Below are 72089 nucleotides of genomic sequence, written 5' to 3' on the forward strand. Positions count from 1 at the left end.
AAATAAACAAAAATATCCACAAAGTGTACTTGTTTTGTCTTGATATTGTATGATTTAAATTTAAATACATATAATATAGATGAGTTTACAAAATAAAATATATTGTTTGAAAGAAAGAAGATTTACTGATAATATAAATCCTCATTATATTATAACAAAAAACGGGAGAAAAATGATAATGGCTACCTGTTCATCTTGTGGAAGAATGAAATCAAAATTTGTTAAAAGTACTGTCACAGCAGGTAATTTAGACATCCATAAAGCAATGTTACCTTTATTACCTAAAAAAGGTTTAACACTCCCAGGATATAACTATTGTGGACCAGGAAATCCTTTAGATAATGGACCTCCTGTTAATGAACTAGACACAGTATGTATGGACCATGACTTTTGCTACGACAACGCTGTAAAAAAAGTACATGTGACAAACAAATGCTTTCCAACTTAAATAACACTAAATCAAAAACATTTGGAGAAAAGATTGCAAAACATTTAGTTGTAAAACCTGCAATTAAAACGAAATATAAACTTGGTCTTGGACAAAAACGAAAGTAAAAAAAACGGGAAAAGGGGGTAGAGTATTTACTCAAAAAGACCCTCGAAATAACATGAAGTGATGAATTAGCAGAAGAATTACACAAACCAATTAAACGAAAATTTATTAAACGAAGAGTGATTGTTCATGACATTGATGATACTTGGTCTGCTGATTTAGTTGACATGCAAGTTTTTTCAAAATATAATAAAGGTGTAAAGTACTTGTTAACCGTTATTGATATATTCAGTAAATATGCTTGGTGTTTCTTTTCTTGTACAAAACAATATCACGACAACGATGTTATAAATGACCCCGAGTGGGCAGTATACAATCTTTTCTTAATTGATCATGTTATTAAAATACATGGAAAAACCCCAATTGATGCTTTTATTTATGTTAAAACCGATCCTAAAATATGTTTCCAAAGACTTCAAAAAAGAAACAGAACTGAAGAAAACAGAGTTGGTTTAGATTATTTAGAAAAACTACACAAATTACACGAAGAATGGTTAAACAGAATGTTTCAAGAAGGTATTAAAATTTTAACAGTTGATAACAATTTAGAAAAAATAACTTTAAAATCTTATTCAAAAGATATAGATAATATTACCTTTTTTTTACATGTTCTTTAGGTGTGTTTTTAAAGATTTTTTTTCTATAAGTATATTATATATAGATGGTTAATAGAAAGGTAGATAGAATGATTATGCCAAAATTATCTAGCACTTTAGGAGAAATAATGAATCCAGACAAAAATTCATATAAAAAAGTTCTTAAAAGAAGAAATGTTATTAAATCAAAACTTAATCAAATAGTTAGCGATGAATATAAAAATCATGTCATTGATAAATTACAAAATGTTATAGATCCTTATCTTTTAAAAAATAATTTATTTGAATGGGACTGTGGTTGTCTATTAACTGAAGAAGAGAATGTCGAAAGGTTATGTGATTGTCCCAGACCAAATAATTATCGAAACAATCCTAAAAATGTTATTGCAACCGATTGTGATACTAATGAAGAAAAAACATATAAAATCACTTACAAAAGCATCCAAAGAACTTGGTATTAATGCTGGGTTAATAAAAATGTGTTGTGAAGGGATGAACCGAGTAAAATGTGGAATATTAAAAGTTAATGGAAAAAGATAAAAATTTAAATATTATTAATTTTATTTCATTTTGCTCGAAGATTTTTTTATAAATATAATATATAGATGGCTGTCAGAGAAATTGAAAGATCTTTAAATCAATATATTAAGAAATTTGAAATTAAAATTGAATATAGACAAGATCCAAAGAATCAATTATATTTAACTATAAACGACTCTTATGAAATAATTAAATCTGAACTTAAAACTTTAAAAGGTATAAAAATAAATATTGTACTAAAAATAATTTTTGTAAAAATGAGTAAAACAGATACAATATATAAATCAGCTTATTTTCAATCAAAGGCTTTAGAAATTATTAACACAAACGAAATAAAAAACACTTTACGTCAAGCTTTTGATGAAATAATAAATAGAATTGGTAATTGGATTTCAGAAGGAAGCGGCTGGAGAATAGAGTCAGTTGATGCTCATTATATAAATAGATATAAATATACACCACTGACTGCTTCAAGTTATTTAGAGTTACCAAAATTATTACAAAATCCGAAGAAAGGATTAATAAATATAAAGAATGATGATAATGAATGTTTTAGATGGTGTCATTTAGCTTACAAATTTCCTGTTAAAAAAAAAACCCTCAAGAAGTTTCAAAATATAAAAACATATAAACGATCTTGATTATACTGGAATTAAATTTCCTGTTACATTAAATCAAATACCTAAAATAGAAGTTTTAAATGAAATATCATTTAATATATTTGGTTATGAAGAACCTACGGGAATTTATCCATTGTACATATCAAAATATCAATACGAAGAACACTGTGACATGTTATTAATCAATAAAGATAAGATAAACCATTATGTTTGGATAAAAGACTTTAATAGATTAATGTTCAACAAAACAAAACATAAAGAAAAAAAGCATTTCTGCAAATGCTGCCTGCAGCATTTTTCTCAAGAAAGAATATTAAATGAACACATACCAAATTGTTTAGCTATTAATGGTACCCAAGGCGTAAAAATGCCAAAAGAGGGAAGTAAAATACAATTTAAAAATTATCATAAAGGTTTAGCAGTACCTTTTGTAATTTATGCTGATTTTGAATCAATAACTAAGAAAGTTTTAACTACCCTATCAAAATCATATAGATTGTGGTTACGGTTATAAAGTTGTTTGTTGTTCTGATAACAGTTATACTAAACCAACCCAGATTTACAGAGGCCCCGGCGCCGTCTACAAATTTATTGAGAAAAAGCTTGAGGAAGAGGAATATTGTAAAGAAATATTTAAAGAGCACTTTAACAAAGAAGTAAGAATGTCTAAAAAAGACGAAATTGAATTTAAAAAACAAATGTTTTGTCATATCTGTGAAAAAGAATATATAGAAGATTCAATCAAAGTCCGTGACCACTGTCATATAACAGGAAAATTCAGAGGAAGTGCTCACTCAGAATGCAATATTAATTTCAGACTAACACACAAAATTCCTGTTATTTTTCATAATTTAAGAGGTTATGACGGTCATTTTATTATGCAACAAATAGGGAAATTCAAAAAAGAAATTAATGTTATTCCTAACACTATGGAAAAATATATGGCATTTATGATTTCCGACATGGTCTTTATTGATTCATTCCAATTTATGTCTCAATCATTGGATAACTTAGTAAAAAAATATTCCAGAATTTAAATACACTTCAACTGAATTTAATTGCGAAAGTGTTGAATTATTAAAAACAAAAGGTGTTTATCCATACGATTATATTGAATTCAAAGAAACAAAATTACCTCCTAAAGAAGAGTTTTATTCAATTTTAAACGAAACACACATATCTAATGAAGAATATGAACAGCCAAAAATGTTTGGAATAAATTTAAAATTAAAACAATGGGAGAATATCATGATCTATATTTAAAAACTGGCGTTTTACTTTTAGTTGATACATTCGAAAATTTTAGAAAACTATGTTTAGAGTACTACAAATTAGATCCTTGCCATTATTTTAGTAGTCCTGGTTTAGCTTGGGATGCAATGTTAAAAATGACTGGAATTAAGTTAGATTTAATAACTGATATTGATATGTATCTTTTTATTGAAAAGGGACTGAGAGGAGGAATAAGTTATATTTCAAACAGATATAGTAAAGCAAACAATAAATATATGAAAGATTATGATCCTAAATTAGAATCAAAATACATTATGTACCTCGACGCCAATAATCTTTATGGCTGTGCCATGAGTCGACCTTTGCCCTCTGGAAACTTTAAATTTATATCCGAAAAACAATTCAAGAAATTAATTGCAAAAGGTAAAACTAACTTTATAGTTGAATGTGATCTTGAATATCCAAAAGAATTACATACTGTACATAATGATTATCCTTTGGCTCCTGAAAAAATTAAAATACCAGATCAATGGCTTTCCAATTATTGTAAAAATATTAAAACAGAATTTGAAATAGGAAAAAGTAATGTAAAAAAAGTAGTTCCAACTTTAATGAAAAAACAAAATTATGTTGTTCATTATAAAAATCTTGAACTATATACACAATTAGGGTTAAAAGTAACAAAAATACATAGAATATTAACTTTTGACGAAAGTCCTTGGTTAAAAAAATATATTGATTTTAATACTCAAAAAAGATCTAAAGCAAAAAATTCATTTGAAAAAGACTTTTTTAAGTTAATGAACAACTCTGTATTCGGTAAGACGATGGAGAATTTACGCAAAAGAATCAATATTAAATTAACTCATGATGAAAACCTTTTATTGAAGTATATAGCAAAACCTTCACTTGTTAGTTCAACGATGTTTAACAAGAATTTATTTGGTATTCATAGAATAAAAGAAAGTTTGTTATTAAACAGACCTTGTTATGTTGGAATGTGCATTCTAAATTTATCAAAATATTTAATGTATGATTTTCATTATAATTACATTAAGGAAAAGTACGAGGATTCAGCAAAGCTTTTATTCATTGACACTGATTCATTATGTTATGAAATAAAAACCAAAAATGCATATGGGGATTTTTATAAGGACAAAGATTATTTGATAATAGTGATTATGATCCTGAATCAAAATTTTATTTCGACAATAATAAAAAAGTAATTGGAAAATTTAAAGATGAAGCTGCCGGTATTCCAATCGTTGAATTTGTTGGATTACGTAGTAAAATGTATTCATATTTATTACAAAATTTCCCTGGGAAGGAAAACCAGGAGATTAAAGATACTTAGTTTAATTCAACCCGAAGTAATCACACCTTTAAAGTTATTCGTTCTGATAAACACAATCTTTCCAGTTATGTTATAAATAAAACGTCTTTGTCATGTTATGACGATAAAATATATATTCTTGATAATGGTATTGATACATTAGCCTACGGAGCTTCAGCTACTTATGAGCTTTAGCTCAGCCTGGTCACAGAACCATAAATTGTTAACTGAATATTTTTAACGTTTAAAGAATTAATATAAATAACATCATTCATTTTAAATTCATTAGCATAATTAATAGAAATAGATTCATTTTTTCTGTTATTTTTTACATCGTAACTTTGAAGAATTATATTTTCTTTGTTTTTTAGTTGTAATTTCGCTTCTCCTTTATCTAATTTAATTGCATCAACAAGAATAATTAAGATGCAATTTTGTTTAATTGTTACATTATTACCATTTTGAACTAAACCAGGACTAGCATTTACAACTTTCCATTGAAATAATCCAATATCGGTATCTTCGGTATAACATGTTAAAAACAATGAAGGTTTTCTTATTATTTTGTTTTTATATTTTATTTACTTTTTCATTAATATTATTGAATATTCCCATTATATAAAAAACACAGTAATTAAATTAAAGTTTTAATTAACTAGATAGAATCTAACATAACTACCAGGTTCTATGATAAAGATTCTCAGGAAGAATGCCAAGTTTGCAAGGACACATCATGATAAAAATCCAAGCAAGGTTTCATAAATTTACATCAAATTCTTTTTGAGCTAGACACATAATTAGGTGAAAATGTGCATATTTTTACTATTACAGGGGCCATAACTTTAAGAATAGGGGGTGGAGCCAGCCAAAAAATAAGAGGTGTGCAAGTTTATATCATGATAAAGACTTATGCAAGTTTTCAATCATTTATATTAAATACTTTTTGAACTAGGTGCATCACAAGGTGAAAATGTGCATTTTTGACTATTTCAGGGGCCATAACTCTGAAAAAAGGGTGAGGACCAAAATGAAAAATAGCAGGTGCGCAAGTTCATATCATGTTTAAGACTAATGCAAGGCTTTATGAATCTATATCAAGCACTTCTTGAGCTAGGCGTGTCACAAGGTGAAAATGTGCATTTTTGACTATTTCAGGGGCCATAACTCTGAAATTAGGGGGCGGAGCCAGACGAAAAATAGGAGGTGCGCAAGTTCATATCATGATAAAGGCTCAAGCATGGTTTAGTCAATTTATATCAAATACTTTTCGAGCTAGGCGCGTCACAAGGTGAAAATGTGCATTTTTGACTATTTCAGGGGCCATAAATCAGAAAACTCAGACGAAAAATAGGAGGTGCGCAAGTTCATATCATGATTAAGACTCATGCAAGGTTTCATGAATCTATATCAAACACTTTTTGAGTTAGGCGCGTCACAAGGTAAAAATGTGCATTTTTGACTATTTCAGGGGCCATAACTCTGAAAATAGGGGGAGGAGCCAGACGAAAAATAGGAGGTGCACAAGTTCATGTCATGATAAAGAGTCATGCAAGGTTTCATCAATTTATATCAAATACTTTTCAAGCTAGGCGCGTCACGAACTTCGGACGGACGGACGGACGGACAAGACCAAATCTATATGCCCCCACCACACATGGGGGGTACAAATATGTGGTTTTAACTTTTTGTTGTAATTGTTTATCTTCAAGTTCATATATCAGAATATAACTAGGATTATAATAATGATTTACATGTTGTTGTATGCTATTGTAATATTCAAAAAGAAACACTTCACGTCTTACTGTTTCTAGTTCATCTTCTATTGCTTTATAATTTTCATTTAGTTCAAGAATTACTTCAGCTAAATCATCAAGTCGTTTTGTTGTAGCAACTTCACAAGCAGATAAATTGTCAACAACAGTCTTTGTTCTAGCTAATTGTGTTTCTTGTTTTAAGAAAACATTTTTTACTTTTGTAATTTCTTCTGTATTAGTGGAAATTGCTTGGGTATTAGCAGTGGTTGATTCTCCTTGTTTAGCTGATATTTCAACTACAAAGTCCAGATCATTTATTATTGTTTTGATTTTATCATTAAATTCGTTGATATCTTTTTGTAATAAACCTGTAAGATTACTTAAGTCTGCATACTTTAAATTGTGACGTGTGTCAACAGTACTAATCAAGATCCGAAGTTGTTTCTTAAAGTTTTCTATTTTAGAATTAAGCTCTTTTTTAAGGTTATTTAATGCAGTGTCATGGTCATTACATCTTTGTGAAGCTGCCTTTTCCAGTTCAGATTTATATTCTGCAAATTTATTTGAAAATGTATCGAGTAAATCTTGATTCCCTTTTACCATTTCAGTATTTAGTTTATTTATTTCTGTTCTGATTTCTAACTTATACATATTTTGTAACTTTTTCTCAGCTTCAATAATCTTGTCTTTTAGTTCTTCGTGTTTAATCATACTATCTTTTAATTCTTGAACTTGATTGTATAACTTTTCAAAATTGGTTCTAAATACTTCTTTTATGTTGTCATCTGTCAAATCAGATTTCTCTTCAAGTTCTTTAATAGAATCAACCATAGCTTTCATTTCTTCTTCAATTTTACCTTGTAATTGAATTATTAATAATTCACTCTTTTTTAAATCTTCAATATTCTTTACTTCTGCTTCTAGTGTCTGTTTTATACTTTTAATATCTTTAAGATTATAGTCATCTATTACACTTTGAACTTTTTTAAACATAAACCGTCTTGAAACTGCATCGTTGGGTTTATCTGGATTTCCTAGGTTTTTAAGGTTATTACCTCCCATATCTAATGCTCTGTTCATTGTGTTATCAAGTTCCTTATTTCTGTGAAGATACGATTCCGATTCTTTTTTAAGTTTTTTGAATTGTTTTTTAGTAGCATAATCACTTAAATCAATATCCAATTTAACTTTACTTATACTGTCGGGTTCACTTATTTGTTTTACATCATTAAAACTCCCATTATATAATAATTATATAATTCCTGTAAAGTTCATTTTAAAAATCTTCCTTGGTTTGTCAATATATAAGAAATCATATTTTTGTTTTGTTGCATTAGCAAAAGAGTTAGGGTTAATATTTTGTTCATTACAAATCATATCATTTTCCCTTTTACCTGGACTTTCAAATAAAATATAATGTGAACAGTTATTACGGATATCTTTTGGTGTTTTATAGTAAGACTGACTTAAATAAATAACACAACAGTTTTTGCGACGCCCTTGAATAAAGTATTTTGTTATTTCATTTTGAACCTTTTTATCTTCGCATACAAAATCATCAAATATTACTACTTTTTGTTTTTCTGATTCAAGATCATCACAGGGTTCAATTTGGTTGGGATCAGCCGAATATTCAAGTATTTCATTTGGATCTACTTTAATTTTTCTTTTTGCAATTTGACTTAAGTCATTTATTAAATCCTGATATTTAGATTGTTCTAGGTTTTTAGCATATAGGTATAATTTATCATAATATATAAGAGGTTTTCGTATCATATGCATTAATGTATTTGTTTTTCCAGATCCAGAAGATCCACATATTAACATTCTAAAACGTGAATCTGGCATAAAAGGATAATGTTGTTTAAAGTTATTAGATTTATCACTTTTTGTATCATAATTTGGAATTTCCATTATATAATAATATTACTTTATATTACATTATATTACATTATCTTACATTATTTTACAATATCTTACATTATCTTACATTATCTTACATTATTATATAAATGCAATCGAAACTTAATGAAATAAGAATAAGAAATAACTTAGTCGGACAAAAGATGAGAAATTTAAAAAATGAAATAATGAGAGAAAAAATTTAAAAAGCTACAAATCGGGATATGTATAATGAAATTTATTAACCAATTACTGAAGGAATAGAAAGTCAAAAAGAACAATTATCAAGTCAGTTAAAAGCATTACCTGGAATTAAGGAGCAATTAGCGTTACTTCCAAAAAGGTTTGTTGATAAAATACAAGAACAAAAATTGGCAGAGTTATTGGAAGAACAACCGCCCTCGGAACTACAACAACCATTATTACAATATCTAGAAGACGAAGAGATTGATAAATTACTGGAAGATTATGAAAGAGATAAAGAATTTCCTGAAGAATTGGGGGCAAGACCAAAAGAATTTAAAGTTGATCTGAATAAAGAAATTGATTGAGGTCTTTTAAATAGAGAAAAATATAACACACTACAAGAAGTGTTTGAATTTTTTCATAGTAAATCTAAAAGTTCTGATGAAAGAATGACTAAGGAAGAATTAGATAATATCATAAAAAGAGCATCAAAGGATATAAGAAAATTGGGTAATAACTCTGGTGCAATAACTAGAAAGAAAAACCCCACAGATCTTGATCTAAAGCAACAGGAAGCAATTATAGCTAAGTCCAATAATTTAAAAGAATATAGAAAAGTAATCGGTGATATTCTAACACAAGGAAGATATATGGGAAAAGGAATAAGATATCAAAAACCATATAAAGTTTCACCAAATGGACATTATGGTAATTTAATTATTAACTTAAATAAACTTTATGGTCCAAACAAATTAGTTGCTAAGGATCAAAGAAATGGAAAAGAAGTAATTAACACTAAAGCAGATGATGATTTAATTGATTTGATTAATAAATGATATAACAATAATAAAAAACATTCAATTCATTCTAGAAAAATATTTAAAGAATTAACAGAAAAATCAGGATTACCTATCAATAAAAGATCTATGAAATTTAAAAAAGTAATTAGGGGACAGAGTTGTGACGTTTGTCCATGTAATCCAGAAGAATTGGTTAATGACTTTGAGTTAATTTGTGGTTCAATTGATGCTGGAAATAATAATGAAGAACTAAAAAATGAAGGTATTAGGGTAGTAGACCAATTATTAAAATGAATAAATTGTTACCAGAACAACATGAAATGTTATATAAAAAATATTTTTCTTGAATATATAAATGGAACAAAAAATAGTATTAAGTTCTGAAACAGTTAAAGATGATAATAAAAATACTCCAAGTGATTTTACAGTCAGATCAGTCGTCCTTTAATTTTAGATAAAAATAAAACTTATTTTGTTGGTTTGGATAGTATTAACACTATGACCTACTCTTGGCATAATATTAGTGATGAATATGATAAAAGAATTCGTTATAATAATGGTAAGGATTGGAAAGATATTATATTTACAAATGGTTCTTACAGTTATACAGACATTAATAATTATATCAGAGAAACATTAATAACCAATGATGATTTTGAATTTGATAAATCAGACATTGCTCCAATAAGTTTGGAATTTGATTTAAGTAGTTTTAAGATTTTGATTTCAATTCATGATAATTTTATGTTGGATTTTAGAATGTCAAATTTTCATACGTTGCTTGGATTTGAGAAAAAAGCATTGAGAAATACTGAATGGGGAACTACAACACCAAATATAACTAACTCTGTGGATACAATTTAAATTCATTGTGATCTTATTGATAATTCACTTGTTGATATTTATTTTAGTGATATTATCTATGCTTTAAGTACTGCAGATTTAACAAGAGCTTATCCATTTACAAAAGAAACAAACAGAGTTGGATATTCTGAAATTAATAAATATATTATAAATTCAATAAGAATATATATTACAGATGTATTGGGTAGAAAAATTAATTTTAATGGGGTTGAAACAAGTTTTACATTAATATTAAAAGAAATTAATTAAATTTATTTTTATATAATGTACAAGAAAGTTTATGACAAAAATCAAAGAATAACAGCAAAAATAATGAGGAGGAGGATATTAATATGAGAATAAATAGAATATTGTCAGGATAGGGGACGCGTAAACGTATTAACAGATTAATTTATAAAAAAATAAAATAATATATAATATATACATGTTTAGAACAAAACAATATTGTGAAAGATACGAACTAACTCCCTTATCAATTAGATACAGCTTTAATATCTGTCTTAGGAAATAATGTTAAGCAACAAAAAAACGGATATCACTTTACAATTAATGATAGAAGCTCATATTTTGATTGGTTTAATGGTTATTTTGAAGTAAGTTTTAAAGTAAATAAGCTTGCTGATGGTGCTAATTATGCTGATGGAGATCAAATTGCTTTAATTAATAATGCAGCTTCAATAATTGATCAGTTAGTGGTTAAACAAAATGGAAAAATTGTATATGATTGTAATAATTTATACAAGGTAATAAATGTAAAAAGTTAAGTTGAACTATCTAAGGATTATGCAGAAACAACTGGAACAAATGAATTTATTTATTTAGATATAAATGATATTGCTGAAAGTAGAAAAGATAATGCCGATTATAATCCGGGGTTTGCTTCTAGAAAGTTATTAATCCAGGGTGGTAATGAGGTAAATGTTAAAATTCCATTAAATAACTATTCATTTTTTCAGGGTTTAGAAACTAATATTATACCTCCAAGTCAAATTCAAATAACACTGCAGCTGACGGATGATGATGAACTAAGTTTTAGAACTAATGCTGCTGATGCTGATAGGGTAATTGTAACAAAATTAATTCTATGGGTTCCACGTTTAATTTTCAATGAATTTGGACTTAATCTAATTTTTGAAAGATTTACAAAAGCAAGATGGTGATACCTTCGGGAAATGATAACACAGTCAACAGATACACGACAGACGAACATAACTTTTAGAATAACAGCTGGTGTAATAAAACCCGAACATGTGTTTGTTTATTTACAACGACCTGATAAAAGTAATGCACAAAGACAGAATCCGCATTTATTAGATACATTTAAAGCTAATGCAGCAGATAATGATTGTACATTGGAATCTTGTCGTCTTGAAGTTGGTAACCGTGTTTTTTTTATCAAGAAATAGAATACACAAGTATATCAAGAATATATGATGATGTAATTAATTATTATCATAAACAAAATAATAAGACTACTGGAAGTCTGCTAAATAGATCAAACTTTTCTAATTTATTTGGATTTGTTCATTTTAACTTGGAATTTAAAAAGGAAGTAATTACAGAAGATCCTAAGCACATTACATTAACAGCTAAATTAAATGTTCGACCGGCAGCACATGTCCGTGTTTATGCAATTGTATTGTATGAAGAAACAGTTGAAATAAATACTATTGGAAATGAACTTGTTATTGTTTAAATTAAATCAAAATAAAGTAAAAATTAAAATAAATTTTAAATATATAATGACATCAAATTATATTGAATATAAAGTTAACCTAACAGATGGACAAAAGAAAAATTTAGCACAAGCTTATAATAATAAAATTCCATATACTTTTAGATTAAAACATGAACAATTACGTGGAAACTTCCCTTTACTTTTAACAAAAACACAAATTAATCAAATTGAAAAGTCTATTAGAAATAATAAGGGATTAGAAATTACAATTTCAAAAAAACAAATGTCCAGTCAAGGTCAAAATGGTGAATTTTTAGGAGCTTTGGCTGGTTTAATAGGAAAAACAATTCTTCCAATGGCAGCAAAAATAGCTTCAAAATATTAGCTCCTCTAGGCATCGGACCCCTTTATGGGCTTGCTAGTACCGGTGTCAGTAAGTTACTTGGAAATGGTATGATTTCAGTAGCTAATGATAAGAGAAATATGATATCACCATATCTTACACCTAATCAAAGAAAGCAACTAGTAGGATCTGGAGTGATTAAATTAACACAAAAACAGAGAAAAAATGGTGGCTTTCTAGGTATGCTTGCTGCTAGTCTTGGAATACCTTTGATTACATATTTGTTAAGTGGTAAGGGACATGGTCAGGGTATACAGATTGATTCTCAACGGAGGCCTTACAGACGAATTCCTATAGTAAAAAAAAAATATTAACAAGCCTATTTCTAACTTTGAAATTGAACAATGGGTTAAACAATTGAAAATTAAAATCTTTAGGGGTGTATTTAGTAGAAATAATTTACCAAAAACAAAATTAAATAAAGAATGTGGAATTATAAATTTGGACGACTCTGTTGGATCTGGAACACATTGGGTATGTTATGTAAATAAAATATATTTTGACCCGTTCGGACTTCCTCCACCAAAAGAAGTAATTAAATATATACCAAATGTAAAGTATAACAGTGTTCAATATCAAGACAAAACAAGTACACTTTGTGGATAGTATTGTTTATTTTTCATAAAAATGTTACAAGTACCGTTGTATGATTTACTGTATAAAATGCTAAAAATTAACAATCAAAGAGTAAATGAACAAACAATTATAAATTATTTTAATTAATAAGGACATTTTCTTCCGTTTTTTTTTCTGTTTAATTGTTGTTTTCAATTTGAGTGGGCCTTGGTTTTCATTTTATCCCTTCAACCTTACGTCCATCAAAGATTTTCAGGGTACAAATGCGCCGAGTTAGTATTTTAAGACAGAAACTTAGGGTAAGATCAAAGTGTGCTTAGTGAATCGAGCAAGGGGACAAGTGAGGTCAAATCGGGCCAGAATCCCCATTTCTTATACTACTGGGGACCCTCTCAATACCTGAAAATTTAGACAAAAAATATGCATCAGAGGCTGCCATTTCATACATATATTACAAAATTTTCCAGGAACAGACCATACTGACATACAAATTTCACATAAGGTGTATGGCATCATTTTTGATGTTAGTTTCATGTGACTGTGTTGTTGTGTTTATCATGTTCTTTAATTATGACATTTTCAGTTTTACTCAAGCTAAAGAGCAAATTTATACCATTGATAATTGTTTAAGTGTAGATTTTTTATGTAATAAAAAAACTTTTAGACTTGAATCAAGAAGCATGCACATGTTCTTTTGCAGAATAGTAGTGTGCTCCTCTTGCATGCATTATTTATGCTGCAGAACCGGTGCATAATTTCTTGATGAAAATCTAATAACTAAACACAGACATATTCAAATACTTTAGACCTTAAAGGCTCATAGTGCCTATATTCTATAAACTATGCAAATATCTTATACTTTAAAGACACTCAGTGTCTAAATACTGTAAAATATTTAAGCACCTTGGACCAATCAACCACTTATTGTCCATTTACTGTAAAATACTGAAATAATTTTGACCATAAAAGCTCTCAGTGCCTATATTCAGTAAAATATGTAAATATTTTGGACCAGTCAAGCTTCTGTTGTCCATTTACTGTGAAATGATGAAATAAGTTTAACCATACAGGTTCCCAGTGCCTATATTCAGTAAAATATTCAAGTACCTTTGACCAGTCAAGCTCTTATTGTCCATTTACTGTAAAATACTGAAATAACATTGAATACTAAAACTCTCGGCGCCTACATTCAGTAAAATATGCAAATATATTGCACCAAGTCAAGCTCTTATTGTCTTTTTACTGTGAAATACTTTTAAATAATTGAAAATGTGTTTTGGTAGTAGTATATTTTTATTTCTACATATTATTTTTTGACATTTTTGCGAGTAAAACAAGTCAATGGAAGTACAGACATTTTCCCCATAGTATTGTAGTTATTATTGTTATTTGATAAAAATAATATAGATTGTGTCGCAGGGTCAGATACCCACTTTATTGTTGTATCTGTCTATTGTATGATTTATGTATTGTCCTTTTGTGTTGTCTATGTTAAATGTCTTATCATCCCATATTTCCAATATTCCTATACATTTCCAATACATTCATTCATCTGTCCTTTTCATTTTCATATTTATTAACCATGGTGACGGGCCTCAAACGTATTTGACTTTCCCGCACTCCTATGTCACGCTTGCGCACTTCAGTAAATAGAAATACATGGTAGTTGGAGCCATTTTTCTTTTCTTGTCTTACGACAAATTCTTAGTGCCGCTTTGCGTGCCTTTACAGGTAATTGTTGATTTCATTCATTGTATTATTCATTTGTCTTTCATTTCATGTCATATTTGTATTGCTTTCGCTTGGAAATATGGAATTATGCACTTCAGTAAATAGAAATACATGGTAGTTGAAGCCATTTTTCTTTTATTGTCTTACGACAAATTCTTAGTGCCGCTTTGCGTGCCTTTACAGGCAGATGACCCACATGTACTCTCCAACCCAGGGCGTAAGAACCCAGACTACGACATTATTGGCCAGTGTACCGTTTTGGTAAGGAGTGTAGTACGAACATCATGGGTCGAGTATTCAGGATGCGAATGTTGTCAGCCGAGTTTCCCAGAGAGTGACGTCATTTGTAAACATGGGATTTTCCTACTTTTTTTTTCTTAGAGCTCTGAACATGGACAGTTTAATAATTTAGTGCACAAACATAATATTTAGTTAAAAGTTGCATCCAAATAAATAAAATGAACCAGTTTCAACAGGAGTTGAGTGAGTTTTGACCAGGAATTGTGGAAATGAAAAGGAAAATAGACTTTGAAATTTGACAGCCAGTTTTGACAGTTCCGAAATTTAGAAGTGACAGCTATTTTCAGTGTATTTAAGGACTTTAAAAGTATCTAGATTTGAGAATTCATCAGTTTTATTGATAGAAATGTATTTTTACAACAGTTACCAGTTGTGTTTTTGTGTTTTGTACATTTTTGACAGTGTATTTTAAACATTTACTGTCTTTTTTCAGGTTGAATTTTGTCACAGTGATAATTCCACTGTGTACCCTTTTTTGAACTGTTAGAAATTGAGAATCATACTACAAAGATGACCGGTTCACCGTACTTCACAGAATTCACAGCAGAGTAACAACTGGAACAAGGGTTACATTTCACTTAGCACGGTGTTGGTGAGCAAATCTAACCTTTACTAACATTTCATCTATTCATCAGTTATTAAATCTACTGGCCTTTATTTTAGAAAAATCTTTTAAAGAGATATTTGTATAAATAGTCTGTTGAAAGCCGGCTTATTGGTAGCCAGACGGGTATTCCTATAAAGCCCTGATCTAGGTTGTACCAACTTGGTCGAGCATGAGATTAAACTCTCTGATCCCACTCCTTTTAAAGAACCATATCGTAGGATACCGCCAGGCGTGTTCGAGGAAATTAGAGAACACTTGAAGGACATGTTGGAAGCAGATGCCATCAGACCATCACAGAGTCCCTTTTCTTCCAATATAGTCTTAGTCCGGAAGAAGGACGGCTCTCTACGGTTCTGTATCGACTACAGAAAATTGAACAATCGACCCGTTAAAGATGCTTACGCCTTACCCCGGATTGAGGAAACTATTGATTCTTTGGTTGGTTCTCACTTCTTTTCCAAACTCGACCTACGCTCTGGTTATTGGCAGGTTGCCATGAAGGAAGAGGACAATAAAAAAAACTGCTTTCCAAGTTGGGCCTTTAGGTTTTTTTTAATGTAACCGCATGGGATTTGGACTTACAAATGCCCCAGCCACTTTTCAACGTCTAATGGAGCGCTGCATGGGCGAGCTGCACCTCAAAGACTGTCTTATCTATCTCGATGATATTATCATCTTTTCTGACACTATCAACTCTCACTTCCGCCGTCTTGAAGCTGTATTCCCACGCTTGGAAAAGGCTGGTTTGAAGCTGAAAGGTTCTAAGTGTGAGTTCTTCCAAACTCAGGTGAAATACCTTGGCCATGTTATAAGCAGAAATGGAGTCGAGACAGATCCAGGCAAGCTCAAATTCTGAAGGAGTGGCCTGTCCCTACAAGTATCAAGGAACGAGTTTTGCTGGGTATTACCGTCGTTTTGTCCCTGGAATTTCCCAGATAGCCAAACCATTAAATGACCTCCTAGTTGGTCACCCTAAGAACAAGAAGGCTAAATCGTCCAAACCTGCTGCACTTTGGACATGGGGTCAGAAGCAATAGGATGCTTTCAGATTGTTGATTGAGAAACTGACATCACCTCTCGTCTTGGCATATGCTGACTACTCAAAACCTTTTATTTTGAACGTAGATGCCAGTTGCAGTGGTTTAGGTGCAGTTCTCTACCAGGAGCATAATGGCAAAGAGCATTGCTTACGCCAGCAGAGGGTTACGAGGGAACGAGCGCAATTACCCTGCTCATAAGTTAGAGTTTTTGCCCTTAAATGGTCCATTCGTGATTAGTTTCATGATTATCTCTATGGTAATTCTGTGAAAGTCCATACAGACAATAACCCTTTAACTTATGTCTTTTCAACGGCAAAGTTGAATGCCATGAGTCACAGGTGGTTAGCTGCCTTGTCTGCGTATGATATCCAGATCCACTATCGCTCTGGAAAACAGAATTTGGATGCTGATGCTCTTTCCAGGCTTCCCAAACCAGACACCGATGACACTATTTTGTTTTCAGATGCCATCAAAGCTCTTTTGCAGGCTCATTCTGTCTCTGAGGCATTACCTGCCATGGAATGTGTTTCTTTTGTACAACAGGTACTTAGAGATAACCCTCCAGATGACAATTCAGTTGGCACCAGTTTCCAAGTAGTAAATTGGAAGAAGGAACAGGCTAAGGATCCTGCCATTTCTAGAGTTATTGAGATTTTCAGGGCCGGTCACGGGTTAACCAAACGCCAGAGAGCAAGTGAACCGATTACTGTTAGAAGGTACTTAATGGAATGGAATTCTCTGTTATTCTGTTTTTTAAAGACGGTGTTCAATACAGGAAAGGCTCTATGAGTGGTTTTGACGTCCATCAGTTGATTTTGCCAGAGTGTTTCTATGATAAAGTTTTCCATGGCCTCCATGATGAAGCTGGTCATCAGGGTCGGGATCGAAGCATCAGCTTGCTGAAGTCACGTTTTTATTGGCCCCAAATGGACCAATTTGTTGAGCACCGTATCCGTAATTGCTCAAGATGCATTCGCAGGAAAACTTTAGATAGAAATGCTGCTAAACTTGTTTCTGTCAAGTCCCATTACCCAATGGAACTTGTCTGCATGGACTTCCTTTCTTTTGAGATGTCTTCTGGTGGTTTTGAGAATATTCTTATCATTACCGATCATTTCACTCGTTTTTCTCAGGCTTTATCATCTAAAAACCAGACAGCCCATACTACTGCCAAACTTCTTTTCGACTCTTTCATTTCCCATTATGGTTTCCCTAGTAGACTTCACAGCGACCAAATGAGGAATTTTGAGAGTTATGTTATCCGAGAACTCTGCAAGCTGGCAGGTGTGGAGAAGACGAGGACTACACCTTACCACCCCCAAGGGAATGGAATGCCAGAGAGGTTCAACGAGACTCTACTCAACATGCTTGGCACGCTTGAGGAGGAGAAGAAGTCTAACTGGAAGGCACATCTCCCAACCATGGTCCACACCTTCAACTCAACCAGACATGACTCCACTGGTTTCACCCCTCATTTCCTGATGTTTGGTCGTCATCCCAGGCTAGCCATAGACGCGGTTTTGGGGATAGAGGCAGACAAAGGTGACACCAAAGACAAGTCCAGTTATGTCTCCGTTTTGAAGAGTAGGCTCCATTTCGCCTACAAAGTGGCCTCCAGAGAAGCCAAGAAACAAGGACGTCGACACAAGAAGAGGTATGATCTCCGTGTCAGTGAAGTAAAATTGGAAGTTGGAGATAGGGGTCTTGTTCGTAATGTCGGCATCAGGAGTAAGAACAAGCTTGTCGGTAGGTGGGAGAGAGACGTCCATGTAGTAGTTGATCAGCCCAATCCAGATCTCCCGGTATATAGTGTGAAACGGGAACATGGCCAAAGTCAAACTAGACTACTCCATCGCAACCTTCTCCTCCCATTTATGGGTATCCCCTTACAAGTCCCTGCTTCCAAACAAACTACTACTTCCTCTGTAACAAATGTTTCAGGTAATTCTGATATTTCAGGCTCTTAACAGCAAGTGTTGGACAATCAGGAACCAGATCAACCAACAGATAACTCTGTACTGGATCCATCAAATTGTTCTAACCATGTTTCTTTTTCAGATTCTAATAATACTCAGAAGGACCCTGTTTCAACAAATACTAATAAATATGTCATACCTGCTCTTAGGTCTTTGAATCCTGCAGCACAGCCATTTCAGCCAAGGTCAGTCAGAACTAGGGCTAAGCCAAAATGGATGACATCAGATGATTGGCATTTAAGTTAGTTTTAAAATGGAACCGTTCACTTCTTTTTCAGAGTATTTTTACAGTGACCAGGAATGTTTTATGGATTAGATTTTGGATTTGTGATTTCATGTAAATATATAATGCGACGAATGACTTTTTGTGTACATTAGAGTTGACCATGTACATGTATTTTTTGGTCATTTTGTGCATCCTTGAATATTTGTATTTATTTATCTGTGTAATGCAAAGATGCATTGCCTGGATAGCCTTATTTTTACAGTTACCTGTTATTAACACTGTGTTCACATTAAATAGGTTGAGCTCGCCTGTTGTGAAATGTGCTTAACAGCATATTGAAATATATTATGTTCTGTGAAATTTTGCACCGAGTGTACAATTATCACAGCTTGTGGGCTGATGTCTGCTTCGTTTTTTCTTTTTGTGTAGTATTACTTTTACAAGTATTTTTTCTAGCAAGTATGTAGGAATTACATCAGTAGTTAGAATTAGATAGGTAGTTTTAAGCTTTACAGCTGTTCATTCATATTAGAATTACTGCTCTTAAGGGTATAGATTGAAATGAGAATTTAAAATGTCGGGACGACATTTCCCTAAAAGGGGGAGTATGTCGCAGGGTCAGATACCCACTTTATTTTTGTACGATTGTATGATTTATGTATTGTCCTTTTGTGTTGTCTATGTTAAATGTCTTATCATCCCATATTTCCAATAGTCCTATACATTTCCAATACATTCATTCATCTGTCATTTTCGTTTTCACAATTATTTACCATGGTGACGGGCCTCAAACGTATTTGACTTTCCCGCACTCCTATGTCACGCATGCGCACTTCAGTAAATAGAAATACATGGTAGTTGAAGCCATTTTTCTTTTTTTGTCTTACGACAAATTCTTAGTGCCGCTTTGCGTGCCCTTACAGGTAATTGTTGATTTCATTCATTGTGTTATTCATTTGTCTTTCATTTCATGTCATATTTGTATTGCTTTCGTTTGGAAATATGGAATTATGCACTTCAGTAAATAGAAATACATGGTAGTTGAAGCCATTTTTCTTTTCTTGTCTTACGACAAATTCTTAGTGCCGCTTTGCGTGCCTTTACAGGCAGATGACCCACTTGTACTCTCCAACCCAGGGCGTAAGAACCCAGACTACGACAATTGTATTGTTTTTCATTACATCATTTGAAAACAAAAATATTTTTTTGCTTCTGCTGTAAAGTTTTCAAAAAATGAATTACGACCGTGTTGCACTGACCCATCGATACGTGAGTAATTTGTAAGTAATTTGTTTCTTTTTGCTTGAGTTTTTTCTACAAAGAAAAAAATCAAGATATTTGGATATTATACTGCTATATTTCTTAATAAGGCTTTGAAACTTGGTTACTGGCAGATTGTATGCAATGGAAAGACGAGAATAAGTTGTTCTGTCTAAATTTTCCATTCAAAATTGAAATGCGTTTATCATGGGTTCCCGAAGTTATACTGCTTTTACTATAAGGCTTAATATAAAAGGTCGCTATATCCGGATAATGGTCGAGGTTTGTATTGCCAAGGCAGCCCTTGTTTAATTCCCCACTCTAATATTTTTTCTGATATTGCACGTTTTAAACAAAGACTTATGTTCTATTATCATGATAAATTCTTACCCAGAACATCTGTTGTCCAGTCTCTTTAGTATAAAACAGAAACTGTAAATTAGAAAATGAAACTCAAAATAAAAATTGAATTTGAAAGGTTTTTAATGATGTTTTATGTCTTACTTGACTGAATTTTATCGGAACAAGCACCAAGACGTAGTTTAAGTTCTTCAGACTCTGTTTCAGGTTTGTAATGAGGTACCATTTTACAAACTTTAAACATTTGGTGATAGAAGTTTTCAAACTGTTGGGCCGAAACTGTGAAACTAACTACCAGTAGAAATGAGAAATTCTGATTTTGTAGACATTTATAAGAAAAAGCTCATAAAAAAGTTTTTAGATTATTGTAATTTATTATGAATCTGATTATTTCTCTGTTTGTGGAATGAATATGGTAGAAACGATGGGTTTACTCTACTATGTAGTGTGATCGACGTATGTTTAATACACAATGTTGTAATTTCTACTGTATAGTAATTTTGTCAAATATGTCGTGTTTCATGGTTTGATACCATGTATATATTTTATCTTTTTTTTTCCATTTAATGTAGAACGCCAGTAAATATACTATGTGTAAAATTAGGCGTTAAATCAAATAAAACAGTTTCATTTTCAGATGTAGTAAAAAGTTCATTTTCATATTTAAGTCTTAAACATAACATCTTACAAAAACAAAAACAATTATAATTCATAACCAAATTTTAAGAAATACATTTAAATTTCCTAAACTCATTCTTTTTTTCTGATGCCATTACGTTAGATGTGTACAGGTGAAAAAATTGAAATGATTTTTTTTTGTATATCTAGCGTTTGCACGTTGAAATATGATTTTAGTTGAAATGAAAACATATCCTTAAAGATATTCTTATTACAAGCAGGTTTTTCTCTCTGTTTTGATAGTAATTAAACAATTAAGTAATTATCTTCTCTTTGCAAAATATATGGACAAAAATGCACTTACTTTTACGAAATTAGTTTTTTCATGGAAACATGACAACAAACACATTTTCCCGCTAAAACCACCGATAGTTATTCTACACATCATACCTTATGATATTTTTCTCAAAACGTAAAGATACAAAACAGAGATCTTAAAATCTGTCAGTTTAAACTCGATATCTCGAAATCACTTATCTCAAAATTTCTACCTGTTTCGAAGACACATTCAATTCCAATCCCAAAGATTCCGCGAGAAGTATCACATTCATTTCGTTGAAGTTCGAGATACCGAAACTTAAAGTTGAGCTATAAAAACAAACAGTTTAAGTCAAAATGAGTTAGCCAGGCGTTTCTTATTATATACTTTATCGTTTCAGGATCATGACAGTATGAACGAATGAATCTATGTCGTTTCAATAGCAACCGAATGTAGGAAAATAAGAACCAGTGCTCATTATGTGTTCTTTAGTTGCCTAGCAACAGTAAAGTCTTCTTTACAAAGCCTGATATCTGAATTCTGCAAAACAAGAAAACATTTCGAGTAACTTAAATGATATCCCAACCCCCCTGCTAAAAATTCTTGAATGAATCTGGTATGATAATTTGATAATTATTAACCTGTTAGCGATAATAAAAGTATAAGAATGTATTTACACAAATTAATTTTTTTTTTCGTATGACATAAAATAATGTTTTTCAAACATATTTAACAATAATGATGCTAAATAGGTGACTACCGGTATATGAAATAAATACAAACATGAAGGAATATTTAAGTACTTTTATTCTATTTAAATGTCTTTCTCTCAAGAATAACTAGCTTCTGCAACCTAGTTACAAAACACTTCCCATTAAAAAGTCAAAAACAACTCAACCATACTTGCATAAGACATTGGTGTTAATCAAAATATCAGGTCTAGAATTTTGTACTGATTTTTTACCCTCGGATTTGGTTAAAGTGGGTACTGAATAACAATATACTGAGCTACAAGAAACTGAAAGAGAAAGGCACATGAAAAACTTACACAAAAAAAATGGGTAATGAAAAGTCGGATTATTTACAATTTTTGTCGTGAAAGGTGACTCGCGGAGTTACCACCTTTTGCATGTACGAATGCGTTAGAAGAAGATAAAATAACATTTTTCGTTTTAATTTTCGTATTTAAAGAGTGAATAGAAAACTTGAAAACAACTTTGAGTACCATAAGAAAGTAGCATGAGAAAGATTGACCAATAAAACCTCGCGATGTTTAATTATAAAGGAAGAAATAATTAAACACATGTAAACAATTGAGAAAACATGTCATGAAACGTCCATCAACAGTATTTCAATATGTAATAAGTCATCTTTTTATCAAATAAACTATAATAATGTCAAAGCCTTTATTTTACTATTGTCATAGCAATTCCCGGCGTCGGTTCGTTACTCTCTTTCTTATTCCGTAATATAAAAAGCCTAACATAAGATGAAATAGGCCTAATACAAAATTGCACAAACAATAACTCACGCATTGTGTAAAGAAATACAAAATACAATATCAACAATATATCTAAATATTTTTTACGACAACTGAAGTGAATTAAATAATTCAAAATGATTTGAATTTGAAGTAGGCCTAATAGTATATGTAAGATTTACCATCTTACAATTAGGAGAAGAAATAAAATCTGGAAATTAGATCCCTGGAAAGTAGATCGTAGGAGTAGAAAGACTGTTCTAAGGGCCGAAGGAATTCGGCGGTGAAAAGTGCAAAGGGATTTAAAAAAAAAAACAGACCAATGTATTTCTTTCTCCCATTCAATTTCTCATTCAGACACGACGATTGGACATATTAAAAAGAAAAAAAAACATGACAAGTGTGCACAAAGACTGCATGGACAAACACACGGATGAATTGCCCCTGGAACCTACGTTAATAGAGAGTTTGAGATTTCAGCCTTCGCCTTCCCCTTCAACGTCTCTTGCGAAGTTAACGTATGAAGTTGAAGTTCGATTAAAATTCCTCGAGATTTCAAACATTAGAATGAACCTTACTTCTTTTAATCCGCCCATTTAATTTATCTGTAATTATGATCGTGTTTTTCGTGCATTTTGATACCAATTGTCCGAAATGGCAGGAGTTTTACAAGTGGTTTTAAAAATGAAAAAAATTAAAAACATATCAATTAATATAATCATCGCATGGATATTATATTAGAGCGATTACAAAAAAACAAACAAACAAAAACAACAAACAAACAAAAACAACAGACAAACAAACAAAAATAAATAAATAAATAAAACGATAAAACAATGTGAACAATGTAAACAATGTAAAAACTCGTTAGTGTTGCTCCAAACATTTAGGTTTTATATAAAATTATGTCGGTATAGTCAGTATACAATTCACGATTGTAAATCATACATGAGAGGAAATAAAAATGATTATTGCATACTTAAAATTATTTTCCATTGGGTTTCAATGGACCGCGATCGTGCAATATTTTTCCATATCATGACATTGAACGCTTTCATATCGGACTAGTCCCAATCCGTGACTCTATTTACCTCCCCTGACGGTCCGTGATTCTTTAGATTTTTGTTGCTATTGTGTGTTTGTTCAATTTGTAATTTATGCAACATTTTGTTTATTTTACACTTTGGTTAATCTGACCTATTAGATACTGGCACGTAGTAATTTATCAGACTGAAATGAGTTGGACTAATATAGGACGTGGAGTGTTTTCTTAACGTTGTAATGAAAAGAATCGCGTGACGTCCGTGGCGTCCGAGCGCACGTTGCGACAACAAGTTGACGTCATTTTCGCGGAAAATATTAATACGCGTCAGTTTGATTTGTTTATTGCGTTTTCGGAGAATTTTTTTCCGTATTTTTTCCTGTCTTTCGTGACAGAACGATAATTTAGATATAAATTAATCATTTGATAGTGGATATGTAATAAAAAGGTTATCATCGTTCTTTCGCGGAGAATATTGCGCTCCTAAAGTCGTGCAATAATATGAATTAAGGCACCGCCTAGCATGGGGATTTATCTTTTTATATATCCGCTTACAAAGAAATATTCAACATTCAAAAGAAAGTGAAACACTCTAAACAGTGAAGTTTACATTTAGTGTCATAATACCTCTTGTACAGCGAATATCATACTTTGCAAAATTTACGGGAAGCCGTGACGGTGACGTCGTTCAGCGCGTTCACGCACTAGCATTAGGATTTTTTTTGTTTGTTTGCAGTCCACGCAGAAACATGACGGCCTTTACACTTCCTAACTGTTTCAAAAGTGTTTTTCACTTGCATACATGTACAGTTTTCATTACGAAAAAGAAGTAAAACGAATCAAGTTGGCGAGGTTTACTAATTTCTGTGACTGATTCGGGGTGCTCGGATGTTCATGCAGACAACCAGTCTACGGCGTGTACATAAACCGGAACCGGAAAACATCGGAAAAAATGCCTCAGTATATGCAGATAACAAAGACGAACAACTATATACGGACGTTACCGTCTCGGGGATTTTCATCCCCTATTACCGCTGCAGAACTCGTGCATATATCCACATACAAAGTTAATAACCTATAATGATCATATCGACGTGATAATGACACTATATATGACTCTGTATAATACCAAACTCTCAGACAGCACAATATGATTTTAATATACTATTTTATAAGTAAAGCATCTGCGGATCCAGTAGGGTCACACCGAGTTTCAAGACCGACTTTCTTTGTAAAATGTAAGAATCAAAGGGGGAATTAACCCACAATTTTCTTCTGCCAGGCTCTGGTTCCGTGCATTTCAAGAATGGAGTTATCCCATACGGCTAACAGGAAACGTCTCTCATCATGATATCATAGATCTGAAATTGTCTGATGCTTCAGAAGAATTTTCCGTCTTACTAGTACCATTTTATTTTGTTTGTTTGTTTTGGGTTTAACGCCGTTTTTCAACAGTATTTCAGTCATGTAACGGCGGGCAGTTAACCTAACCAGTGTTCCTGGATTCCGTACCAGTACAAACCTGTTCTCCGCAAGTAACTGCCAACTTCCCCACATGAATTATCAGAGGTGGAGGACGAATGATTTCAGACACGATGTCTTTTATCAAATCGTCACGGAGAACATACGCCCCGCCCGGGGATCGAACTCGCGACCCGTCGATCCGTAGTCCGACGCTCTCCCTACTGAGCTAAGCGGGCGGGCTAGTACCATTTTATGTTTATAATTAAAACGCAATTGTCGTATTAAGTGTCCGACAGAAACAGATTGATTTTATTTGGATGTGAAAATAAAATATTCCACCAAATGATAATCGCGCGTGATTTTTTATTTTCAAGTAAAATGACTGTCATGCCATGTGCCTCCATCAAGATTTCAGTCTTTGATACCGAGTATGTGGCCAGAGTAGATGTAAAAAGAATGAAGTTTCGACTTTCGTGATATCACATATTCGGACGTTCAAAACTTCACTTCATACGACAAAAAGGCCCATCTGGTATAATCGATACCGCCTTGGGACACAAATATGCCGTAGAAGTTAAAGTTTGAACAAAATCTCAAAGTTTCTCAAAATCAGTTGATAACTTCATACTTCCAGGTTCAATTCAATGTATTTAGTTAAAATCATTAGCCATACAAAACTTCATTATTCTTATACCTATTGATAGTGTTTCGGATCAAATTTAGTCTAATTATATATATGGATAATCAAATAACTTAATAAGCAGAAATCCTGAAACTACGCGCATATCGGTGACGTTTTACCCAAAATATATATGAGAGACGTTGAAGGGGAAGGCGAAGTTTGAAATCTCAAACTCTCTAATATCTGTGATATTACGTACATTACCGTGGATCCCCGATTCAAAAAATAGCAGACGACACAAACATAACCCTCGGGAGCCTCCGTTAATATCCGTGATATAACGTACATTACCGAGGATCCCCGATTCAATGAAAACGGAAGAATAGGCGAGCGGATTGATCAGGCGACGCTCAAACCCCTAAAGCTTACTGGGTATCGTTTTAAAAATAAAGATATAAGCCATCAATTACGATATTTTCGGTTTACTCCGAGCTACAGTAAAATGCTAATGTTTGTATTGTGAATTTGGATGACGAAAACGGCCATGTATTATGAAAATTTAAAATCATCACCAAATTTCTTTCTTAATTTTTCACGGGAATGATACCTCCAGATCTTTCTAGAAAACTCACTACTCTCACTAAAAATCTTGGAGCCATCATTACAATCACCCGTCTTATACTTCCTTTACATACGTGTATTCCTTAACTACATCTCAGTTTTTCAACGGTCTAAATCCGGAAACGCGCCTTTTGTGAAAATTAACTTTCATTTCCAAGAAAAAATGTTTATTTCTGACAGAGCTATTATGTGAAAATGATACAAAACAAGACATTTAAAACTGACTGCTGAACTGAGACCTATGCATGCATCATTGAAGACTTTATATAAAATTTATATATGTGCCATGAAAGAATGTATAAAAGTATGGTTCCTTGTTACGGTCTGAGTATAGTATTCTGGATATTGATAAGTGTCACGCAGACGAATTGTTATAATTTGAAGGATTGTGTAAGAAATAAAGAAACTGTTGATGTGAACATACCCTGAACATAACTTGGGGCAATTTTCGGACATTTGGGAAAACCATAGGACAGGCAATGGAGCTGATGTACAAACTTAAAAACAGTACGATTTTTTTTTTACATAACCTGAAATGATTTTGGCCCTGTTAAATGCCCTATAAACTACAGAGGATACACCATTGAAAAAGATCCGATCTATCACGGCCCAATTTGCAAGATTTTCAAGTCCCTCTGGGTAATACATGAGCCGCGCCATGAGAAAACCGACATAGTGGCTTTGCGACCAGCACGGATCCAGACCAGCCTGCGAATACGCGCAGTCTAGTCAGGATCCATGCTGTTCGCTTTCAAAGCCTATTGGAATTAGAGAAACTGTTAGCGAACAGCATGGATCCTGACCAGACTGCGCGGATGCGCACGCTGGTCTGGATCCATGCTGGTCGCAAAGCCACTATGTTGGTTTTCTCATGGCGCGGCTCATATATGCTTAAAATAACTATGAATGTGTAGAAATATACACAAGACAATGTACGGTACCATGTTTCCATGCATTGCGTTGCACCAGTTGCTTAGTAAGATTAACGAATGGTGTCTCCGAGTGGTAAAGGCCGCTGACATCGAATCACTTGCCTCGCTGTGGGTTCGAAACATCACGTGAGGATGTTGTCAGTATGGCTTACGGGAGGTCAGTATTTATAAAAGTGTCCACTCGTTCTTAAAAGAATGCCCGGATGAGCACCTGTGATTAATTATTGCATGTACTATTCAGAAGTTTTCTAACTTACAGACATACCTATCTTACTCTGTCGAAATACTTGAAGTTGACAGGACAGGTGTACAGAAACAGTGTGATAGTTTCTATGATTTCAACTGGTGACGTATATTTTGCTCGCAGATGAACAGTTTGTAACTTGAATTCATCAAAACAAAAACATAAAGTAGAAAATGTGACATTAGTTGTAAACGTGTATTTTTGCGATTTGATCTAGTTTTTGATCCAAATTTCAGACTTGGTCGCGATTTTACGAAAATAAACATTCCGGCCTTGTTTCGTACAGATCATGACGAAATGACACTTATGGCTGTTTCTTTCCTAACCTAGTGATAACAAAAAACTTCCCATACTCCAATACAGGTTCAAACCCCGGCTTAGTATGTAAATCATATGAATGAGCATCTTTTTCACTTTGACTTTGACTCATCAACAGCAAAAACCTCAAGTGTCATATGTTGAAAATAGAAAATAAGTCTGTGAAGTTAGGTTTTTTTGTTGTTGTTTAATTCACACCGACAGTTATAGGTCATATGGCGATTTTCCAGCTTTGATGGTGAATGAAGACCCCAGGTGCCCCTCCGTGCATTATTTCATCATAAGCGGGCACCGACCTTCCGTAAGCCAGCTGGATAGCTTCCTTACATGAAGAATTCAACACCCCGAGTGAGGCTCGAACCCACGTCGGTTAGGGGTAAGTGATTTGAAGTCAGCGACCTTAACCCCTCGGCCACGGAGGCCCCCTGTGAAGTTAGAGTAGGAGCAAGTGTTCTATAGTTATTAAGCAGAAACTTTTCAGTCTAAGGGTCAGTGACCCTGACCTCCGACATACTGACACGTAAAAAGTATAGGTCATTTACATTCAATCTCCCTAGGACGTTTAAAGGCTGTAGGCTAAAGGGTTCTTCAGATATTGGCCGGAGAACATTTTCAGTCTAGAGGTCACCATGACCTTCAAACAACTGACCCGTAATGATCATTTGATGACGACAGGAAATCATATTGTAGTTCTAAATCTGTCAGCTACAGCACTCTTCAAGTATACAGCAGACAAAGTTTTCAGTCTCAACGTCCTTATGACCATTACCAACTTTTAGTAGCATCGATCTATCGGAAAATCGATAAATTTGCCTATATGAACAAAGAAGGAAAAAATCACTTAAACTTAAATAAAAAAAGTTCTATTTGGAAATCAAAAATTCGATACCCCACAAATTAAAGTTTAATTTATTCCGGATATTATGAATATTTATTTTAAAAAATATTTTAATATTTGGTTGGTCCTTTTTTACTTTAAATAGACCCACCTCAGTTCATATAGACTCTGTAGGAAACGGGTTAAAAAAATTGACTTTTTCAAATATAACAGATAAAATGAGATATTTTCCGCAAATAATCAAAAATTCGATACCCCTAAAAATGTAGAAAAATTATTCAGTTTTCGTTATGTGTAATTTGTTTTAAATTTAATAATGGTTTGTTTGGTCCTTTTTGCATTTTAGTGTGTACAGTGAACATTTCTTTAAAAATCCGGCATTTTCCGCCGTTATCCGTAAGTACTCGGAAGCTGTTACGGAAAATATTGTCGTCTGCTAGCCTGACTTTGTCGGTTCAAGTTGTTATAGCTCAAAGCCTATGAATTGTAGGCAACTTCACATTGACAAAAAAAAACTGAGATTGTAATAAGACAAATTAAAACAAATTAATTGTTGAACTCAGAAACGCCGAAACCTAGATCTGCTGTCGTTTAAAATAACGCTATGGAGGATTAAGCGTTCATTCGCATTTATAAAATATACAAATGCTTTTAATTTTCATCGCAAAAAAGATACTTAAAGCAATTAATTCTCATGTGTTTCCGTAAAATATAGTCTGTCAGTAATTGAGTTTCAAAGCATTCTTAAGAAATATAGCGATAATTAATTTCCAGATACCTATATTACCTATATTATTTTTTGCCGCTTGTGACTTTTTTATTGCCGCGGCGGTCCGGGTCCGATCTCCAACGCGGTTATCTTTTTTTCTTCATATGGGATTTTTTAAAATAATTTTGAAACAAAAAAAAATCATTTTCTATTATTCATAATATGACCAAACTTTAATTTGAAAGATAGCCTTGATGAACTGATAATTCTGCTTCTTTCCGAATCTCCTTTGCATATATTATTCTGTATTCTTAAATTAATGCATGTTTCTGGTACATTCTTAAGTCATTCGTTTAAAAAATTGCGATATCTATTATTTGTTTTAGTCCCAAGATTGCACACAATCACATCAAGCATAAAATAATTTGATTGTAACAAATATCTTAAAATTACCCTTTGACTTTTATTGTGTATTACAATATTGCCTAGGGGTAAACAGTATCCGTTCAGTGTTGTTTCAAGCCGGGTCATAAAAAATATGTTACCCCACTTACTACAAGTGAATATATTTATTTCACTTTCTTCTGTCTTTATATAGTCTTTTCCCTTTCTTTCAGGAACTTTGTTTTTACGATTTTTACACTTATGAATCGTATGACAGTACAAATTTAGAATTCACGTCGTTAATAGAGTTGTTCCGTAAATATTTACTGAGTAAAGATCTTGGCCCAAATTTCACGAAAAAACTTATTCTAAAATTATAATTTAGTTAAGTCTGCTATTCTAAAATTGAGATATTGATTAAGTTATTGTTATTTAATGTTGATTTTTTCCTGTAACGATATATTTATAGTTAAAGTATACTACGGTAGTAGTATTTGTCAGCAGTACCTTTTCAAGTCACGCAAATATGATATTTCTATTTCGGCACGATATAAGAAGCTTAATCCTTACCATGCTAAATTACAATAATAAACTTGTTAATCTTTCAATTTGGACAGTACTATGAAAAGGGTGCATACCAGAAAGTTACTGGCTGAATGACAGACAGTGCAGATGATGATCAGTCTGCACATCCGTGCAGACTGATCATGATCTACACCGATCGCAAAGGAAGAACCAATCGTGTCCAGCATGGTAAGGGTTAAGTATTTCCTTTTAAAGGTATAAGTCTTATTTCTATACTTCTTTTTCTTTAAAGCGACTGGTCTCCAAATCGTTCGACAACAAAAACACTTTTTAGATATCTTGAAAAAAAGCTATATTTCTTATGAAGGCTTCAAAACTTAATTACTGACAAACTTTATGTTACGGAAATACATGAGAATTTGCTGTTTTATACCTTTTTCGATTAAAAATCGAAAAGCGTTAGTGATTTAGAATTTTGAAAATATTTTAGAAACAAAAGCTCATACTTTAATGTTCATAATATGTGAAAGAAAGCGCGTATAGAGGAAGTATATACGCTTTCTAAATATTTTAGATAACATGTTCATATTCATGAATATTTATTTTATTTACAGACAGTTTCTTGTGCGTAAATATTTCTTTTCAGTAAATAGATATAATTATATATGTTAGCATGATGTTTCATGTATTAAAAAGAAAGTAAATCTATGTGTTCGATGTATAAAATGTAACGATTTCTAAATATTTCAGATAACATATTCATATTCTTAAATATTACTTTTGTTTGACAATTAATAAAGTATTATATAATTTTTCGATTTGTTCCGATTTTCACTTTAATAATTATTAAAACTTCATTCAGTATATCAAATAGAAAACCGCCCGCCTGTAAATGCATCAGATAATGACCAAAGCTGTTAATTATCGATTTTTGCCACCGTGTTACTACAACAACAACAATTAGTACGGAAATCAACGAATCCGTCCGGTAGCGATGATATTGGATTATTGGTTTTATTGATTTTTATGATAGGTAGATCTGCCCCGCTTTATCGGTTTAGAGATGTTACTAAAAGTTGGTAATGAATAGAAGTCTACTTACCACAGACAAGTCTATAAAGCTTAGCGTCAGTAGGCCAACGCACTCTTGAAATATTGGTCGGAAACTGTTTACAGTCTCAAAATTCCACTGATCCCAACAACAGTAAGGGTCATCTGCTGTCTACAGGTAATAGTCCCATGAAGTTTGACTACTGTAGGCACAAGTATTATCTAGTTATTGATCAGACAAGGCAATCTGAAAGACAGCTGTCCGCCGCCGCTGTTATAGATAGTGAAAGGGCTGATGGTAATGGGTGGAAGCACTGACGTTGTTAATTATATGACATCTATGAATTTGAAAATTCTTCAAGGGGTTTAGAAGATACAGAGCAGACCCAAAATGAAGGCTCAAACATTTGACCTTGAGTTGTGACCTTGACCTTGAGCCAAATGGCTGACTCATAAGTTCTTAAAATCGTCTTGATGAGGTGATCAATTGACCAAACTTTCATGAAAATAATTCAAGGGGTTTGGGAGATACAGAGCTCAAACCTTTGACATTGAGCCAACACGGTTGACTCGCGAGGTCTGCATATTGTCTTGATGAGATGATCATTTGACCCAAGTTTCATAAAAGTCCTTCAAGGGGTTAAGGAGATACAGAGCAGACACGGTTGACTCATAGGTTCTGCACATTGTTTTAATGAGGTGATCATTTGGCCAAAGATTCATGAAAATCCTTGGAGGGGTTTAGGATATATACTTAGCGATAGAAATATTACGGACGAACGTCAGGACAGAGACCATTCCTATTAAAACGATGCCGACAGACCAACAATGAGCAAAAAAATTCACCACATATTCTTCAAAGTTGGGCATAAATACTACCTTTTGACATCTTCTCCCTATACGAGATTCAGAGACACAAAAGCATTCGGCTTGTGAATAATGGCCTTAGAGCTTGACCTTTCAGCTATTGATCAATCCTCCTGTTACAGCGTTTATATTTAGTCATTTTAAACTGAACTTCACGGCATACATTTATGTCTGTAATCAATCAATTAACACTATGGTTAAGTGGTAGCTTAAAAATACAAGAAGTTGTCTGTGCTTTTCAAATTGTATTTCCATTTAGAACTTTATAATAAATTTTCAAAAATCACAGCTTGGCTTTCAGTTCTGTAAACACCATGGCCAATCTTTGATGGATACCTGAAAAATAAAAAAAAAGAAATCAGTCAAGATACACATATTCATAAGAGCTGTTTGAAGAACGTGTATGCCCCATGATGGGTTGTTCCTCTGATCTGTATGACCTTGACCTACTAATCCCCAAAACATTTGGGATCATCTACTTCTTAAGCCTAATCATACCATGTATGGTAACTGTAAGGGCAATTGAGTACACCAGCTAATGTGACGGATGAATTAAGAAGGTCCAAGACCTTCACCATATAACAGTGAATATATTTATGACACACAGAATCATGAATAATAATATTTGTGATCAGTATAAAAGCATAAAACAGAGCATGTGCCCTCATTTGAACAAATTTGAGAGATGACTTTACAATGATGCTATAGATCAATTTTAATGAAAACTAGAGTTCTCACAGGAGAGACGAATTATACCCCCACAATATGTCCTTGTCACAGAACTAAGCCAATGTCGACAGTGAACATGCTTGACCTTTGACCTACTGACCTCAAAATCAGTAGAGGTAATTTGCTGGTCATGATCAACCTCCCTATGAAGTTTCATGATCCTCGGCCCAAGCGTTCTCAAGTTATAGTCTGGAAAAGGTTTAAATGTTCCGGGTCACTCTGACCTTTGACCTTTGGAACTCAAAATCAATACAAATCATCTGCTGGTAATGACCAACCTTTCTATTAAGTTTCGTGGTCCTAGTCCCAAGCCTTCTGAAATTATTGTCTGAAAACGGTTTAACTGTTCCGGGTCACTGTGACCTACTGACCTCAAAATCAGTAGGGGTCATCTGCTGGTCATAACCAACCTCCCTATAATTTTCATTAACCTAGACCCAAGTGTTCTCAAGTTTTCATCTGGAAACCGTTTAACTGTTTGTGTTATTGTGACCTTGACCTTTGACCTACTAGCGTCAAAGTCAAACTTGACCTGTATTTTATCATGTTACACCTGTGTACCAAAATTTATAATCTTAGACCCAAGCGTTTTCATGTTGTCATCCGGAAACCGTTTAACTGTTCCGAGTCACTGTGACCTTGACCTATGACCTACTGACCTCAAAGTTGAATCTGACCTGTATTTCATGATGTTACATCTGTGTACCAAAATTTATGATCCTATGCCCAAGCGTTCTCAAGTTATCATCCGGACAGCATTTAAATGTTTCGAGTCACTGTGACCTTGACCTTTGACCTATTGAACTCAAAGTAAAACTTGACCTGTATTTCATGATGTTACACCTGTGTATCAAAATTCATGATCCTAGGCCCAAACGTGTTCTCAAGTTATCATCCGGAAACCATTTAACTGTTCCGAGTCACTGTGACCTTGATCTTTGTCCTACAGACATCGAAGTCGAACTAACCTGCATTTTATGATGTTACACCTGTGTACCAAAATTAATGATCCTAGGTGCAAGCAATCTCAAGTTATCATCTGGAAACCGTTTAACTGTTCAGGGTCAATACAACCTTGACCTTTGACCTACTGACCCCAATTTCAAACTTGACATGTATTTTCTAATGTTACACTTGTGTACCAAAAATTATTAAAATCGGTCAAGCCTTTCATGAGTTATCTTTCGGAAACCATGAACCTACATGACCCAGTTTCAAACTTTACCTAGAAATAATCAAGACAAACATTCTGACAAAGTTTCATAAAGACTGGGTCACAACTGTGGCCTCTAAAGTGTTCACAAGTATTTCCTTTGATTTGTCCGGGTGACCTAGCTTTTGACCCCACATGACCCAGCTTCAAACTTGACCTAGAAATCATCAAGGCAAACATTCTGGCCAAGTTGCATAAATATTGGGTAATAACTGTGGCCTCTAGAGTGTTCACAAGCTTTTCCTTTGATCTGGCCTACTGACCTAGTTTTTGACCCACATGACCCAGTTTCAAACCTGACCTAGAGCTCATCAAGACTAACATTCTGACCAAGAATCATAAAGATTGGGTCACAAATGTGGCCTCTAGAGTGTTCACAAGGCAAATGTAGATGCACGACGGACGCCGACGGACGCCGGACAATGGCCGGTCACAATAGCTCACCTTGAGCACTTTGTGCTCTGGTGAGCTAACAAAAAACAAAGTTCCATAACTCAGCAGAATATATGTTAACTCTTATCATGCTGGACACGACTGATTCTGTCTTTGCGACCAGTGTAAATCATGATTAACCTGCCCATCCATGCAGTCTGATCATGATCTGCACTGTTTACCATTCAGTCAGTTTATTTTTCTTAAGTACCCCTTTTTACAGTTAATGGTAATGTGACTAATTCATTATAGAAATCTAGCAGGATAAGGGTAAGACCCTAACATGCACAATGCACAACTAGTGTTTGTACTGATCACATCTGAACTAGCTTCAAGACAAGGAGTTATCTACTTCTTTTCTATTTTTAGCTCTGGATATACCAAGTTTGAAGAAGATACATTCAGCTGTTCATGACAAGTGTATGTTAAAGGTATTTCTATTTTTAGCTCAGCCTCTAGCTCAAGTGTGAACAAACTTGGGTGAGGACCTTTAATTAATGCTACAAACCAAATTTAATGAAGATCCATCAAGCGGTTCATAAGAAGAAGTCATTTAAAAGTTTTTCTACCTTTAGCTTTTGATGGCCACATAAAATCAAGAAGAATCTTAGAAAACTATTTAATTAAAAGTCCATGACAGGATGTTACTGACCAAGTTTTGTGTAATTCTGACCGGTAGTTTCAGCGAAGAAGAATTCAGGGTTCCCACTCTTTTCCATGGAAATAATTCAAGGACTTTTCAAGTACATTTTCACAAAATTCAAGGACTAATAGAGCGCCCAAACCTGATCCAGACATTGTAGGTTCAAGTCCCGTCAGAAGTGAAATTCTTTCACTGCCTCTAAGAACAGGTGCTAGAACTTTAAGAAAATAAGCTAGAGCTATCCCTAAAGGGGATGAATACTTCTGCCTCACTCACTGTCACTTGGTTAAAGTAGTACTGTTTAAGAGACATAATGGAAAATATCTAGGTCCGACTTATCTCCTCTTTGCTAGATTATCTTGTAATATGAACATGAATTTATCCTCATGTCATATACTACCAGTCTGTAAAGTTTCAACAAAACCCTTCAAATAGTTTAGAGTTAGGTTCACAAGAATCATGGACAGACATAAATGGATAGGTGGACAGACTCCAATAAACCCCCCTTTTGAACTTCATCGGTGGGGTATAATACAAGTAAATTTAATTTAACTAAAAAACAGGACTCAATTTTCACCAAGCGTTTAAGACTTTTCAAAGTTGTCAGTAGGTTGCTTTTTAGATTGACTTCTTGTGCTGATACGCATCTCTTCACCTTGCGATTCAATTTTAAGAGTGTTCTGCAATTTGTTCAGACTTTTGAGGTCGTATTTTACACTAGCTTTGCCAATTTCTCTTCTTTGTAGGAAAGAAATCATTTTTCAAAGTTTCCCAAGTTTTTCTTTCATCTTAATCACTAGACGCTTTACAAAGAAAGATAACTCCGTATAGACGAAGTAGGTGTAACACCACTAAAATCTCAACTGATGTGAAGAGCTGAAGACACAAATTTTTCAATAACAGTGATGGTCACAATAGCCTAAATAGTTTTCCCTATATATTCTATATAAAACTGACCTTTTTCAAAGAGCTACCAAACATAGCTAGACCCATTTCAGAGAACAAATCCTTACCTCATTTTAAAGAGTTATGATAAAACTGATATAAAATGAAGAGAAAAGTAGGGGTCATGTATCTTCTAAGAGAGATTTCTCTGGTCACATTTACTTACTGTAAACTGACATCAAAATCACACTGCTGTGACCTGGAAGTACTACTCATACTAAAATTGAGCTTGACTTCACCAAATACAACCTGCTCTCCCATTTTTCCTACCAAAATGTCAACAATACATCCACAATGAAATTTAAACAAAAACTATCCTCAATTTAGACCTCTGTTGCCATGCCAAGTGAAAAATTAGTGTTCAAATACCTGGCAGCCATTACGCGACTAGACCAGATGGCTCCCACGCTGGTTCCTTTAGTTTAGTTAGGCCTGATAGCAATGCCGGTGTTTCTCTATTTAAATATGTTTGCTTTTTATGTACACTGGCAATATTGCGAGCATACAGAAAGAACAAAATTCCCGATTTTTTCCAGGTTTTTTGCTCTTTTTTTATAATTCAAGTACTTTCAAGGCCTTGAAAATAAAATGAAAAATTCAAGGACTTTTCCAGTTTTCCAGGAAGCGTGGGAACCCTGGAAGATGTTTAAATGAAATTACTAACACAGGAAGCCGGGCGATGTACAACGAACCATCCACCTACACTAACAGCTCAACCTGAACAAAGTTCAGGTGAGCTAAAATGGTGGCACCATTCATGAAATACTGGTGCCAGTTGTGGACCTTGTGTCATGTGATGTGGGTGATGATGCCAAACAACTATTTTAAGTTTGAATTAAAACCATTTAATAATAACAGAGGTAGAGTGAATGTTCATCAAAATAAAACTTTTACCTAACATTTAAGTAACAAGATGGCCAAGATGGACTAAGGTTGCTCACCTGAGTAACATACCATAACAGTGTAAACATGTTTAACCTAGTGATTTCATGGAGACAAATATTCTGATCTATTTTCATTAAGATTGGACCAAAAATGTTGCCTCTTGAGTGTAAACAAGCTTTTTCTTTTATTTGACCTAATGACCTAGTTTTTGGCCCTACATGCTTCAATTTAGAACTCAATCAAGATTTGATGAAAACAAACATTCTGACAAAGTTTTGGGAAGATTGGAGCAAAAAAGTCGCCTCTAGAGTGTAAACAAGCTTTTCTTTTGATTTTACCTAGTGACCTAATTTTTGACCCCACATAACCAAGATTCTACAACATTTAGGACTTATTGATAACAAACATTCTGACAAAGCTGTATAAAGATTTAATCAAACATGTAGGCCTTAGAGTGTAAACCTTTTCTTTGATTTGACCTGCTGACCTAGTTTTCATCCAAGGTGACCCAGATAAAAAAAATCATCTGAGATTTGATGGAGACAAACATTCTGAATAAGTTTCATGCACATCAAATGACAAATTCAGCCCCTATTGCAGACACAATGTTTTCCTTTGACTTGACCAGGTGACCTAGTTTTTGACCCCAGATGGCCCAGATTCAAACTTTATCTAGATTTCATCAAGAAATTAATTCTGATAAAATTTCACCAATATCCATTCAAAAACGCAGCCCCTATTGCACATACACCCGTTTTTTTGTTTATTTGACTGGGTGACCTAGTTTTTGACCCATATTAACCCATATTCAAACCTGACCTAGAATTCATTCAGACAAGCATTCTGACCAATTTTCATGAGTTTCAAACTTAAAATGTGGTCTCTACAGTGTTAACAAGATTTTCCTTTGATCTAGCCTAGTGACCTAGTTTTTAAAACCACATGACCCAGATTCAATATTGGCATTAAGATCATCAAGATAAACATCCTGACAAAGTTTCATGAAGATTGACCTAGTTTTTAACTCCAGATAACCCAGATTCAAAGTTGACCAGTCCTATAGATTACCAAGACAATTATTATAATCAATTCTCATCAGGTTCCAACTTAAACTGTGAAATCTAAAAGTATTGACAAGATTTTCATTTGATATTGCCTAGTGACCTAGTTTTTAATTCCACATGACCCAGTTTCAAACTTAGCCTAGAGACCATCAAGATAAACATTCTGACCAAAATTCATAAAGATTGAGTCACAACTGTGACCTCTAGTGTTTACAAGCTTTCCTTTGATTCGACCGAGTGACCTTGTTTTTGACTCAACATGACCAAGATTCATTCTTTAAGTAAGTACAATTTGGCATAATGCACTAAAAAATTTTGTATTTTTTTGGGACCTTGTGTCATTATCATGTGGGAGATGACGTGGAACAACTGCAATGTATTTCAAGTGTTTTAATCAATTAATAATTAATAGAATGAAAATTGCACTGAAAACTTAACCTGAAATTTTTAGTACAAAAGGGGAATAATTCATGGAATACTGGTGCCAGAGTTTTGTCCCTTGTGTCATATGATGTGGTTTTAAGTTTGAAGAAAATCCACCTTGTACTAACAGGTGTAGACATGGATGCTGACGCCGGGGCAAGTAGGACAGCTCTCCATATACTTCATACAGTCAAGCTAAAAAAAGCTTCAAATGAATTCAGTTTAGCAAGTACTTACTTGACTTGTATGTAGATAACAGGGCAGCATTAACAAGGTGTCTTGGGCTGTTGCTCACTCAGAACTGTCTTCAATAGGATGTCTTGTACAGTTGTCAACTCATATAATACCTGAAAAAAAACAACATATATACATGTTTTTCCATCAAATAATGTAAAGAACAACCCTCAACTACTTCAACTGACTGACCAATGATTGTTCCAACCCTCATTTTAATTTTCTAGATGAAAACAAATATCCTATTATCTTCTTTCAGTCATAATCACTGTGTTACTTTAGTGTAATTTTCTGAAAGAAGTTTAGTTGAATGTAAGAATTGTTTACAATTTGTTCTGTCTGCAATTCTAGTTTAAACACTGTTTTGTGAAAAAAAGTATGAAGAAAAAAAAACTGATGATCTACCCATATCTGAAACTGGTATGGGCAAAACAATAATTTCAACCTACAGTAATATAGAATATGTATATGCCACTCTGTTAGTTTCTATAGGATGCCATAATGATTGGCTGTAAAAACTAATTGTGTTTATGGGGATGGGTTCTTCTCGTTCCTTTGTTAAAGTCAACAAGCAATTTACCAATTGTAGTTTTACTATTTTAATATTAGTATCACCATAGTATTTAGTATAACGCATCCTGAAAACACATATGAACAATACTTACTATAAATACTTACAATCATGTAAGACACAAAGTTGTTACACAAAATACCATACAGTTCATATTAAGCATATCTCTTAATCAAATAATGACATCTCAGGCTCAAACATATACATGTGTGTGTAGTGGCATATTACAGCTAAAATACATATACTTCAGGAAGTGTGTAAACTCAAATGTACATTGCTATGCAATTAATTAAAGGTTACAAATACAAATTATGCATACCAGGTTGTGGACCTAAATGCACCATATGTCACAGCAATATCTCAGCACAGCATAACACACACACACACTGTGATCTGGTTAGAGGCCTGTAAATGATTAAATGGTTTATAGTGCAAATAGAGAATGAGACAGTGATATAAGAAAGATTGCCATTTATGAAACAAAATATTAACTGTCTAAACAGAATGAGCCAATACCATAAAAGATAAAATCATTACTAAGCACTTTATGAGACCATTGAATTGATAATTACAAACTGTAGTGAGTGAAATAAAAAACCTGTATTTAATCCAATATTAATTCAACTGTTTTAAAATAAAAAGCTCAATACATGTATTCAAGGATATAAATTAGCTGGGGCCCAGTAGCCCATGGCCCCTAGATTTTGGGCTGGGCCCCTAAATTGTTGGAGAAAATACCCATATACCTAATGTTAAACATTTATTTTTGACAGTCTGGGTCCCTAAATAAAAATAGCCAGTTTATATTCCTAGTATTCAGTTACATGACTATACAGACAATGACCAGGTATCTTATGAAAGACTAATCCAATGAAATTAAAGCATTTCAGAGGGAAAATTTTGACCTAGGGTCAATGCACAAGAATGCACACAAAACACAATAAAACTGATATGTAAAACTCCTGGCACATTATTAAACATGATTGATTAATTTTTAAATTGTAGAAATTCCAGCTAAAATCTAATTCAGTTCATCAAGCTATATAAGCATATTTTCAGTTCATTATGGTGAGTACTGTTACTGCTTTCTTCAATTCTTGTTAACATCAAAATGTAAGGAACTTAAAAGGGACCAAACTATTTTTTTAGTATGACTTTCAAGCTTTTAATGGTGACAGAAGACCCCAGGTATTACTTCAGGCAAGATAAAGCAGGCACTTGTTTTAACAACCAACACTATGTCAATTAGCTGGATAACTTTCCTGCATGGAAGAATGCTATACCCCTAGTGTGGGTTTCAAATGCACAGCAATAAAGGGCAACTGATACCACATCAGTTGTGAAAAGTCAAAATATTTTCGAGCATATAAAAGGTGTACTCTATATGGACAAACAGTACTGTGTGCTATCTGGTATGACATATTATATGATGAATTCTGAGAAGTAAAAGTGAATATGTATTGCATGTGTAAGTCTTAAATATTCCCTACAGGTCTTAGAAAAGACAAAAATAACTTACTTTGTTTCACAATTTAGAACTCTGTACTTGCAGACCTCTAAAAACCTGTGTTGACTGCAGAGTTTCATACCTGAAAAAGCAAAGCTGATGTTCAAACTTATCCTGGTTTATTAAAGCTAGTTATGACAAAATGTAATATCAGTAATATGGTCTGTCAACTGTTTTTTCAGAAACAAACAATAAAATCTGCTTTAATATAAAGAATTATTAAATTATTTATAATGTGCAATACATTAATTACTACCACTCTCAGATAAGAAGGAATATATATATTTGCTACTATAATTCAGACAAAGACATATATCTTTAGAATGAAGGAATTTTATAATTACTTCATTTTGAACATTTTATAAACTTAAATGACATTTTCATGGTTCTATATGACTGTATGAATTCAAGAGGAAGAAAAAAAAACGCAATGGCTTTTTTTGTCACATACCACCAAGAATACCTGACTAAAATTGGACTGGGAAACAAGACGTCTGCTTTACGCCATGCTGCTATCTGCAGTTGACCGAGATTCCAGGACTTCAACTCTGTTCAACATTGTCCACTATCTGTTACAAAAAAAAATGTCACTGTTTAGAACTTTATTTATAATACAATATAAAGAAAACAGAAAGAGTTGGTTTAATGCGACAAACTACCTTTGAAGGGTTATAATGACTTTGGTTATAATTTGGCAGCCAATTTTTTTTATCATGAACATAAAAAAATATCAATTTCTTGCTATTTCTTATTTTTTTATAATTGTTATCTCAATAATAACTCATATATTTGTCATAGGTTTAAATCTCTGCTTAACAGTTTAAAAGGTATTATGGATTCCATTCCTTTTATTACCTGACTTTATGACTTTGACAGTTGACTTGAAAAATCTCAGTTTGTGCATAAGCCCCAAAAGTTTGCCTTGAGCAATGTTTTTTTTTTCAGGTCTGGTTACTGCACTGAGCAGTATTGTTGTCTGTAATTTCTTCTGGCATTCTGCAACATAAATAGTTTTAAAGACATTATAATAAACTGTGATACCAAGCTTGTGTGATAAGAATGTTTCATTTGTAACTTACATTGCATGACATATGTAATATCACTAATATGTCACATCAAGATTTCAAGCCAGATACAAAACCCCTAGAGGACTCTCGACTAGGCATTGGGTTACCTGATGACTATCATGCAGGCTAGGCGGCGTTCAGTTAATTTATTGGAGGGCAAGAGAATTCCTCGACTTTATTATCCAATAAACATATGTTCAATACAGACAGGTCATATTAGTTGTGTAGCGTTTCTCGTACCGGGTGGCCTCGGTAGCTCAATTGGTAGAGCGTTAGCAAGGTAAGCCGAAGGTCCGAGGTTTGAATCCCCGTCGAGGCTGCACATTTTTCCTGAGACTGTTACATTTGGGGGCTCGTCCAGGATGCTCACCCTTGAAGCCCATGCAGGGCAAAGCAGTTTGGCTAAGTGTGAATCTGAATTTGGTTAACAGTCTGTGGCAGACATTGGCCAGGAGTGCTAAAGTCTCGCAATAAGAGGGAAGGTGTGTAGCGGTTCTCGTATCGGGTGGCCTCGGTAGCTCAATTGGTAGAGCTTTGGCATTGTAAGCAGAAGGTCCGAGGTTTGAAACCCAGTCGAGGCTGCACATTTTTCCTGAGACTGTTACAGTTGCAATACTGTCAAACATACCCTTCGATTGCAGGCATTTGTCCGTATCAAATATAGATCATTGGTGCCTATTTAATTTATTTTTATATTAAAATCAAGTCTCATGCACATTCAGTTTCTTTTATTATATAGATGATAAAAAACACTGATACGAAGTAAAAAACACTGATACGAAGTAAATAGGGTACGAGTCGACCCCAAATAACCGTTGACGATGAATGTCTGCAATATCGACACTAATAAAATTATACTAACGATATCACTGAAATTTCCGATAGCGCAGTACACATCTGTCACAATGTATAACTGATACACAAAAATCCAAAATATAAACTTACATATAAATTGAAAAGTTATAAAAACTTTACAAATTGATAAAATGTATAATAATCTCACTCAATATCCATAAATCATCAGGAAGAATACATTTGTAAGTTCCAAATTCGATCGATAAACTTCCGCCTTTCAACATTTTATACCGTCACTGACGCGCTTGTCTTTCATAACTGGCATTTGGTCATAACATGTAAATCATCATTACACAAAAACTATATGCATGACACAACTGGTTTTACTATCAAATGAAAGCTTTTTGTGAGCAGATTAACGTCCACTAAAATATTTCCTGAAAAATGATACAGTAGTATTTTCTAAGCGCGAGTAGTTTGCCAATTTTCAACAAAAACTTCTTAAATTTAGATATATAATTAGGCAATGTTATGATAAAATATACTCAATACAATCCTTTACAAACAATATGAAGTCATAAAATATTGATTTCATTGCAGCGCAATGTGGCGCAGCTGGATTGAAGTGACCGGGGGTGTGAAAGATTTCCTCGTCAAATTTCCGCCATTTTCCGCTGCTAAACCGGAAATGAACGAATGCTCACGAGGCATATGTCGTAAAATTTCGGTGATTTCCGTCAATAAGATTTACGTACCCTTGAAGCTCTCCTGTAAAATGGCCGACAATGTTTTGACAGAAATGAAAATGCATTTCAAGCGAGGATATAATGTTTTAAAATTATTCTTTATTGAAAATAATGTTATAAATTGATTTATAAAGCAGCATGCTATTATTGAGTATAGCAATCAGCACATGACACTCATTATTTATATAGTTCCAACGTTTTTTATACACTCTAGTGTACCCCACCCACACATTTTTAGCTTGTTTATCTTTGAGCACAAATTATTATTGGTGTTTATGATTATAACATGGAGAGTTATAGATTCTTATCTAAATAAATACATATTCAGGCAACTGTTTCTATTCCTTGAATAATTTTGTCTATTTAACCCATTTAGTGAGACATTATTTATTGTGATCACACTCTGTCTGTTGTTTTTAATGTAATAACTTAAATGTGTATTCATTTATTATAACTGAATGATTCTTCACTTGACTGCCATAATATATTCTACCGAAAACTAAGTTCTCCAGCCCCCAAAATGACCTATGAACGAAACTGAGGAGTTGACAGAATAAAAGAGATAAAATTTCATTTAATTTTTGAAAAAACAAATTTTTTTTGCCATTAGAGTCTATTTATATTACACTGTTGCTTTTCCTTTGACAAAACCTTCATTTTTATGTATCATATGCTTATATTTTTTTTAAATTAAAAAATCCTTTGTTATCGCTAATTATACCTACATAACCGAATATTTCTACAATAATTATTACCAGCATGTCCCTCCAATTGATCTGTCAACACAGGAAACAGCGAAGATAAACAGAATTTATGTGCTCAATATTTCCTTCGCACTCGCTTCCGCTTCGTGTCGCACTGACCCAAAGCGCGTGCTTTTGTATGATCGATGATGTATTTCATCCACTGTTGTGCAACATGTACACGGAAAATCAAGTTTTACTGCTGAACAATCTGCAGTATTTTCGACAGAAAGTTTCGTCGTGGTTGCTCACACGGATGCCGCCATTTTATTTACGATATCGTAAATATTTACGAGACCCCTGACCCTCTCGTAACTTTACGAGGATTTTATGTAGAAACTTACGATATCGTAGCTACGATCATTTTCATAAGACACCTGTCAGACTTACGAGAACGTTGCGAGAGACTTACGAGAAAGATACGAGAAATATTCTCGTAAGTATCTTGATAAGACGGGTCCAGTATATATAACCTATCTAATTTAAAATTGTACATACAGTATTTTGAACAAAGCACCATCAGCAACGTCTTTTTAACGCAGCAGTAACTGATTGTAGTTGTGACAAAGAAAAGTATTAAGCAAAGACATAAGAAAGCAGTCAACAAAACAAAACTGTTACATCGTAAATATACAATGCACTGCATACATTTACTCTTAGACTATAAACTGATGCACTGCATTAGAATGGCCCGAATAAAAGACAACAAGGCCCTTTATCAAAGAATGTTTTTTACTTTTAAATGTTCATAGTAGCAATATTCAATTATGCTTTATGGATTAAGACTTGGCTGAATAAATCCAAAGACATCAAAGTTACAATAAGGAAGATTTTTAAAACTGAAGTAAAGACGATATTGAATAGGAATACATCTTTACAATACATTCCATTCCGACGTTCTGACGTTGATTCGTCTCTCTAGTGGAAGTGTAGATCACATGTGTGTTTCTCTTTTCTTATATCCTTCAACATTGTCTTTGAAACAGTGTAACAATATGTAACGGATATCCAGAAAAATACTCTCGTTTAAAAATGTTCAAGCGAGTAAACATAATATATTAACAGTCTAAACCAAGATGCTAAGTTCACTTAATCAACAAATTAATCTGGACGCATCTTATACTTCCAAAGAATCTTCTTATGGATTCCGTTTATTCAAAATTTATTAGAAGATGTTACATATTCAAGGTTACTTAAACATACTTTCTACTTTCCTGCTTTGTTTTAACTAGTATGTTTCGAAAACCTTTTTATATTTCAAGTGTACAACAACGGTACCGGCGCATTTATCACTATCCATTATGCATTTTTAAAATAATAATTGTGTTTAGATGAGACAACTTCCAAATACGGTACCAGACATGCATCTCTCTAATCCATGTTCAGTTTATCGTCTAGTCTGATAGCCAGAAATTTTGCTGCTTTTTGTCTGTAGTAGCTGTTTCTCTGCAGAACTTCTGTTCTGTAATTCGCTCCCTATACCCATTATTTCGTTCAATCTGTTCAGCATTTATCATGGGATCAATATACTCAGCCATACTGAGTGGGTTTGGGCGAAGTGCCATTTATTTCAGGCGCTCATTGCAACGTTTAACAGCTGTCATTTTTTTGCATGTCCAATATCTTATTTATCATTTCTCTTTCAGCATTCCAATACCCTCCTCATGAGATACCATTCCTTTCTTTGCTTTTTGGATTTTTTTCATTTCATTTGAATACGTTCCTTTTCCTTTAGGAGGTAGGTTACCTTCACATCTTATGTCCAACCGGAAGCTAACGTGACAATTTACGAAGACGTTTACGACAAGACAAACTAAATGTGTTTGTATATTCATTCTTCTGAAAACAAATCATGGACATGTCTACGATCTGATGCTTTATGGTTTAATGATGCAGAAATAATGAATAAATTGCCGCACAAACGCTTCAAAACAATGGTTCCTTAAAATGACGTCATTGACGTCATGACGTTACGTGTCAGTTACCGCGCAAAATTAATAGCTTTTATCTTGAAAGTACGTAATTCTGTGCATTTTCATGATTTTAACTATTTTCAAATAACCATTATTTGCTGAAATATTTTTTTTAGTTTTTTGCTCTGAATCATAATCAATATTTTGCTTCTTTTGTGTAGTTATATTGAAATGTTATGCGGAATGTAAGAAAAGGATGATGGTAACCAATGTTATTTGGAATATAGTTGGGAAAAAGGGTACTTGTTACGGCCATTTTCAAATAAAAAATCTAGCAGTTTGATTTGTTATACCTATTTTTCAGGTTCCGTTGATAATTTGTTACTTATATACTAAAACTAAGATCTAAAATTGTTCAAATTTCAGTAGAAAATTGTGTTTTTTTTTAATTGAATTGATGTTACCATGGAAACGAAGCCCGTGACCTATGTATCTAAATGCAAAATTCAAAAGCGTTGACACTGGTCTATTTAAGAAACTCAGCTTCGGCTTTTTATTTTCATTTCAACAATATCCATGAGAATAATAGCAGCATGCTGAACGATTTTCCATGAAAAATGCCAGACGATGGGTACTGCTGTAAGTATTCTAAGCTGTGATTTTTTTTTAATAAATGCAAATAACACGATAATAAAATTTACGATAGAAATAAAATGTTTTAAAGCTACATTAGCTAGAAAGATAATCTTATTCAATATTTTTTATAAGAAATTACGACAAAAAGGCAAGATATAAGCTATTTTAAACATCTCTGTTGCCATGGTTACTTTAAACTTTAAGAAAAATAGGGTACCATGTAAAGTGATTGGTATTTTACTAATAATATTACCCAAATATTCCATGTTGGTCATTAACAAAATGGCACTGAAGCCGTCGAAAACCCCTATTTTTATACATAGTTGTTTAAAAATGAGAGAAAATGCGTTACCATGGAAGCCTCCCGACATATACATTTTAAGCTTATATTAGAAAGCTAACGTGCATACTAGTAAAATTATCAATTATGCAGACTTCTACGGATATCAATGAAACTAAAATACACTGAAAAGTGTTAAATATCCGTATTTTCCTTCTTCTTTCAATATGAAATACCTTTGGAAGGTCATGTTCTTCAAACCTGGATAAAAATTGAACTTGAAGAGACAGAAAAAAAACGAAATTGAGATTGTAGCAGTTAAAACTTCATATTACACGAAATACAAAAAAAATGCTGCGGTTAAAATAATTTGAATTTACCCTTGTAACAAGGTAACCTACTCCTTAACAATCTTGGTGTATATGATTTGCGGCGTATTTTTATGCTGAGACCAACGACACTTATATTTACAAACATTGCAATTTCCTTATTTTCAAGAGTTTCTAAAGTACATTCCTTGTCATTTCTAGACTTTTCGGTTGGAATTTTTGAAGGTGAGCAAGAACTTCTCGGAAAATTACAAGACCCAAATTCCAAAACATTGTTGAAAAACCTGAAGAGTTTTCCGTACCGTAAATTTGCAGCAAACAAAGCTGAATTGTTAAAAACAGAAATCTTTATGTATAGACAATTTAGATTCTCTCGAGGAGTGTAAAACTGGCGGTTCTTGACCGTCGGCAAACGTTATCAGTAAACAGATATTTTCCAGCTGGCTTATGGAAGGTCGGTGGTTCTACCCAGGTGCCCGCTCGTGATGAAATAATGCACGGAGGGGCACCTGAGGTCTTCCTTCACCATTAAAGCTGGAAAGTCAACATATGACCTATCATGTGTCGGTGCGACGTTAAATCAAAAAAAAATTCCTCCACGTCTTTTCCATTTTTTTGAAAAAAAATATTTTTGTTGAGCAGAACGACGGGCGTCATGTGTTTTCTTTAAAAATTGCATCAAGTGAAAGAATACCCTTAGGATCTTGTTGAGAAAAAAATGTTTGATTTGGTCAATTACTTCTTGTCATATCCTATTCCACGAGTATCTCCAAACCTTGGTGTATCTACAATCGTCACTATAAAATCTGAACGTCCGCCATCCTTGGAGGAATATATCGTGTAACATACATTTGATCCATTCCGTTTGGGATTCGGCCTTAACGCATGGAAGAAAAAATATTTATTTCTTCATGTATATAGCTATTGGACGAAGTTTTGTTATATGTTCTGGTCCTTTGGGATTATGGAGTACTAGATTCAGTTTTACTGAACCCTAAGCTGGTGCTAGGAGGCATGAAGATGTTGCTTAGTTCATTAAATTCATTAGATCTCTCACGTAAACAACCGGCTATCATTTGCTTAGTTGCGTTCTATATTTCCTATGGGTCCTCATAGAGATTTTATTTGATCCTACCTTGCCTTAGTTAAATATTAATGTCTTTATCTATTTTTTAATATAAGCCATTTACATTTTGAGAAAGCATCATTGATGGACATGATTATAGCCTTTAAATATAGTTTTAGCGGTGACAAAATTTCAAACGGTATTCAGAGACCGTGATCAAGCTAAACTTATACTAATGGTTTTAACAAAAAACATAGGAGTGTGTTTGATAGGAGAGTGAGAGAAGGTTGTATATTATATTCGTATGGATATTGAGAATGTATTAATGTGACAATGTATTTTGAAACAGGATGTTATTTGTACAGTAATAAGAATAAATAGTACATCAAATTTTTGTTATGGTTTCATAACTTCGAATATCTCAGATTCCTCCTTCTCACAAACTGCCTCTATGTCTCTATGGAAGACGAACGAACTAGAATTTACTTATTTCGTCCAAATAAGGTTTTACCGTCCCATCCCGAAATTTCAGTCCTCCCTATCTTACATGGTGGCTTTATATAGAAAAACGAATGGAAACAAAAATTTAGAGTGCTAACCTCCACTACTATCAATGTTTTTATATAAATCTGTTTTCAATCTCGATTTTAATAGGTAATTTCCATTGTAAATTTCAGTTCATTTGGACATCAAAATGAATTAAACTATTTCAATTATGTCTTTATTCATTTATGCACTGTCATATATTTTTTTGGAAAATTCTAAACTGGTATGTAAAAGTAAAATTTTAGAATAAGTTTTTCCTCAAAATATTGATTGGCCAGAACTTAACACAGGAAAAAATACATCTTTTGCCATAAAAGTGACATTTTTATACACAGTTTCGCCATTTAGGCATTTTAGTGGTGTGTTAAACTTGCAACAGTATCTTGCAAAAAACAACAATTCATGACAAACCATCACGGACAAGTGGATGAATCGTAGACTCTGAAATAATATTCCGAGAAAAACTCGGTCATTTGTTATATTTGACCTCGAGATATGGTCCGCCCAAATAATTGATCTGCTTTTTTTCAATAATAGAGCAGAAGAATTTCATTAATGTAAATAAGTGCACCAGGGTCTTCAACCGGGCTTATATCCACGTAAGTAAGTATCTTAATACTAAGCGAGTTTAAAATGACACAGACACTGAAAGGAATTGCTAGTTCTGCACGTTACGCAGTATAGTGCAGAATGAATGTCTCAACGTTATTGTAGAACACTGAGCGGTTCAGTGAAGTGTGAAGTCACGTTTTGGTTTTATTGGAGGGAACGTTTTGGTTTTATTGGAGGGAAAATCCAGTTCTAGGCTTGACTTCGGCTACGTTACACGTACTTTTCAACATGGACGAAGGAGCAATGGAGGCGATGATACAAGAAAAAGTGCAGTCAGCACTGAAGGCAAATAATGAAGATTTATTGAAGAACATTGGAACAATGATGGAAAAGATAAGTTCACCTTCAATTGTGTCTGTTAATAACACTGAAATACCAAAATTTAAACGTAAGAGCAATGATGAACAGTTCAAACATAATTCAAAAGTTATGACGAAGTTAGAGCATACTGGGAGTCACATCAGCTCAGGCAATATTGAAAAAGCGAAAGAATCTCTCATTGAAGGTAAATATCATACATAAACAAGGTCAACTATGTATACAAAAACGTATAGATTTTTACAATAGGTTACATAAGGTAAACCGATAATCTTTACCTGTGTGTATCTATCTGCTCACGTTAACAAGTGTATATACTTCACGTATTTATTTCAATAATTTTAGCTAAAGACATTGTGAAAAGGAGACAGAAACTGATACAGCTAGCAGATTCGTCGTCTTTAGGCTGGCGGGTTGTCGCAGAATATGAGACAAACCCAATAGCGTCTGACAGTGAAGACGAGAAAAGGATTTTCAAGGCGGAAGCCAGGGCTACAAGAAAAGTAAAATCTGAAAAAAGCAAATCACAAGTGAGGCATAGAAGCTGGCCCTATACTTACAAGAGACCCTCACAGGCTTCAGAGTCGCCATTGGCACCCGGGACTCAGCGTTACGGGCAGACGAATGCTTCCGGCCAACGTACCCGGCACGGTCTATGTTTCTCTTGCGGAAACCCAGGACATTGGAAATTGGAATGTCCACAGAATAAAGCTTCTAATAATAAGATAAGTACTTGTATTAGTTCTGTTGCATGTACTGAAGATGTATTAATGAGTTATTTAGACAATTCTATATCAGATACAAAATTCAGTAGCAAATGTTCACAGGTAGAACATAAATCAGATTGCAGTGACACATTTATTGCACAAAAACAAATTCTACCGTTTCACCGGTTGGTAGTTTGAAAAGATGTATTATTAAGTGGAAAGAAATTTCACAAGATATGTATATATTAGATGTTATAGAAAATGGATATAAGCTTCCACTTAAGTCCGTACCACCGCAAGTACATTTGCAAATAACAAATCAGCGAGAGAAAATCCAGAATTTGTAAATTCCGAAATAGAAAGTTTACTTGTTAAGGGCGTAATTTCAGAGGTGTACGAAAAACCTATTATTATTATAAACCCACTAACAGTAGCATATAACAGAGCAGGTAAACCTAGATTAGTACTTGACTGCAGGCACATCAATCCATTTTTGCATGTCTTTAGCGTTAAGATTGAAGATATTCGTATAGCACAACATATGTTTGATAAATACACGTATGCTTTCGTTTTTGATCTCAAAAGTGCATATCATCACATTAGCATAAGTTTAAAACATACGATGTACTTGGGATTCGCCTGGCCAACATATGAAGGAACAAAATATTATGTTTTCAATTCTCTTCCTTTTGGTATTGCCACAGCAGGTCATATATTTACAAAAACACTAAAATGTGTAATAAAATACTGGAGGACCATAGGTCATAGAGTTATCATGTTCTTGGATGATGGTATAGGTGGTGACAGAAATTTTGAGAGGGCCGTAGAATCAAGTAGATTTGTTAGAAAAAATCTATGTGAGCTAGGGTTTTTAATAGCTGAAGACAAATGTAGTTGGTTCCCATCACGAATGGTTACCTGGCTGGGTCATGTATTGAATTATAATGAAAACATGTTGTTTGTCACAGAAGAGCGTATTAAACGCATAGAAGTTTCATTAGACTCTCTAAAATTTCAGACTTCATCTGACAGGACGCATTTCGTACCAGTTAGATTTTTAGCTAGCATAGTAGGTCAAATAATATCACTTTTAAGTGTATTAGGCACAGTCGTATGTCGTAAAACAAGATACTTGCATAAGTGTATAGATTCACGTAGAAGCTGGAATTCTACCGTGTTGACTGATCAAAAAGCGTTAGGTGAGGTAAACTTTTGGCGTCAAAATGTTCGGCTCATAAACAACGCCGGCAGGGTTATGAAAGAAAACGTTTCAGTAGATTTTAAGATGTTCACGGACGCAAGTGCACATGGCTATGGCGGGTTTATTGAAGTATGTGAAGTAAGTCAAAATGAAATAGTTACTAGTGATTCTGGGTCAATTCATAAGGAAAGCAGGAAAGTTCAGTCTTTCGAAGAAGACATTTTAATTCAGAATAGACAAAGTGCTTTGTTTACTACTCTAACAGAACCAAATAATGAATTATACTTAGTTCAAGAGTATTCAAAATTAATGTCCTCTGAAACAGAGTTTAAGTTAGAGGGACTCCCGGAAGTGAGTCCTATCAAGTTCCCAGAAGTGGACTTGAGGACAGAGAGGTTGTCGAAGGAAAATCAATTTAAGTCCCTGGAAGTGGACTTCAGGTCAGAGAGGCTCCCGGAAGTGAGTCTGTTCAAGTCCCCGGAAGTGGATTTGAGGTTAGATAGACAGCCAGTAGTGCGTCAGTTAAAGTCCCCAGAAGTGGACTTTAGGTCAGAGAGGCTCCCGGAAGTGAGTCTGGTCAAGTTCCCGGAAGTGGACTTGAGGTTACAGAAACCGACAGTATTGCGGCATTTAAAGTCCCCGGAAGTGGACATAGGTTTAGAGAAACTCACGGAAGTGAGTCCATTTAGGTCATCGAAAGATGACATAGGGTTAAAGAGACTTATAGAATTATGTTTTCAGCAATCCCCGGAAGTGGACAACAGGTTAACGCTTTCGGAAGAGAGCCAGGTAGGATCTAAGGGGATAGAAAGTTGTAAGGTAAATGAGTTCACAAAAGCATGTAAGCAGACAAGTAATGCCGTAAGTAGTTCTGTTCATGTAGAAAATAACGAAGTAACAGGGAGTTGGAACGCATATGAATCATGCAGAAGTTCTACATGGAGAGAATTAGAGGCTATGCGTAGAGTTTTACTAAGCAAAATAAAACTATTACAGAATAAAGCAGTAAAATTCTATACGGATAACAAGAATATTACATATATTCTAAAATCGGGGAGTAATGTTGAGAACCTACATACAATTTGTTTACAAATAAATGATGTTTGCGAATTGCACAGTATTAGATATAATGTTGAGTGGATACCTAGAGTAGGAAATCAGAGGGCAGATTATTTAAGTCATTGCTTAGATCCAGATGACTGGTCAGTTAGTGAACATGTTTACAAATTTTTAGATAAATTATGGGGACCGCACAGTATTGACAGATTTTCCACACAATATAATAATAAATGTGTTAGATTCAATTCAAAATGGTGGGTGCCTGGCACTGAAGCTGTAAATTGTTTGGATGAATGTTGGTCAATAGAACTTAACTGGCTAGTTCCGCCACCAAGTATGATAACAGAATGTATAAAAAAGATGGCAAAAGATAAATGTAACGGTACATTAGTAATACCAAGGTGGCAGTCTGCACCGTTCTGGCCATTGTTAGTAGACAAAAATGGCAGATACAATGTGTTTGTGAAAGACGAATATGTATTACCAATTGTAGGTTCTGTTTGTCAAGGCCGAGGAAACAATGGTGTTTTTAGTAAAGAACCATTTTCTTTCAGAATGGTAGCACTGAGATGTAGCTTCACCGACAAAGATAACGTTTAATTATAATCGAAAATTACAAAAGGTTTACATATATTTGTATAAGATCATATGTTTTTCAGGTGTTGACTTAAGACACAATCTCAAGAGGAAATTTGACGAGGCAGGGGTCACGGTGGAAAATTCTGACTATGTAGTAGATCGCATGGCAACACATATTCTTAAGTCCAGAGCAGACGGAACTGTAACAAAATATTCTTATCAGGTGAAGGCTTTCAAAGATTTTTGCGAAAATAAAGGGTTTTCAACTAACCCAGCTCAGTCAATTCACGTTGCTATGTATCTTTCAAATTTAATTGACATTGGCAAGTCAGACAAAGTTGTTACTTCAGCTTTTTACGCTATAAAGTGGTTACATAATATAAACGATTTAAATGATCCAACCGAAAACGCAATAGTGAAAAGCATGTTGGAGTCTGCCAAACGAATAAACTCTAAACCGGTAGTGAAAAGGGACATTATTTCATCTGAGCATTTGATTGAACTTTGTGACATGTACACATATAGTACAGATGTTATTGTACTGAGAGACTTATCAATGATTTTACTGAGTTACTCAGGTTTTCTTAGATTCAGCGAAGTAAGCGATTTAAGACGTTGTGACGTAACATTTAATTCAGATTACATAATTCTTCGTATTAAGCATAGTAAAACAGATTGTTATAGAGCTGGTAGAGATGTATTCATTTCTAGAGGTTCCACTAGTGCATGTCCTGTATCAATGTTACAAAAATACATGCAGTTCGCTAAGCTCCACAATGATTCCGAAGTATATTTATTTCAACCCGCGTGCAGATCAGGCTCGAAATGTTTTTTGCTTAACAAGAATAAAAAACTGAGTTATACTCGCGCTCGAGAGTGTATTGTTCAAAAATTAAAGTCTGTAGCACCTGATCTGAAATTAGGTACCCACACATTACGTGCTAGTGGAGCCACTACTGTTGCAAACACATGTGATGTTTCAGAGCGTTGTATTAAACGCCACGGTAGATGGAAAACAGATGTTTCCAAAGATTCATATATTGATGATTCAGTTGAAAAGAAATTACATATTACCAAGCAATTAAAACTGTAGAAACATAAAGTATTGAAAATGTCAGTGACTAGTTAATTAAGTATCATTCTCGTCTTACGAGGGTTAATTTTTCGAATTTGAAAACGCTATGCTAACCTTTTAACGTTCTATAAAAGTCTTGCCCACTGCAATTTGTGTTGATTATGTTGTACGCAGGTGCGTTGAGACTTTTAACGCTTTAAAGCAGGGAAATTGAATTTTGATTTGTATGTAATCATCTTTTGATTTGTACACTATTCAATTCACTTGTCAATGAATAATCCACGAAATACTCGGGTACTACTGTATCACCAATGCATTTAATTTAACAGCTGATTTCTTCCAATCGTGATCATTTTACATTCTAATAAAATATTTTACTTAAAACACGTTTAAAACCGAATTGTAACATAGCACAACTATTTTGGTTAATTAACACAAACCACACTGTGTTGATAATTCGTTGTGTAGAGTTATTCAACATCATTTGCGCTCTCACTGAACTATTCCGCAAGACATACGACTATTTCCAAACCCAAATGAAGGCGTGTATAAGCAAAATAGCGTGATGAACTACCAAATGCCGCCTTACATACGTGAAGAAACAGTTCTATCACAACTGATCTAAATTTTGCAACAAAAGACGTATTAGAATAGAAACAATTTATAGCAAACTGTTTTAACAGGCTATAATCCCTCGTGAAATTATTACACTCGCCGCATAACTACCAGTCGGGTACAAATAGAATTAAACATTGTTTTGTTATAAATCAGGTCTTAGATAATCATTTTAGTACTACGTTATATCAAAATCGTTTCATGCATATCATAAAACACTGAACATGACAATCGGCAGTTGGCATCTAAAATTTACTTTTGACATTGAAACATTGGACTTAGCAGCAACACGTTATCATCTCAAACTATTCATTTGTCAACACACATACTCAGTTAATCTAAACTTGCTTAGGGTTGGATTTGGTCCTGCCTCGCGACAAATGTTTTCGGAAAGTCTGATGTATGACTGAATAATTGATCATGCACACATAAAAACAAAGTCCAATTGGATTTTGAACTTAAAAGAAACTGATTTTAGCACATGCGGGTTTATTAAAATTATCAACTCTTTGCAAACGATGTGCATTTGACATGAGTATCGTTTACCTGCGATGACCGTATACTTTCTGTATATGGTTTGTTTAAAGATAAAATATAAACTGTAGAATCCACTGGTGCATTGAACGAATTAAATTCGATCAATGTCTGTTTACGGTACATATCTTTCTGACTGTGCCTGGATTACTTAAAAATCAACAAAGGCTCGTGTATGCGTTTCTATATAAAATTTCGATAGGTATAAAAATGTGTAGAAAATGCTATCGATTAGTTTGCTACCCTTGAAACTTTATCAAATGCATTATCATGCATTTCAATAGACAGTCATGTAAAATGTTGTGAAAATAACAGCATTGTGATTTACCTGCTCTGCCAATTTATATCTTTCACATTCCTCTAGTTGCGTAATTGTAAACCGATATGGATCATCCCAATTAACCCCAAGAACGTAGTTAGCAATTCCGTTTACTAGGGTTGTCTTTCCTGTCCCAGTAGCCCCTACAAGCATGATTGTCTTCCCGTTTCGATTATATCCTCTAGCTCTTGTACCTGTTAATGAAATGATAGGTTTCTTACTTACTTAAACAAGGCTAAACTTGGTATCATTATTCATATTTCTCGTACCTATAACTTTGGTAGGCGGAATAATTTCAAAATATGCTAAATGAAGTAAAGGCATATTAAAAACACAAAATTACAGAAACTAGTTACTTAGCTTAAACAATAAACACATTGTGTACTATCAGATTGCAACTACATGCTAGAAAAGAAGTACCCTATTCCTTTTAAACCAGTTTTGAATAACATACGTATTTACTCTTTCCGAAAATATTTAACACTGATTCTTATCTGAAGACATTTTTATTATTATCTTTTAACTGTAATCAAATTCGAACTTATCTACAAAACTCACCTAACTCATACATCTTTGTTTTCTTTTTGTTGTTTCGCGCACCAATGTCTTCTCTCACTGGCAAAATATACACAGAAGGGGTTCCGCATTTTTTCAGCAAGGATTGCCTCCTCAGGGTTGCGGCCATTGATTCTATAGTTTCAATGACTTCGCTCTGTTTACTGTATGGCCATTCATCATCTTTATGAATAACCCTTACTCGAAATGTGTATTTTGTTTTGCTTTTCAATCCAATGAGTTTCATTTTATTCTTTTCAAGGTCTCCTTTCCAAAAAGACCAGCCACTACTTCCACTATTCCCTTCCTTATAGCTAAGCTGATAAAAATCTTTCTGTATCATGACTCTTGGTTTCCGCCACTCTATCCAAATTGATTCGGCCTTTACTTTGGAAATCTTTGGTTGTCCAGGGGTAATCTATATAACAACATGTTAAATGAATTGTTAAAACCTACCTACCACATCAGTAAAGTCGCATGCTACCTAAATAAATACTGTCAAGTGAGTGGGTGAGTGAGTGATATGGATTTTACGGCGAATTGACACAAAAAGGTCATTTATCGCCGAGAAGAAGTTGTATTGAAGCGTAAATTGTTAAGTGTCTCTAGTTTCTCTAAAAAATAGATATGTAAAAACGTATATACGCATATAAATGTTTAAAAATGTCAGTGGCAAAGAATAATTTTGTAAAATATGTGACTAAAACAAACATATTTTGTTCAGATTTTGTGATAATATTGTAGTGTATCTCTAGTTTCTCTAAACATAGATATGTAAAAACGTACATACACATATAAATGTTTAAAAATGTCAGTGGCAAAGAATAGTTTTGCAAAAGACGTGACTAAAACAAACAAATTTTGTTCAGATTTTGTGATAAATGTTTGTCTTCTTTGAAAACTTAAGGATAAAATATTGCCGCTTGGAACTTTTCCAGACAGTTCTTTCGAAGATTGAAAGTCATAGTATATACTGCAATGTAAAGCTAAATCGAAAAGGTTGTTTAGCAATTGTTTAATAGTAAGCGGTGTTTGGCATAGTGTGCATTCAGGATGATATTCTTTGTTCAGAAAGTAAGAATGAGTCAAACGAGTGTGACAAATTAGAAAACGGGAAAGAACAACTTCTTCCCTTCGAACAGATCTATTCCCTTGGTGGCACTCCATCTGCATGTCTTGTATGAACTGTGAATGAATTCTCTTCAGCACGTTCATAGATTTATCTAGACTGATTTGGAAATCACAAAAGTTTTCAAAACGGGCGTCTATTGGAAAGTTACAATTTTTATAACTAATGACATCCGGCATGATAAGATTATAACTAGATTGTTGCTACAATGATTTATGCACACACTGTCCAGAATACGAAACAGTCTTTGAATACATTAAGAGTGTACAAACACAAATTAGAACTTAAATGTGGATTGTTATAACTACGGCTGGTCTGTACTGATAGAAAAATTCTCCTCTTCCCTCCTGAGGAAGTCGAGCGAGCAACCAGTCTACAGCTTCCTATTACAATTCTTCACTAAAATAGGATATCTAGATAAAATATAATCAGGAACAAATCATATAACAACAAATAACATACGCTACATTGTGTTTCCATTTAGAATTGAATTAAATATCTCGAATTACCAGTGCTTGAGTCTCTCCCTATATATGCAGCCCGTCAAGGCGTAATAACTTCAATGATTACATTTTAAATACAATAAGTAAAAACAACAAAAGTTATGCCAGTACACATGTACATTACTTAGAATATCGTGGTATACATCAAACGGCCTTCTCCGGCAGTAAATAGTTGGTATGTGAAAGTGGCCACTATAAGAATTTTCATACTTAGATAGCCAGTGAACTACCAGACGAACACAGGAACATATATTTAGCCCATACCCGTGTTTGGATACAAGCAAGCGAAAACCAGTTAACGGTTTGGAATTAGTATATGTAACGGTTTGGATAGCATCTAGATTCACATGATTGGTATCAAGGCTGACAAAACCAGATACAAATACAGTTATCTCCTTCATAAATTTCTGGGATATCAGAGTGGCCTTGTATATGGATGGCAGAAAATCTAGTGACTTGAATTTTACGGCGAATCGTAACGAAAATGTCATGTATCACCCAGAATAAAATCTAGGGAAAGAAGCAAACTAAAGGTTATTAATTATTCATTAAACTAAATATATAAGCTTAAAGGGAAAAAGTGTATATAAACGATAAAACTAACATTGTAACGAATTGTTTGTGTTACTGATGCATGGGAAAATTTTACCTATAATAAATTCAAATTCATAATTCTATAATTAAAGATTTATTTCCGGAATCATATATAAAATGAAGCATTATATATCCCAATAGGTAGGTCAAAACGACGTGTAAGTACGTTTAAGTGCGTAGCTGGTTCAGATAATCTATGTTATTCGTTTTAGAAATCATGGGTTCAATCACAGCCAGTCTTCCGTCTCTAGGATGGTTCGATCTAAAACAAAATCTTTCAAAGTTCATTTGTCTATCTCATTTTTTCAGTTGCGTTTTAGGAACAGCGATCGAAAAATGAATAGAAAAAGGTCCCTATCAAAATCTTTTGTTTATCGTCCCCACAACCAATTCAATTACAAACGACATGTACAAGTTAGTGTTTCGTAATTCAAAAATGAGTTTGAAAAATACGCATGGCTATTGCACAAATCCGTTCATCAGCTTCAGCGTCCTGATTTGATAGTATTCTGTATTGAAACGAAATTAAATTGTTCACTGTGATGATCTGGCATGTAACGCACATAACCGCAATAGTTTCCTTTTCACAAAGGCCCGTTTTCGGCAACAGGCATCTCAGTACCACTAGTTACAACGGATTAAACTTCACCTATCTGTTTACTGATCTAACATGCAATGAACAGTCTTCATAACTCGTTAAGAATGAAATGAAACTTCACAACTCCAACACTTGTTTACTGTGATGATTTGACATGCATGTGTATTGTGGATAGGTTCCATGATTCTGCCTTGCTTTTCCAAAACGTTATGCCTCTAATGTGACTTAGAAATTCTTGGTTAAGGTTTTGTATGTTAGCAGGTATCTCATTTAGCATTATGAGAGGGAAAAGTTCAATGGCTTAAACTTAACTTTAAGCAATATTGTTTACGCACTCATTAATACCTTTAGCTTTTTAGTGACAATGTACTTCAGTAGTCGAGCTTTGTTGTCTTCATTTAAACTTGACATTACTCCTTCTCAAAGAGACATAATCATGTAAACAGTGACTGTTGTAAAATGATTTTCAAATTTATAACCGAAATCAGTATATAAATGGCACTGGCACCTGACCAGAAAGAAAATGCCTCTATTCATGTTATACCCTACCCCTAGGTATTCTATAAGAACAATGGTCGTGAACGGGAAAGTTCACTAACCTATTTCAATCGTATATTTCTCCCCTTACCACTAGTTCAATATCCATAGTACACATTTATCGAACTGCATGTTTTAGGTATAAAATGTGCGATTAAAACGGGTCAGTATATTTTCCCGTTCATGACTATGGTTCTTATAGAATACCTACGAGTAGGGAATAACATGTACAGAGGCATTTTCTTTCTGGTCTGGTGCCAGTGTATAAATGTACAAACAAATGAATAATTATTTTTCCTAAGACAGTTTTATCTCTTTTCCTATGAAATATAGGATCGGGAGACAGCAAAATTTTAATGGGGCCTTATCATCAGATCATCTAACCGTCATGCAAATAAACAACACTATTATATTCTTGAACCCTGTAAAACGTAACTGCTAGGCTTGTGCATTTTTCAATTTATGACGAATGGTGTTTTTATTGCTTTTATTGGTCATTCCTCCCCCACTTGTGTTTTAGTTGGGTCAATCACATTGTTACGCTTGAAAAATGAAAATTATTACTAGGACATATCTTTTCGGATATTGTAAGAACCCAGTCCCTTCACACCGAAAACCTTACAACAGTGTATGCAGTGTACATACAAAAATGCTTTGATAAAGCTTAACGTGTACAAAACGTAAAATAAAGAAATAAGCAGTTGGGCATCGTCTTGGATAGCAGTCATCTGACCATAGGGGAGTATAAGACTTGTAGTACAAATGGAAAGGCGATAGGGTAAATTTGTCGTGTGTTAGACCTGTATAGCAACCCTAAATATTCAACCTATCGCCTAACGTATTTCTGGAAAACCTAAAAATATCCCCTGTAAAATATCATCCAACAGGCATGTTTCTTTGGGTAAGTGCTAACGCATATATTATGTGTGCGGTGTGCGCCAAGGTATAAAACTAACTCTTGTCTCATGAAACTGTTGCACCAAAAACGTTTTCAATTTACAAACACATTTCCTGGTCATCTGGTACACATTTCAAACAATTTTGAAAAAGACTATGAGTAGTATAAGAAATGGGGCTCGCAGCTCAGTTTGGCCCCATTTTAACCTTAACCCAATGACTAATACCGGCAAACTCAAAAACCCACAGGTTTTAACAACTTACTGTGAAAACCTCTACTTTGATAAAGTAAATCTATTTTTAGTAACGTTTACAGTGTAAACGTTTATTTTCAGATTATGTAAAATGTTCACGTTTATTTTTAGTAACGTTTACAGTGTAAACGCTTATTTTTAGATTTTAAATGTTTTAAACACGTCACTTCAGTTTACGTTTATTTTTAGTAACGTTTACAGTGTAAACGCTTACTTTTAGATTTTAAATTCCGTGTACAATGTTCACGTTTATTTTTAGTAACGTTTACAGTGTAAACGCTTATTTTTTTAGATTACTTGTTGTATTGAAATGTGAAATATGAAATAATTATTTGTTCATTTACTCTTTGATTGTTAACTTTTAGTATTTTACAATAAATCATAATTGTTTATACCATCTTGTAACATTTTCATGAAAAATAAACAATAATAACCACAAAATACACTTGTTTTGTCTTGATATATTATGTTGTTATACTTTACTCCAGGTATATATTTAACTATTTCCTTTGGTGGAGGAAGTCCGAATGGGCCAAAGTATATTTTATTTACATAACATACCCAGTGTGTTCCGGATCCGAGAGAGTTATCTAAATTGATTCTTCCACATTCGACCTTTGATCCTTTTGTTTTTGGTAAATTATTTCTACTAAATACGCCCCTAAAGTTTTTAATTTTTAATTGTTTTACCCATTGTTCAATTTCAAAGTTAGAAATTCGTTTGTTTAAATATTTTACTTTTTTTTACAATAGGAATTCGTCTGTAAGGTCTTTTTTGATAGTCAATTTGTATACCTTTACCTCTTAACAAAGATGTAATCAAAGGTATTCCTAGACTAGCCGCAAGCATACCTAGAAACCCACCGTCTTGTTTTTGTTTTTGAGTTAATTTAATTACACCAGTTTCCCTTAATTGTTTTCTTTGATTAGGTGTAAGATATGGTGATATCATATTTCTCTTATCATTAGCTACCGAAATAATACCATTTCCAAGTAACTTACTGACACCAGTACTAGCAAGTCCTGACAAAGCGCCGATGCCTAACGGACCTAATATTTTTGGAGCTATTTTTGCAGCTACCGGAAGTACTGTCCGGCCTAACAAACCAGCCAAAGCTCCTAAGAAACCTCCGTTTTGACCTTGACTGGACATTTGTCTTTTTGAAATTGTAATTCTAATCCCTTCTTATTCCTAATAGACTTTTCAATTTCATTAATCTGTGTTTTTGTTAAAAGTAAAGGAAAGTTTCCACGCAATTGTTCATATTTTAATCTAAAAGTGTGTGAAATTTTGTTGTTATAAGATTGTGCTAATTTGTTTTCTGCCCATCTGTTAAATTTACTTATAGTCAATATAATTTGATTATTATTATAAATTGTATATATATTTTTTATTTAAACAATAATAAGTTCATTTCCAATAGTATTTATTTCAACTGTTTCTTCATACAATGCAATTGCCTAAACACGGATATTAGCTGCTGGCGGAATATTTAATTTAGCTGTTAATGTAATATGCATAGGATCTTCTGCAATTCCTTCCTTTTTAAATTCTAAGTTAAAATGAACAAATCCGAACAAACTTTGAAAATTTAATCTATTTAAGAGACTTCCAGTAGTTTAATTAATTTGTTTATAAGAATAATTAAGAACATCATCATAAATTCTTGATATACTTGTATATTCCGTTTCGGGATAAAAAAAACACGGTTACCAACTTCAAGACGACAAGATTCCATTGTGCAATTATTATTTGCTGCATTAACATTTAAATGTATCCAATAAATGTGGGTTATGTTCTTGTGAATTACTTTAATCAGGTTGTTGTAAATAAGCAAACACATGTTCGGGTTTTGTTACACCAGCTGTTATTCTAAAAGTTATATTACTCTGCTGAGTATCTGCGGATTGTGTCATCATTTCACGCAAGTATTTCCACCTTGCTTTTGTATATCTTTCAGAAATTAAATTAATTCCATAATCATTAAAAATTAAACGCGGAACCCACAAAATTAATTTAGTTACAATTACCCTACTTGCATCAGCAGCATTAGCTCTGTAAATTAATTCATTATCATTAGTTAATTGGAGTGTTATTTGTATTTGACTTGTTGGTGGCATGTTTTGTTCCAAACCCTGAAAAAATGAATAATTATTTAACGGAATTTTAGCATTTACCTCATTACCACCCTGGATTAATAATTTCCTAACAGCAAAACCTTTATTATATCCTGCTTGGTCATCCCTACTTTCAGCACTAGCGGTAGTATCTAAATAAATAAATTCGTTTGTTCCAGTTGATTCTGCATAATCCTTAGATAGTTCAACTAATTTTTTTACATCTATTACCTTGTATAAATTATTACAATCATACACAATTTTTCCATTTTCTTTAGCTATTAGTTGATCAATTATTGAAGCTGCATTGTTAATTAAAGCAATTTGATCTCCATCAGCATAATTATTATTATTAGTAAGTTTATTAACTTTAAAATTTACTTCAAAATAACCATTAAACCAATCAAAATATGAACTTCTATCATTAAGTGTAAAATGATATCCACTTTTTTGCTGTTTAACATTATTTCCCAAGACAGAAATTAAAGGTGTATCTAATTGAGTAAGAGTTAGTTCATATCTTTCACAACACTGTTTTGTTCTAAACATGTATATTATATATTATTTTATTTTTTATAAATTAATCTGTTAATACGTTTACGCTGAGCTGAAGCTCCGGAACCTGACAATAATTTATTTAATCTTATATTAATATCATCATTATTTGAATTTATTTTTTCTAATTCCTTAGCAATTAAATTACCAACAGCAGGTTTTTTAACGTCATTACGAGCGTCCACCTGAGCGGGTTTTTTAAAACTTTTAATTTTTTCTGTAATTGTATTAGCAGCTAAATTCCCGACTTCCGTTCCAATCTTTTTTGTTCCACTTTCAAGCGCGGACTTTCCTGCAGTTTCCAGAACTTTTTTCCAGCACTACCAATTGAAGATGCAACAGAAGATGAAAACAATTTTGTTAAAGTGTCAAAGATACCTGAACCTTGTATAATTTCTTCTCCGTTCCAAGGATCAACATAAATAAATATTCCTTTATTTTTGTCATCAACTTTTTTGTACATTATATATTTATATTTCTTTTAAAATTAGTGTAAAAAAAACAAAGAAAAATATCAAACAGGGAATGCCACGCACAAAAAGTGCAGCCTCCTCAAAACGAACCCCCCAGCACGCAAACTTGTTTCAACTCCATTAAAATTAATTATTCTATCAAATACATCTGTAATATATATTCTAATTGAATTTATAACATTTTTATTAATTTCAGAATATCCAACTCTGTTTGGCTCTTTTGTAAATGGATAAGCTCTTGTTAAATCTGCAGTACTTAAAGCATTGATAATATCATTAAAATTACCGTCAACAAGTGAATTATCAATAAGATCACAATGAATGTAAATTGTATCTACAGAGTTAGTTATATTTGGTGTTGTAGTTCCCCATTCAGTATTTCTCAAAGCTTTTTTCTCAAATCCAAGCAATGTATCTGACATTCTTAAATCCAATATAAAATTATCATGAATTGAAATTAATATCTTTAAACTACTTAAATCAAATTCCAGACTTATAGGGGTAATGTTTGATTTATCAAATTCAAAATCACCATTGCTTATTAATGTTTCCCTGATATAATTATTAATGTCTGTATAACTGTAAGAACCATTTTGAAATATAATATCTTTCCAATCCTTACCATTATTATAACGAATTTTTTTATTATCATATTCATCACTAATATTATGCCAAGAGTAAGTCATAGTGTTAATACTATCCAAACCAACAACATAAGTTTTATTTTTATCTAAAATTAAAGAACGACTGAATCTGACTGTAAAATCGCTTGGAGTATTTTTATCATCGTTTTCAACTGCTTCAGAGCGTAACACTATTTTTTGTTCCATTTATTTATTCAAGAAAAATATTTTTTATATAACATTTTATGTTGTTTTGGTAACAATTTATTTATTTTTAATAGTTCATCAATTATGCTAATACCTTCATTTTTTAGTTCTTCATTATTATTTCCGGAATGAATTGAACCACAAATAAGTTCTAAGTTATTAACCAGTTTTTCCGGATTACATGGACAAACGTCATAACCTTGACCCCTAATTACTTTTTTAAATTTCATAGATCTTTTATTAATAGGTAATCCTGATTTTTCTGTTAATTCTTTAAATATTTTCCTAGAAAGTATTGAATGTCTTTTATTATTGTTATATCTTTTATTAATTAAATCAATCAAATCATTATCTACCTTAACGTTAATTACTTCTTTTCCAGTTCTTTGATCCTTAGCAATCAATTTGTTTTGACTATAAAGTTTATTTAAGTCAATAATTGAATTACCATATTGTCCATTTGGCGAAACTTTATATGGATTATGATATTTTATTCCTTTTCCATATTTAGGAGCCATATCAAGAATACCCTGCAACCGAACTTTGTACTTTATCAGTTCGTCTTGTTTATATTTTAATTCTTTTGCTTCTTCTTTTTTATTAGGATTTTTTTATTTTGATTTGTTAGCTATTGTACCATTTAGCTTCATAATAACTCCAGTAACATCATCTATTGTATTTTGAAGTATCTTTTCATCTATTTTATCAGGATCAGATTCATCTGCATTAAAAAAGCCAAACATATGAGACGGTTTGTAATATTTATATTCTTCTATAACATTATTATCCAAACCAGCATCTAAATTAACTTTAAATTTTTTTGGTCTTGCTCTTCCAGTGTTTTTTTTTCAACTTCTTCAGTAGGTTCTTTGCTTATTTCTGTAATTTTTCCTTCCCTGTATTTTTATATTTCCTCGCCAGTTCTTCAGGAGACCCTGTAATTGGTAGTGGTTCTTGGAATAGCTGTGGTAAACCTTGATATATGTTTGTATGTCTTTTTTTCTTATTCTTATTTCATTAAGTTTTGCTTGCATTTATATAATAATGTAAGATAATGTAAAATAATGTAAGATAATGTAAAATAATGTAAGATTATTATATAATGGAAATTCCAAATTATGAAACAAAAAGTGATAAATCTAATAACTTTAAGCAATTTTATCCTTTTATGCCAGATTCGTGTTTTAGAATGTGGATCTTCCGGACCAGGAAAAACAAATACATTAATGCATATGCTCCGGAAACTTCTTATATATTATAATAAACTATACCTATATGCTAAAACCCTAGAACAATCTAAATATCAGGATTTAATTAACCACTGACATGAAATTGCAAAAAGAATTAAAGTAGATGAATTAAAGTAGATCCAAATGAAATAGAAAAAGTGGAAACTCCACAGATCGCTCAACACAACAAAAACGAAAATGTTGCAGGCTCGGTTTGATTGAGCCTGTTCATGAACGGCAGTTAAAATGCATGCTACCGTCCACGCCCTCTAGCCCCGGGTTGAGCAGAACTCAACATTTACACATGCTAAAAGTACAAAAAACAATTTAGAGACATCCGCAGATGTGTTCATACGGCGGTGCACATGGAACCTTCAATGCTACACTAGCGTGTAATTCCATGAAAAGCGGCGTATAGTCCCCAGTTAAAATAACGGGTTTGATAAATCCGGGTTTTAATAAATCCTACCAGGACTGAACTGTTTTGATATATGACTTCTGACCTGTTTCGTCTGGCCCTTACGGGTGTTTCTCTTGTTGCTCTGTCTTCTGAAAAGGCATTGAGTACATACGTTTTTGGTTCTAAAGGTTTGCTTTTTATATATTTATACACGAGCATTTTTGTGTTTTACATGCCATGCCTTTTTGTTTCCACTACGTGTGTTAGAGATTCGCCTGGAGGGGATTACTTTTATTTACACCGTCCCGTGTCTTTGGAACATAGTGGGGGGTAAGAGTGAGGGTGGGTGCGCACCATAAACCGGTTTAAGCTCCCCAGTGGTGTTTTTGCCACTGACCGTTCCAAGGCGGTGCCCCACTGTGTTCCTTTGTTTGTTAGTTTTGTCCTAATGTGTTGGCTTTTTGTGTGTGTATGTGTATGTGTGTGTGTGGTTGTGGTTTGCGCGTCTGCGTGCTGTGGGTTTCGTTTTGGGGAGGCTGCGTTTTTGGTACGTGGCATTCCCTGTTTGATATTTGTCTTTGTTTTTTTTTTCCCTAAACGAGAAAACAATGAGCAGAACTAAACAAACTGGAAGTTAGAAAGTGGATCTGAGGTTATGGAGCCTGCATATCACAGGAACTGCCAAAAGACAAAATTAAAAAGCAGGCACCATATCCAAGGGGTGATTAAACAATACCCAAAGCTATGAAAGCGGGAGTATTGGAACCACCCAGGCCGAAATGTACTTGAATATTCTAATAATGAAATAATTGACGTTAATGATCTTGAATCGGGAAAACAAAAAGTAGTAATATTTGATGATTTTATATGTGAAGAAAAAAAGTTTCAAAATGAAATAACAGAATATTTTATTCAAGGACGTCACAAAAACTGTTTTTTTATTATTTATTTAAGCCAGTCTTACTATAAAACACCAAAAGATATCCGAATTAACTGTTCACACTATATCTTGTTTGAAAGTCCAGGTAAAAAGGAAAATGATATGATTTGTAATGAACAAAATATAGATCGTGATTCTTTTAATAATGCAACAATACAAAAATATGATTTCTTATATATTGACAAACCAAGGAAGTTTTTAAGAAAAAACTTTACGGGAATTATATAATGGGCGTTTTTAATGATGTAAAACAAATTAATCAACCCGACAGTATAAGTAAAGTTAAATTTGATATTGATTTAAGCGATTATGCCACAAGAAAACTATCCAAAAAGCTTAAAAAGGACATGGACTCATATCTTCATAAACATAAGGAACTTGATAACACAATAAACAGAGCATTAGATATGGGAGGTAATGAAATAATCAACCTAGGAAATCCAGATAAACCCGGTGATGCAGTTCCAAGACGGTTTTTGTTTAAAAAAAGTTCAAAGTCTAATAGAAGACTATAATCTTGAAGACATCAAAAGTATAAAACAGACATTAGAAGAAGAAGTAAAGAATATTGAAGAATTAACAAAAGATTTTAAAAACAATTCATTATTAATAGTTCAATTACAAGGTAAATTTGAAGAAGAAATGAAAGCTATGGTTCATTCTATTAAAGAACTTGAAGAAAAATCTGATTTGACAGATATTCAGATGAAAGAAGTATTCAGAACCAATTTTGAAATGTTATTCAATCAAGTTCAGGAATTAAAAGACAGTATGATTAAATATGAAGAACTAAAAGACAAGATTATTGACGCTGAGAAAAAGTTACAAAATATGTATCAGTTAGAAATCAGGACAGAAGTAAATAAACTAAATACTGAAATGATAAAAAAGAACTAAGAATTGTTAGACACATTTTCAAATAAACTTGCAGAATATAAATCAGAACTCGAAAAGGCAGCTTCACAAAGATGATCATGACACAGCATTAGATAACCTAAGAAAAAACTTAAGTTCTAACATAGAAAATTTTAAGAAACAACTTCGGATCTTGTTTAGTACTGTCGGCACACGTCACAATTTAAAATATGCGGAATTAAGTACACTTACAGAAATATTACAAAAAGATATAGCGCAGCTTAATGATAAAATTAAAGAAATTGAAAATAATCTGGACTTTGTAGTTGAAAAATCAGTTAAACAAGGAGAATTAATTACTGCTAATACTAAAGCAATGCCGTAGAAATTACCACTAATGCTGAAGAAATTACAAAAGTAAAAAATGCTTTTCTAAAACAAGAAACACAATTAGCTAGAACAAAAAATACTGTCGGCAATTTGTCTGCTTCTGAAGTTGCTACAACAAAACGAGTTAATGATTTAGCTGAAGTAATTCTTGAACATGAAAATAGATATAAAACAATAGAAGAAGAACTAGAAAAAGTAAGACGTGAAATGTTTCTTTTCGAATACTACAATAACAGACTTCAAGAAGTAAAAAGATATTATGAAGAAGAACTATATGATATTAAAGACGAACAATTACAACAAGCTTTATTAACGCATTTTTTTTTTTTTTTGCATTATTTGGAATACGAGCTAATAAGATCATAGATTATAAATTTTTTATCAAAACAGATCATAAATATGTTAAATCCCGAGGATTTAAAGATAGTGTATTTCTAGTCCGACAAGATGGGTATAACATAATTGACGTCAAAATTTTCATCAAATCTTTCATTGGATCTGCTTTTTATACTATTTATTTTGATTGGTGGAATGGGCCTGATGATTTGAGTCAAATAAATGGAACTTAGCGTATAGAGAGGAACTACACCCATACTTTCAAGAAAAAAAAATGAAATTCATTTAAACAAAGGAATGATGTTTAATATTTATCCGAAATGGCCAGCATTACTTGAAGATATTCAATATGTTATAGATGCTGGAAGTTATGCCAGATTCTATTTGGTTAATTAATTAATTAATTTCCATTTTTTATATAATGGGAATATTCAATAATATAAATGAAAAAGTAAGTAAAATAGAAAGGCAAATAGTAAGAAAACCTCCTTTGTTTTTAACATCTGCAACAGAAGATGTTGCTGGATTATTTCAATGGAAAGTTGGTAATGCTAGTCCTGGTTTAGTTCAAAATGATAATAATGTAACAATTAAACAAAATTGCATTTTAATTATTCTTTTAGATGCAATTAATTTAGATAAAGGAGAAGCTAAATTAGAATTAAAAAACAAAGAAAATAAAATTCTTCAAAGTTACAATGGAAAAAATAACAGAAGAAATGAATCTATTTCCATTAATTATGCTAATCATTTTAAAATAAATGATATCATCTATATAGATGGTTTAAACGTTAAGAATATTCAATTAACAATTTATGGTTCTACAACCGTAAGCTAATGTATTAATACCATTAGGTTTAATATATCTTTTATCGAAGTAACATGATAGAGATGTTTTATTAATAACATAACTGGAAAGATTATGCTTATCTGAACGAATAACTTTAAAGGTGTGATTACTTTGGGTTGAATTAAACAAAGTGTCTTTATAATTTTCATGTACTATTGTTTTCTTAACAACATGCTTTTTTATTCCTTTACATTTTTTAATATTAACCTGAGCTTTATGCTCAGATGAGTTTTCTAATAAATATGAATTCATCTTACTTCTTAATCCAACAAATTCAACAATGGGAATTCCGGCAGCTTCATCTTTGAATTTTCCAATTACTTTTTTGTTGTAATCAAAATAAAACTCTGAATTACTATCATAATCACTATTATCAAATAAATCTTTGTCCTTATAAAAATCCTTATATGCATCTTTGGTTTTTATTTCATAACATAATGAATCAGTGTCAGTAAATAGTAATTTACAATTACCTTTATTCTTTTCCTTAATGTGATTATAATGAAAATCATACATTAAATATTTTTAAATATAGATCATGATATTCTCCCATTGTTGTAATTTTAAATTTATTCCAAACATTTTTAGCATGTTCATATTCATTGTCAGATATATGTGTTTCGTTTAAAATTGAATAAAACTCTTTTTAGGAGGTAATTCTGTTTCTTTGAATTTTTCAAATGAATCCATGTAATCATGGATAAATACCTTTTGTTTTTAATAATTTAAGTTTACCTTTACTAAATTCTTGAGATGTGTACTTAAATTCTGGAATATTTTTTACTAAGTTATCAAATGATTGAGACATAAAACTATCTATAAAAACCAAATCACTTACCATAAATGCCATGTATCTTTCCATATTATTAGGAATAACATTAATTTCTTTTTTTAACTTACCAAGTTCTTGCATAATAAAATGACCGTCATAACCTCTTAAATTATGAAAAATAACAGGAATTTTGTGTGTTAGTCTAAAATTAATATTACAGTCTTGATGAGCACTTCCTCTAAATTTTCCTTTATATGACAGTGATCTCTTACTCTAGTTTCATTTTCCTTATATTCTTTTCCACAGATATGACAAAACTTTTGTTTTTTGAATAAAGCTTCATCTTTTTTAGACATTCTCAAATTTTTGTTAAAGTTTTCATTAAATATTTTCTTACAATACTCTTCTTCCTCAAGCATTTTCTCAATAAACTTATAAACTGCATTTGGACCTCTGTAAACTTGTGTTGGTTTAGTATAGTGAGAATCATAACAACAAACAACTTTATATCCGTAACCACAATCTATATGTTTTTGATATGGTTCAGTAAATGAAGATTCAGGTGATGGTAAAGCAGTTGAAACTTTCTTAGTTATTGATTCAACATCAGCATAAATTACAAAAGGTACGTCTAAACCTTTATGATAATTTTTAAAATGTATTTTACTTCCCTCTTTTGGCATTTTTACAGCTTGAACACCATTAATAGCTAAACAATTTGGAATATGTTCATTTAATATTCTTTCTTGGGAAAAACATTGTAAACATGATTTGCAGAAATGCTTTTTTTCTTTATGTTTTATTTTGTTAAACATTAATCTATTAAAATCTTTAATCCAAACATAATGTGTTTTTTGTTATTATTAATTAACAACATGTCACAGTGTTCTTCATATTGATATTTTGATACGTACAGT

The 72089-nt window shown here is 32.9% G+C and overlaps 1 protein-coding gene and 2 long non-coding RNA genes across 3 annotated transcripts; 1 reads left to right on the forward strand and 2 right to left on the reverse strand.

Moving 5' to 3' along the window:
* Positions 1-32560: 32560 nt before the first annotated feature.
* Positions 32561-41302, reverse strand: LOC128546685 (uncharacterized). Its single transcript, XR_008366154.1, has 4 exons — positions 41230-41302; positions 40030-40115; positions 39143-39252; positions 32561-32907 (listed from the first exon to the last, which is right to left on the reverse strand). It is a non-coding gene; the product is annotated as an uncharacterized LOC128546685 (long non-coding RNA).
* A 283-nt stretch (positions 41303-41585) lies between these two features.
* LOC123527969 (uncharacterized) lies at positions 41586-45035 on the reverse strand. The gene is made up of 3 exons (XR_008366155.1): positions 44581-45035; positions 42073-42213; positions 41586-41786 (listed from the first exon to the last, which is right to left on the reverse strand). It is a non-coding gene; the product is annotated as an uncharacterized LOC123527969 (long non-coding RNA).
* A 5093-nt stretch (positions 45036-50128) lies between these two features.
* On the forward strand, positions 50129-52177 carry LOC123551356 (uncharacterized). Its single transcript, XM_045340227.2, has 2 exons — positions 50129-50455; positions 50614-52177. Exons 1-2 carry the CDS (start codon positions 50179-50181, stop codon positions 51171-51173), a joined length of 837 nt encoding a protein of 278 aa, XP_045196162.2. The 5' UTR covers positions 50129-50178; the 3' UTR covers positions 51174-52177.
* Positions 52178-72089: the final 19912 nt, after the last annotated feature.

The sequence above is a fragment of the Mercenaria mercenaria genome, chromosome 11 (genome assembly GCF_021730395.1).
Source record: "Mercenaria mercenaria strain notata chromosome 11, MADL_Memer_1, whole genome shotgun sequence".
NCBI classification, from domain to species: Eukaryota; Metazoa; Mollusca; class Bivalvia; order Venerida; family Veneridae; genus Mercenaria; species Mercenaria mercenaria.

Coding starts and splice junctions, on each gene's coding strand:
- LOC123551356 (XM_045340227.2), top strand. CDS start 50,179: ATGGACGAAGGAGCAATGGAGGCGATGATACAAGAAAAAGTGCAGTCA. Junction 50,456..50,613: donor GAAAGAATCTCTCATTGAAG/GTAAATATCATA, acceptor CAATAATTTTAG/CTAAAGACATTGTGAAAAGG.